Raw genomic sequence first — 72,089 nt, 5'->3', positions numbered from 1 at the left:
CTGAGCAACGCGGTCTCCCACTGCTGTCTGGTCTTATTTATTTTATTCTGTATGGGTGTACGAAGACAAGCCCAAACCATATGTTGTAGGTCCGCCCTTTCTTGACAGAATCTACATCTATCCGTGTATAGGTCCGGGTAGTAGCGGTGGTAGGCCACCCTATTCGGATATGGATCTGTTTGTAAGAGGCGCCATGACGTCGCTTGCCGTCTACTTAACGAGGAGTGTGCCGGGGGGAAATGGGCCCTTCCTAATTTATAGTGTTTGATGATCTCGTTAAAACTGGTCATCCGGTCTCTCCCAGTATTTGTTGCGTGTAACCTGCTTGGCCTGTCAGTTCTCGAGCCAGGTTGTGCGCTATTTCGTTCCCGGGAAGGTAGGAGTGTGCGGCTGCCCATATAATGTGAATGTCGCGATCTTCACGAAAGTTCTTTAAAATTCTTAGTGCTTCCGGCGAGATTCTTCCTTTTGCATAGTTCTTGACGGCTGTCTTGCAGTCGCTTACTACGATGTTAGCTTCCGTGGAGCTTCCTCCGCCACCTCTGCCTTCCATGTTTTTACCGTCCCGCTAGCTCTGTAGTCACCCTCTAGACTCGTAGCAGCTATCGACATACTCTGTCTATTTGCGTACTCCGTCGCGTCCACATAGACCACGTCCCTGGCACTACGGAATCTTTTGTGGAGAGCTCTCGCTCTTGCGTTTCTTCGATCTTGGTGAAACTCCGGGTGCATGTTCCGGGGGATTGGGGGTATTGATAGATGTTCCCTTATTTTCCTTTGGATGTCTCTCCGCACTCCGTGCTGTGCTTCGTAGGTTATTCCAATGTCATCTAAGATGTGTCTCCCCGTCAAACTCTGTGTAAGCCTTTCATACTGAGCTACTCTCTGGGCCTCAATAAGTTCGTCTAATGTGTTCTGCACGCCGAGCACCAAGAATTTCTCGTTTGACGTATTTTTCGGAAGTCCCAAGGCTTGCTTATACGCCCTTCTAATATTGCAGTCTATCTTGGCTTTCTCCGCAGCGTAGAGCTTGAGGTAAGGAACCACATATACAATACGACTGATTACGAATGTTTCTAATAATCGGATGAGATTGTGCTCTTTCATTCTATAGTGCCTGTTGGATATACGCTTTATTATTTAGATTGTTGAGCACGATTGTCAAGTACTAGAATGGTTTCTCCGTTATGGCCGTTTTCGGATATGCGGAGTTCCAGTATTCTCAGGCCCTCCACTATCGGTATCGTGGTGCCTTCTACTGTGACCACAATGCCCGGCCTATCCCTAATGCTTTTTCGACCCCGGCATGTTGGTCTATATAGCAGAAGTTTTGATTTTTGCGAGGAGCATCTCAGTTCCTTGTCTTTGATGTAGTCTTCCACCATGTTTACTGATGTTTGAAGGATCTCTTCCACATGCCCATCGCTTCCACCCGCCACCCAAAGGGTGATGTCGTCCACGTAGAGGCTGCGTCCGAGTCCTTCTATCTTTTCGAGTCTCGCAGGAAGACCGATCATTGCCATGCTGAATAGAAAGGGAGATAGGGCTGAACCCTGCGAGGTACCCCTATTACCTAGTTTGAGCGCGTCCGATTTAGATTCTCCAATTGAAATCTTTGCGGTACGATCTGTCAAGAAGTCTTTGATGTACGCGTATGTGTCCTACATCCAGCTTTTGGAGATTTTGTAGTATGGCCTTGTGCGTGACGGTGTCAAAGGCTTTAGTTAGATCGAAACCTAGAACTGCCTTAGTGTCTAGACTTTTCTCACCCACATCTATGATCTGATGCTTTAGTTTGAGCATAATATCCTGCGATAGCTTACGATAGGTAGCGATCCTGCGATCAGTTTACGATAGGTAGCGAGGCACTGGAAGTGGTAAGGGAATACATCTACTTAGGACAGGTAGTGACTGCTGATCCGGATCATGAAAGTGAAATAATCAGAAGAATAAGAATGGGCTGGGGTGCGTTTGGCCGGCATTCGCAGATCATGAACAGCAGGTTGCCATTATCCCTCGAGAGAAAAGTGCGTAACAGCTGTGTCTTACCAGTACTCACGTACGCGGCGGAAATCTGGAGGCTTACGAAAAGGGTTCTACTTAAATTGAGGACGACGCAACGAGCTATGGAAAGAAGAATGATAGGCGTAACGTTAAGGGATAAGAAAAGAGCAGATTGGCTGAGGGAACAAACGCGCGTTAATGACATCTTAGTTGAAATCAAGAAAAAGAAATGGGCATGGGCAGGACATGTAATGAGGAGGGAAGATATCCGATGGTCATTAAGGGTTACGGACTGGATTCCGAGGGAAGGGAAGCGTAGCACGGGGCGACAGAAAGTTAGGTGGGCAGATGAGATTAGGAAGTTTGGAGGGTCAACATGGCCACAATTAGTACATGACCGGGGTAGTTGGAGAAGCATGGGAGAGGCCTTTGCCCTGCAGTGGGCGTAACCAGGCTGATGATGATGATGATGATGATGATGATGAATAACCTGCGTCGATAACTTTGGTCGAAATCCAACTATGGTATGTGGGTAAATTCCTCCATCATCCATGTATCTCGTGAGACGTGTGAGAACCACTTGTTCCATGAGTTTGCCGAAGCAGGATGTCAGCGATATGGGCCTTACGTTCGTCAGTTGTGGTTTCTTTCCAGGCTTTGGTGCAAAATGATTTGGGCTGATTTCCATTGACTTGGAACGCTGCCTTGCTCCCAGCAGTTATTCATGTAGTCCGTGAGAGCTCGGATGGATACATCGTCAAGGTTCCTGAGTGTTTTGTTGCTTATCCCATCAGGTCCTGGTGCAGATTTAGAGTTGAGCCTGGTCAGTTCATATCTGACTGCTGCCTCCGTAATAGGGGTATCAAGATCAGGATTCTCGTTACCTAGGTAATCCGGAAGTAGTTCTCTATCCGCATCTCCAACGTACATCTTTTGGAGCTCTCGAAAGAGCTCTTCTTCTGTACCGTTGTAGCTGTGTATAACCTTCTGTAGATTGTGTCTTCGTGTGGTTTTTGTATTTCCGGAGTCCAAGAGGCATCGGGGAATGTTCCAGGTCTTGGACATTCCTATCTGCCTTTCCATAAAGTCGCACGTGGCCTCCCACTTTTGTTGGTTTAACCTATTTACATATATCTCGATTTCCTTGTTTAATTCCACAATTCTCTTCCTTAATTTCCGATTATGTTCTTGCTTTTTCCTTCTTTTCAGCATGCTACCTTTCGCTTGCCACATGTGCAATAATCTGCCATCCATCTCCTCTATACCTGCCTCCTCTGGAACAGTTTTGGTAGCTCGTTTATGTTTTCTTGCAGTTTCTCTGCCCATTTCTCAATCTCCGTTATAGTGTCTTCCGCATCATCTTGTCGGATTTTGCGGAAAGTGTCCCATTCTACTAGCTTCAGTTCTCTCCCCCTCTTTTTCTTTGGGCCTGCTTGTACTGTTGTGACGACGATGTAGTGGTCACTACCTAAGCTGTCCTGTATGTTTATCCATTGAGAAACTGCTACATTCTTCGTAAATGTGAGATCTGGTGTCTTGTCGTTGGTTACGCTGTTTCCTATTCTGGTTGGTGCCTGAGGGTCAGTTATGAGCGTTAGTCCTTCGTGCTGAGCGTCTGCCCATAGGCTTCGGCCCTTAACGTTCTCTATGCTGTATCCCCAAGCCGCGTGTGGCGCGTTAAAATCGCCGACCACGACTAGTGCCTGCTTGTGCGCTACGCTCAACATTTTGCGTGGGCCGAATTTGGGCATGTGTCGGGGTCGACTGTATATCTTGAGAATAAATAGACTTCCCTCTTCTTTACGGGAGGGGATTATTTGAATCAGGACGTGGTCTATGCCGCGCCACCGGTATCGTGCTCGACAGCCGAGAAGTTTCTGTGTATCAGCATCATGACGGTTGCGTTCTCGCCGGAAGCACTAAGATTTACACGCAGATAATATTGCGATCCCCCCAGTCTCCTGCAGGGCGATGACATCTGGCGCCTCCCTACTTGTTACGAACTGCTGCAGGTTTCCTCGCTTGCGACGATACCCGCGGCATTTCCATTGCCAAATCGCGTATTGGTTACGCGGCGCCATGTTCATTTATCTCTTCTTCCCCGGTGGCCTTGCTATTTTCTACCGCATTTGGTCTGCTATACGGTTTGCTTTTAACCGTTCCTGCGCCTGCCGGTCTAATATCCTTTGGTGTGCTTTCTAGTGCCGCTACTTTATTCTCTAATCCATCGAATCGTTGTTTATTCTCTACATACATCTTTGTCATTTGTTGCTTTAACCCATCGAACATTCCTTTAAACGTTCCCATAACGTCGCTGATTGCGAAGACATTCTTTTCTTCAACCGTTTCTTGCGCCCTCCTTTTGTGTGGTGGTGCTTCTCCGTCCGCTTGCGTGGGAACGGGCGTTGGAGCCCGACTACGCGTCGACGTCGTACTGGCGGAGGGTGCGTTGCCATTCTTTTGTTGCTGAAGCTTCGCGTTTTCTGCCCTAAGCTGCTTGATCTCATCTTTAAGCGTTGCATTCTCTCGGGTAATCTGTTCTAACATGTTTCTAATCTGTGTCATTTCCTTTTCTAGGGCGGACCCTTTAACTTTAGGCGATTAAGTAGCAGTGCCGGAGACCGCGCTTGCCCAGCTCACTTGTGCTTTGCTCCCGTCTCCCCCTCGATTAGTTCTCGAACCGGACCTCGACCTTGATCTCATCCACGATCTGGTCCTGGACCTGGAGCGTCCGCGACCGGCTTCCCCTGGCAGTCTCGGGAAGGAACCGGAGCGATGTCTTCTGTAATTTTTCCTGCTTGTTTCTTCTCTGTCGGTTGAGGGTTGCTTGCTCGCTACAGTCTTATGATTATTGTCGTTGCTCCCCCTGGTTTCTTTGTAGCTGTGGTAGTAGTACTCTTCCTCTTCGGCCTCTTCTTCCCTCCTCCGTCGCTCCCAGCGGCGTTTCCTGACCAGGTACGGTATCTTGTATCTTGCCTAGCAGTTCTTGTCTCCCGTGAGGTGGTCTTTGCCGCACAGTTGGCACTCCGCGTCGCAGTTGTGATCCTGCTGTGGATTCCTGCACCCACACTCCCGGCAAATTTTGTCTTCAGGGTTGGGGCACACGTCAGCCCTGTGCCCTGTTCTTCCGCATCCATAGCATATGTCGATGTGTTTTTTTACAAGGAGCATTGGATAAGAATCGCTCCATACCTCACATATCTTGGGACGTGAAAACCTTCAAATAAAATGATAACGTTGTCTGTGTTACCCATTCTCTTGGCGTGCAAGACTCCAGGATTGCGTGGCGTGACCAGAATGGTCACTATGTCCTCCGGATTCTCCTCCTGGGATATTCCTTTGATGAGACCCTTGGATGTGTTATCAGGAGCTGCTCTGCAAGCACGTGCTTCAAGTTCTTGTTCCCCAAGGCGTAGCTTATTGATAGCCCCATATTTCCTAGCCCGGTCCTCGGAAGGCGTGCTGAGCACCAATATTTTGTTTGTTGTTTATGCATATGCTGTCTTCGTCCGCTGTATCTCGGCCGACCCCGGCAGCGTTGCGCAGACAGTAGTAAATGCGATCCAGCTTGTAGTCTGATACGTTAAGTTCGCCACGTGGGCGCACGATAACCCTGTATTCTTCTTTTGGCAGGTTAGGCAGCCTACTTGCTTTGATGATTTGTCGCACCTTGCGTTCGTTCTTCCATTTGTTTCTATTTGTTGCTTCCCCGACGAAGGTTCTTCCCTGCTGCTCGTGTCCCGCCAATCCGGCCCCACCTCTGCATCGCTTCTTTGTGCCTCTTCTAACTTCGCACCAACCTGATTTTTTTCCGAACTCCTCCGGTTGCATGTCTTCGCCTTCCACGCTCACGACTTCCATCATGGAGTAGGGCCAGGGTTTCTCCGTCAGCGCGGTAGGCCGAGCTCTCTCAGCCACCGCTGCGGCGGAGGCGTTCGAGGTGTCGAGGCGTTCGAGTTAGGTGTAGATCTCCTGCCACGCTTAGCGAGAGGAAGGAACGATTGATGGCGATCAATGGATTTCTCCACAAAATGCGATTTTCCGCCGAGAACACGGAGGAAGGAAACTAAGGAGAGGCCCTGACGTCACTCTTTGTGAAGCAAAAGTGAAGCCGGAATTTGGCGTGGCTCATGGCGATGCTCCGCCTTTTGGGCCACCCTCCTCTCTTGTTTACATCTTTCGCGAAACCACGCCGCGCTGCGCGTGGTGTCGCGTGCGGAGCGCGCGCGCTCGCGCAACATCTGGCAGAGCCCGGTGCAGGTAACACAGCGCAACAAGACACGGTGACTAACGCGAACCCGCCCACTCAGCGCCTTTGCCATGGCCCGAAACCTACCAGAGCAACACGTGTGAGCGCTCAAAAACATAAGAACGCCGCCATTGTGGCCCAAAAGGCGTGGCCATACAAAAAAAAATAAAAAAGCAGCAAAAAAATGAGAACCTACTACGTCATTTCCGCCACACTTTTCTCCTAGCGCGCGGAGGGGGTAGGGCCTCTCCTTAGTTTCCTTCCTCCGTGGCCGAGAATCATAAGAAAATGCGGAGCTGACGCGATGTGTTGTTGTTGTTGTCCTGAGTGGCCGTGGCACATACCCACAGTGGGGGATTGGCCAAGAATCAGGTGGCTCAATGAGGTGCATAAAAATTTAACAATTTGAGTGTTGGAGTTTAAAAGTAAACGTTTTGTGTTTGGCGAAAAAAGCTAATAATCAGATGAAAACCGGGTATAAAATAGTAATATTAATAATAATAACAATAATAATTATTAATAGATAAGAAATAAAAGAAAGCTATGGTTGAGAGGGAGAACGATTAATCTAACATGAAAATCGATTGGTTTCAATGAGGTAATTTCGGATTGCAAAGCAAACATTTCTGTGGCTGAGCCCAATAACGGAGGCTCCAAAAGATAGGATCACAGGCACTTATAAAGTTAGACCAATAGAGCGAAGCGGGATTTCGAGTAGTCGTTTTCTTATAATAGAAAAACGTCTGCAAAACAACAAGAAATTGTCTATTGTCTCTGCTTCGCCACAGAATGAGCATAATGATGAGGGGACCAGACCAGACCTGTGGAGATAGAACTTCAATGCAGGTACGCGGCAGCGCAGCTTCGTGATGGGCACTTCAATTTTCCCTGTTCGGCAAAAATCTCTGTTCGAAGGGTGTAGGAGATGTCCGTAATCCACAGAGTTAGTAACTGCAGAGCCTGATACTGTCTGTATAATGATACTCCTGCGAAATCTAGCAGCAGTAACATAAGCAGTCAAAGGGCAGTAAGGAAGAATCGGGCCACCTATTGATGCCTTGGCTAGAGAGTCTGCGATTTCATTAATTATTAGTCCTTTATGGCCAGACACCCAAATGAAACGCACGCTTCTCAAGTAACCAGGCACCAATAAGTGAAATGTCCTCATCACACGAGAATCACTAGAAGCAGTAAGGGATGAGCACAATGATAACGAATCAGTGACTATCACGGCTGACGTAATTGATGGTCCTAATTTGCGTAATGCCAGCACCACGGCCATGAATTCGGCTAAGAAGATCGGTATGAAATCTGGCAGCTGAGGAGAAAATGTCCAATCGAGAATGGGGGAAAATATTCCTACACCTGACTTTTCTTCACATTGTGAAGCATCTGTAGCAATTACAACGTTTGTTTGAAGGTTTTTCAGGTGATCTTGTAATATACCGTCTAGAATACGGTGTGGAAGTTTTTTGCATTATTAGCAAAGATGTCATTGAATTGAATATCTGTGGCAACAGCTCCGCCGGCAATACGAAGTACATCGCATATGCTCACGCCCAAAGAGTCAAGTAATTTTTGCACGAATATAATTTGCGGAGTATGCGGTCGCGGCCAGATGACACCGAAAAACAATGAAGGTTGTGAAATAAAGATTATTTGGGGATGACGCAGGGGTGATTCATAAATCCTTAAGAACGTCTGCACCGTCAAAACCCGGAACCCGCACGAAAGTGGCGGAACACGGGATTCTAGATAAAGAATAGAATTTGAAACAAATTTAGGAAGACCTGAACACAGACGTAATGCTTCTCTTTCTAAGAACATTAGAAGGCGGGACATGTAGGCTGGAGCTCCGGAGAAGAGCACGCAACCAAATTCTAATACAGGGCGAACGTACATGCGATATATCGCTAGGAGTGTACCTCTTCTCAATCCTATTCGACGACTGCTCAGCCTACGCAATATGCCAATTGCACGGGTGCCTTTCCCAGTCACATGATCTATGTGTGAGCGCCAGTTGAGAGAGGCGTTATAAATAATTCCGAGGTATTTAGCAGATTCCACCTGTGGTATGTCTTGAAGGTGGTTAGACAATGAAATGTGCACTATGTCACGTATCGGAAAAACAAAAACAGCACATTTGCTGGCATTGAGTGTGAAGTGACTAACATCTAACCAACTCTCCAGATCATAAAGGTAAGTTTGCAGTCGTTGTTATAGCGTGTGGATGTCGTTTGCAGATGCAAAAAACGCAATATCGTCTGCATAAACATAAGTAATTATTTCTTGATGACAAGGTAGTGTGCTCATGAGAATATTAAAAAGCACCGGGGAAAGAACTGAGCCTTGCGGTACGCCTCTCGTTTGTTTGTGTTTAGAAGAAGAAACGGCGCTTTCGTAGCAATATAATTATCTTTCACCTAAGTATGACTGAATCCACGCTACTATATACCCAGGAACACCACAGGAAGTTAACCGATTGATCAATACAGTGTGCTCTACAGTGTCGTATGCTCTAGCGATATCGAGCGTCACTAAGGCAGCGTATTGCTTATGACGTCGAGCGAGTTGTATTCGGCTTTCTAAGTCGACGTGGGCATGCCAGATGGAGCAGCCGGCCCTGAAACCCATCTGATAGGGACTAAGAATGGAATTATTATTAATAAATTTCATGATACGACGGTGAAGAAGCCTCTCAATGAATTTTACTACGTTTGATGTAACCACAATGGGCCCAATGTTCTCCAATACATACCTTCCTTCTTGTTTCTTAAGCATCAATATTACTTTGGCGAGCTTCCAGTGCAACGGAATCCAAGCATATTTAATTGAATAATTCACCAGGTCTGAAAGAACGTTAGGCGATTCCTGTAGCAATATTTTTAACATTGCATTCGTGACACCATCAGGACCAGGGGCTGAATTCGGTAAACATAGTGCAGTCTCATTTACTTCAGTTAAGGAAATTGGAGTAAAGCCATCCCAAGGAGTTAATGTACAATGAATAGCCGGAAGCCTGGCCGCAAATCGATTTTCTAAGCCTTCAGCAATCTCTTCTAGGGAGACGCTCAGTTCCTGCGGGGTCAAAACAATTGAATGTAATGTTAAGGGTGTTGGTAGCACCTTCCTAGCACGAAGAAATGCAAACAAAGCGCGCTTATTTTTTGAATTAGATAGATAATCATAATGTCTAATATCGTATTCCTCTTTGGCTCGATTAACAGTAGCTTAAGTACAGCAGCATGAAACTGATAATTTTTCCAATTTGTCGGGCACTGATTATGCAGAAGCATTTTCCAAGCGGCCTTTCTTTTTCTATAGTCCCGCGTACACTCATTATTCCACCAACGACAAGCGGTGGCTTTAACCGAAGGGATGACAAATTAAGCTTGCTTCCAGGAATCCTCTAGAAAGAGCAAATGGTTGAAGCGATTACCTTATCCTTGGCATCGGCAAGTTTCAAAACGGCAGAACGCAAGAAAGCCTTAAATTTTGTATGGTCCACAAATATGAATGCCTGGTATTATAAAGATGTTATTGGACAATTGATTTCAAATGAAACAGGAAGATGATCACTGTTGGTTGCTGACTCAACAGCTACCCACGACAAAACCTTGATGCCAGCGCTACAAAATGTCAAATCTAACACCGAACGGAAGGGTCCTCTAGAAAACGTTACTTGTCCTGTGTTCTGACATGAAAGGTGACTATCAATAGTCCACTCCCAAAGTCGCTTACCACACAAATCTGTTTTTAGCCCCCACGACCCGTGATGCGAATTAAAATCCCCTACAAACAAAATTTCTTTTCTACAGGCAGCCACAGCCCTACCAAGTTGCCGTGTACTTTGCACACCGCTGGGGAAATAAGAATTTATCATTGACAATGGATGGTATCCTGGGAGACATAAGTCTATGGCCAAAATTTCGCAGTCCCAGTCCATGATTTGAAAAGAAATTTTTGCCTTGTGACAAATTTTACTGGAAACAAGTATCATTAATCCTCCACCTCGCGAGTCTCTATCTAATCCGAAAGACAGATAACCTTTTAAATAAACAGTTTTCGCTGGTGAAAGCCACGTTTCTTGAAGAAGTAGGATATATAGATTGAATTGAATCGATGGGCAAGATAAATCTGTTAAAGCTGAAAATATAGAACGACAGTTCCACTGCAGCACTCTAAACTGTCCAATGGTGTTGAACTCACAGCAGCGGGAACTGCCGCCTTTAGAATACTTTCTGTAAGCGCAGGAGTTGGTTGACTCTTTTTCGATTTTGGTTTCATAGTTTTTGAAATTGGGGACCCCATACGTTTGGGAGCTCGAGTGTCAAGTTCCATGTTTGTGACACTAACAGCGTCTGAATAAGAGGGCTCATCCTCGCGTGTTTGGACTACCGAAGTAGTGTCTGTGGAATATTCTGCAACTGTGGAAGGAGTCTCTACCTCGTTGCTAGGCATTCGAGGTGTGGCGTTAGATACTGGGCACTGCATTGGTGTCTTAGTGGTCTGCATTAATTGCATCATGTGACTGGAAATGATTTGCGCTAAGTAGTCAGAGAGACTGGATATCAATTTATCCATAGCTTTAGCCATTGCTTTTTCCAGAGCAGAGTCAATTGCTTCTGAGAGATTAAGATCCATGCTTGGAGTGTTGCGCGCTGTAACACCATAGTATCCAAAGGTCCTGTCTTTGATAACTGAAATCGCATCTCTTCGGGAGCAGCGACGGCGGTCGATTATTTCAAGAATTTGTATTTCATGAGCGCGAGCTGAGCAGTTCGAATAGTCTGCTGGGTGTTCTCCCCCACAGAGGCAGCACTTTTGAGATTGAGTAAAGCATTCACTTGAAGAATGACCATCCCCACAGGTGCGGCAACGCAAGCTAGACTTACATCCTCCTGCGCTGTGCCCGAATCTCCAACAATTCTTACACTGGATAGGACGTGACGCAAGTGGCTCTACACGGAACACAAGGGGCCACACCTTTATTTCAGATGGACACGATGTGCCCACAAACGTTGCAATTACAGATTCTGTCGGAACCCTCTCGTTATTTGCCAGTCGATTGCAACGGTAGATAGCAATGACGCCTGCTGCGGATAGCTTGTCCAGGGTTTCAGTGGGACTTAATCGGGAGTCTACGCCCCGTACAAGACCCTTGGGGCACGCAAGGTGAGGCGGAATGAAAGCACTCACCAGGGTGGAAGCGAATGAAGTGCATTTCAAGAGGTCTTCAACACAAATATGATCGGGTGAACGACATACTATACCTCCACGTCCGAACGCTCGCGCATCAGTGATGGTCTGGAAGTGGTTGGACGTAGCCTTAAGTGCCTTCTGGACAGCCTGTGGATTCGTTATCCTGATGGAACCTCCATTGGTAGGCACAAGTGCCACAGGAATGGTGCTGACGCCACTACGAAAAAATATATCTATGGGCAATTCATTAGGTGGCAGGGATACTGACCAGGCGGATCGCGCCTGGCCAGGAGAACTCGTCGACATCAGCTCAAAACCGCTGACGCAAGGAATGCCAATCAACCAGGAACTAAAATAAGGTTATTGAGACACCTGAAACCACCGGATACTCAGCCTAAACACCACTGCAGGTCAACGAACGGTCGCTCTGTCGAGGCCAGCAGGAACCACGGAACCAGGACGTCGGTGAACGCGACTCTCCTTGACGCCAAAACTGGGGTCTTCTTCTTCTTCTTCTCCCCGCAAAATATGGGACGACAAAGCTTGTTTGAAAGTATCTAAACCGTTGTGTTATTTTTATTTCATAGAATGCTTGCACGTTATAGCTTCTGGCAATAGGAAATTTAATATTGTTAAGCGCTCTTCGACGCAGATAAAGACATGAAAGAGCATTCTGCGATAGTTTTGTACAAGAAATGAGTTGTTGAGTTCGCGTCCACACTCTGGAGTGTGCATAGTGCTACAAAAACTTGTACCAGGTTGTGCAAGTTCCACTTTAGTGAGAACCTAACTGCTTTTTTTAGAATAAGATGTACTCGAAAGTGCGTTTTCGTTGTCAGTCCAGGCTGTCAGTCAATTATGCTGCGCTGGCGACGACCGCTGTCGTCATCAACGACGCACAACAATGATTTTATTTCGTCCCTGGTCCACCTCGTCACCCAAAGCTTCGCCATTACCGCAGCGTTAAGAAACTAAAACTTCTCCTCAACTTGATCGGCTGGGATTTGAATACATACCAGCGAAGCACTCTGCGTTGTATAGTCAAGCAATGTTAGTTGAACATTTGGCAGTCGATCAATGTGCATTGGTCGTCGATTCTTACATTAAACACACCACACGCCAATAATAAGGCAAACTTAAACAGAAATTTAGGAGGCGAGAACAGTCAAGAGATTCACGAGCATGCTCGTATATCCCACGTATTTGGATCATTTATTCTTGGAAGGTGTTCACACTGATGTGCCTGGTTTGGCATGTCTATCTAGCATTCTTACTCTCCAGAGAGTATGCAAGTCAAGAAGGAAAATGCGTTCGTATGGCAAGGTTCTGTTTTCTGCCAGGCCAATATATATGATAGTGGTAGCATTACTTTCTCATTCCTTTTTTAATGTTCCCTGTACAACATCCCAAAAATACTACGTCAGAACAATTAATGAAGCCATGTCCCATAGTTTTCTTTTCCTTTTTGCACAATGTAGAGTACGCGGGCCAGCGAATAAACAAGCCCATAATAATTGGGTGTGTCTTCACAGGAAGCGTCCAAATATGGAATTTAGGAAAGAGTGTCTTTCCTCCAGGAGAAAGACACATTTTATTAACGCGATTCAACACATAAGGCAATTCACGATCATCAAATGTAGTACGCCATGTTTTTTTAAAGAACACTGCAATAATGCCCTTAACCAACGTGTTACGATTTGAGCTAAATAAATCAGCTATTGAAAATCTGATCTCAAACAGCATCAAATATTTCCTTTTTGAACCCATGCAGAGAAGCATCTTCAGCAAAAGCGGATTCAACACTAGAACAGAAATGAAGTGAGATAGGACGCTCATCGATCGTGCTGGGCAATTAGTGCGCTCTTTTGCGCTTCACATAGACTCAGAGAGCAGTGTCACTTCTGCATGTATTCCGGTTGCCAGAACGAGCGATACTGCAGTGGACGAGGATTCATTATGCGAATCGCACCGAAGTTATTCTTGAGAAAATGACGGTGATTTGGTGCGCAGTTATTCGTTGACATACTCGTGAAATCAGCGTCAGTGGTCCAACGGAGGCGCACAAGACAACGATGATCATAAGGCTCAAACATGGCACATACACAATATTCAGAATGCGCTGAGTATAAGCGTGTTGGCGGAAAGCAACGTCGGGACCAAACACAACGTCTATGCCAACAACGACACCGCTGCGAGAATGCCATGTAATTTACTCGGTACCTCAAGGTATTCCAAAACGCGAACTGCCCTGTATACTATCACTGCGAATGTAAAAAAAAATATTGCTCAACTCTCGCAGTTGGCACTGCCTAATTTCACTCGTGACATCAGTTTTAGTAGAAGCTTTTGCCTCAGAATATACCTGACAGTCATGAAGGCTTAAGAGCATGAAGGCTTTATTAAAGCAACTGCCTAATTTACAGAAAGGCTAAGTTAACAAAATTATAAAGAGAGTTTAAATTTGAAGGTCATCTCATTTGGCCCGCTGAAAGTATGTCGGGCAGGTAAATCCTTCGACTTTGTCCTACTGAACAATGTAAACAAAGAACTGCGGCTCTTCTACGCAAAACAAACCTAAATAAACACGGGTTGCTAAAATTATCTGAACCAAACACATCTAACAGTAAAATATTCAACCGCCGCGAACAAGAAAAAAAGGCCAGCATTATATTTGACCCAACAACCACGAATAAAAGGTATTAGAATGTTGTTTATTTTACTAAATAGATATTGTCTGCTTGACAAGGGGAATCTCAGAGTGCTAAATTCTGCCAAAGTAAGTAGATGCATAATTATGGTATACAGGAAGCAATTTGCGTTCAACACAAAGAAGAAAACGTAAGAACTTATGCAATCTGCACTACTCTTTCTGCATTATCACAAATATAATTACCTTTTAAATATGTCATTCAAGAATTTTTTTTTATTTCTTACTACAATGTATGCGATTTTATGCACCGTTTCGTTCACCGTTAGCAAGTTGCGCTATAACCACTTTGTATCCTGTAGTAGGTCATAACTATTTGAGGAAGCAGCAGGCGAACAACATAATTATACCCTTGTACGGCCAGTATCAAGGTCAATCTCCAAGATTAACAGACAGACAGACAGACAGACAGACAGACAGACAGACAGACAGACAGACAGACAGACAGACAGATCGACTGACGGACGGGCGGACGGACGGACGGACGGACGGACGGACAGACAGACAGACAGACAGACAGACAGACAGACAGACAGACAGACAGACAGACAGACGGACGGACGGACGGACGGACGGACGGACGGACGGACGGACGGACGGAACAGACAGACAGACAGACAGACAGACAGACAGACAGACAGACAGACAGACAGACAGACAGACAGACAGACAGACAGACAGACGGACGGACGGACGGACGGACGGACGGACGGACGGACGGACGGACAACTTTATTGAGGTCCTGAGAAGCGGCGTACTTAGAGCTGCACCACGGGCCGCTCCCACGTGGGGGTGGGGACTGAGCCATAGCTTGCTCTGGCCTGCTACTTTCACTGGGGAAAGGACACGAGGAGGAAAAGGGCTGATGAATGATAATGATGACGATATGAGGAGGAGGAGCGCATATACAAGTTAACAATGTTGTGGAATCTCTAAAGCCGTGCGTCCAGGTCAGTGGCTCGTAAGAAGGCTACGGCAGCACTTGTTATCGAGGCTGCGCTGTTTGCATTAGGCCAAATGCCTAAAGGAAACTCGTCTGATAGCAGCGTCAAGTTCAAGTTCATTTATTTACCACATACATGGAGTTTAACATAAGTGGTTGGAACGAGAAAAAAAGCTGCATTAAAAACAGCTCGACTGGCGCCACGTTCCCTGTTCACTAAGGCAGCATGGCAATAAAAGAAAAATACATTTCAACGTTGGTGTCTAATGAGAAAACATGATATGCGCAGAAGACATATTTCACAAAAAGTGATATTTAACTGAACATATTTAACACATCATGCTTAAAACAGAAGTGCTAGAGAGTGTGCGAACGTTTTCATAAGAAATATTGAATTTATTTATTGTCTTCGGCAAGCAACAACTTGATGTTTGAAAGCCAGAATTTGTGCGCGGCCGCACGGCGGCCGCATTTCGATGGGGGCGAAATGCGAAAACACCCGTGAACTTAGATTTAGGTGAACGTTAAAGAACCCCAGATGGTCGAAATTTACGGAGTCCCCCACTACGGCGTGCCTCATAATCAGAGAGTGGTTTTGGCACGTAAAGCCCCATAATTTAATTTATGGTGGCACCGCGCGGGAGGCGGTGCCACCATGGGAACGTATGAGATTACGGGATTTATATTATGAGTTCCCGTGTTTGGCTGTGGTGATTGCGACAGGGACGGTGGCCACATCGCCCATTCTTCGAGCTTGACCACCCCGGTTGTGACGCCGGATATGACGGAAGGCAGATTGCCGATTGCACTTTGTAGTTCGGTAAGCATGGCTTTTATTTCCGATCTCGCCTGTTCGGCGCGGCTCGTGTCTTGGCTTTGTACGGCTCGCTTTTTCGCGGGTGGGGCGGCTTTGTCCTGTTCCTCACCATTGTTGCTCGGAGTAGGAGTGCGGACGGGAGTGGGTCTCGGGGGTTGCGCGGGAGGCGCGACCTTTCTCAGTTCGCGTACCTCTTGGGTTAGCTGTTGTACTAGGCTCCTGAGCATGGCGTTCGCACGTTTTATTTCTGCAATAATCTCATTGTCTATGTTCTTTGTGACTTGCGATTCTGAGGCAGTTACTCTGTAGAGCCCGTGCCTTGGTGCACCCTCGACCGCGTCTGCCCAGCTCACCTTTCCTGGGAGGGCCTGGATGGATCTGGACCTGGCTCGGCCCGGTCCCGGGGTGCGACTGCGAGCCCTGCTCCTCGACCGGCTGTGCTGGCGGGATCGAGGGGCCCCGGTAGCCGACGTCGATCTGGACCTGGCCCGGCCTCTGGATCTGGATCTTGGCTTTTACAGGGCGGGGGCTCGCTCACCCCCGGATTCCTTAACCGCCTCGAGTTCTGCTTCCGCTTCGGCTCTTTTCCTTTCCCATCTTCGTTTCTTGACTATATACGGGGTCTTGAACTTGTCTCGGCAGGATTTGTCTGCCGTGGGGTGTTTCCCTCCGCATAAGCGGCAGTTTGGGGTGCACTGGTGATGCGGGTCTGGGTTCTTGGCACCGCATCCCCTGCAGATCTTGTCCTGGGCTTTTGGGCAGACGTCCATACGGTGCCCCAGTCTACCGCATTGGTGACAGATGTCCTCTTGCTTCCTGTACAGCGAACAGCGAAGCAGAGTGCCTCCGTACCTGACGAGAGTGGGAACTTTTAGGCCTTCGAAGGCGATGATGACTGTGGTCGTGTTGCTAAGACGCTTGACTGCTAGGGCTGTCGGGTTCCTGTCGTTCACGATCTTGGAGTTAATGGTCCTGGAGTCTTGTTCGAGAGGTATGCCTCCGATGACCCCCTTGGCCGTATGATCGGGTGCCGTTTCATACGCGTTGACCTCGTATTGGCGGTCACCGATCCTGATGACCTCGAGCTTCCTCTATTTTTCTGTGTTGGTGCTGCTGGGTGTGCTGATAAGGACGATGTTTTGATGGGTGTTGGGGCAGACGGTATCTTCGCTGGCGTCTTGATCGGACGCTCCTGCAGCCCGGTATATGGCTGACGCAATCCTGACTGCACCGATCGTTGCGGTGTTGAGGCCGCCCTTGGGTCTAACGACGATCTTGATGTCATTTCTCGGGAGAGCTGGCATTCTTCATCTTCACCGAAGTCTTCGGGAGACATCTCCTCTCCTTCGACCTGGACCTCCATGCTTGGCGAAAAACTTATTCGTAGGGCTTGGGTATTGTTAGGCCTGGCGGGCGGTAGCTCGCCTAGGCTTGCCTCCAGGCGTGCGCAGCGTCTGAACGCGGCGTCGGCGTTGCTCGGGCGGAAGTGCTTTCTAAAGTAGCCAAAAAACGTTTCCCACACATGACTTATAATATATGACGACATTAACGCCATGACACGAATGACATGCAATGTATCTTTAATGTTACGTACGGTATGTCATGCCCGTCACGTTTGTATTTCATATCATGTCACGCGTGTCATGTGATGTATTGTACACATTTCATACAACTCATGCCATGACATGCGTTATTCACGCACATCATGTGATTTATGTCATAACATTTCATGCATGCCTGTCGTTCATGCCACGTCGTGCTATTCATGACATGTCACGCGTGTTATGGAATTAGGGGATTGAGATGCTGATGCCATTGAAAACATCAAAAAGTCGGTGTCACGTCCGTGATGTTGGATTCTCTTGAGCCAGACGCAACTGTTGACGAGTTGACGTCATTTTAACAACGTGACGGCGCTCGGCGAGTAGCAGTGCGAGCGGCGAAAGGAAAAGGCAGGCGTAGGTATGCTCCATTTCGGAGCATATGCAGGGCACTTGCTTCGAGACTACACATTTTAAAAAAATAATGGGGTTTTACTTGCCAAAACCACGATCTCGTTATGAGACAAGCCGTAGTGGAGAACTCCCCACCCCCTTCAGTGGGAGGGAGGAGTCCCTATTTCTACTCTGACCACGCCCATGGGGAACTCCCGAAATTTGGACCACCTTGGGTTTTTTAACCTGCACCTAAATCTAAATACATAGTTTTTTCGCATTTCGCCCCCATCAAAATGCGGTCTGTGTGGCCGGGATTCGATCCCGCGATGTCGTGCGCAGCAGCCCGTCAAAATTGCCACTAAGCAACCACGGTGGGTGAGACTACACATTTATTAACACTGTGACGCTACGTCCCCGGCATCTGGCGGTAATGGCTAAGTTCGAGATCGGTATCGAAAGTGGTCCTTAATCATGTATACTTTTGTCTTACCAAAGTGAAATTGCTGTGTATTGTTTCTTCGAGTGGAAAAGCTGCGGCTAGAAGAGGCAATCATGGGTCATGAACGCCACATGCCAGCAACCGATCGTGTACCCTTGTTAAGACTAAGGTACCGCATGCGTGCGCTTGCAAGCTCACGCAAAATAGAAGTTGTCTCGCACAGGCTGGACCATGTTCCGATTGGTGAACCTACCTTTGTGTAAGGCGGCCTTGTTATCCTTGCTGTGCTATTTTTGAAGTGGTTAGTAGAAAGGCGTCATGTCGTGTCACTCTCGGTGACTATAGAAAATGTACGAAAAGAACAGATTACATCGTAATGGAATTCCAAGATATTCTCCAAGCAAGACCCGGAGAAAACGTCCACCTTGCATAAACGGTCAGATTAATTAATTGATCAGCGGTCCAGATAAACAAGAGACGTTTGGAGTATTGGCGGAAAAAGCACAGAAGAGACCGACGTCATCAATGACATATGTAACTGTGCACTGTGGAAATAGAAACTTTAATAAAGAAAGTACAGATCAGCGAGATAGGCAAAGCGCTAGACTGCGATACACTTAATAAAACCTGATTAGCACAAGCACCCTAGGTGACTATTATGGCCGCCACATTTCATAGGCGAATACTGTCAATGAAAATGATTGTCATTATTGTCACCATGTATTTACATCTGCGCCGCTGCGCCCCCCCCGCCATTTTATTTTGAATTTACTTACCTACAAATGGCGCTCTTAGCAAACGCACTAGAAGCACAGCAGCTACCGCCATACGTCCCATGGGTAGTGCTTATGTGGCTCCATAGTGAAGCAAACTTTCATTCCTGCTGTCAACTTGTTGGTGAGAGTTATGCGGTTCTTGCCAGTACGTGTTTTTCTACCTAAAACTTCATTTTTACAAGTAAAACGGCAGCCAGTACGCTTGTTGAATATTTATGGGGCACTAGTGCACTGAAGCCCCTTGTAGGTTAGTTTCTTAGGTCTCTGCTCTCAAGAGTAGTAATTACCAAAAGACGGAAGTGTTCGTGTTGAATGCATGTGCAGCTGAGGAAAAAAAAGCGAACATTTTGGATTCATCATTAGAAAATACGGAAGACATGTCAGTATCGACGAGGTGAAGTCTCTTCGGATTCATTCAGCTCAGCTGACTGCCTTCGACCACGGTTCCACAAGTAGAATATTGCAAATACAAGAGCCGCTAGGAGAGTGAGAGCTCCCAGAATTCGGTAGTAGTTGTCGTAGGATCCTTTTGTGTCTCGAAAGTACCCTGTATGAGCCGAAAAAAAAAAGACATATAAACAAATATAAAACAGGAAAGCGTCTTGGAATGGTCGCAAAGTTAGTCGCATCTATAACATTGCTTTTTTTCTTCTTCATGGTGTTCCCAGCGACATTACGTTTATTAGTAGTTGTCGCTTCTGTGGGATACTTTTCTCAATTTTGCTTTATTTACTAAGGAGTAAAGTTGTCATCACGATGTTTCTGCGCAGTACTAAATATTATATACTTTAACTCTCGGTAACATTGTGCGTCGGCTTTCGTCGCCACTATCTGGTGCCATTGACAATATCAACATCGCCAGCAGGATAGGAAGTCCCTACCGTATAGTTGAAAAGGGCTCCGGATGTAGTAGCCATTAGGGCCTAGAAATGCCCTCACTACTAACCAATGGCATCATGTCTAAACGATTCTACGCTTGAATGATAACTATACCAGATAAATAGATTTTTACCGCAGTGCTTTGTTAGTGAAGTTCAAATAAGCAGGCTTACATTTAACGAATGTTTATACGAACTATTTAACTCTAGTAGAACTTCAGTAGCCCAAGCTTCAATGTAGGCTGCGCAAAACTTAAAAAGTACGGTGCCCATACGCCATTATGCCTTGCTTTGTGACCAGCTAAGGTTAGTTTCATTCTGATAACAATTTATATGGACAATCCGCGAGAATTTTTACCATCGACGTCGCCATCGATGTGAACTTCCCTATATATTTGTGTACATTATTACTATATTTATAGCTACGCGATATATGCAAAATTGATACTGTATTATTAAACTGTCAACGTTCCTTAGACCATGTCTATGTTCTTGATTGAGTTGTTCACATTATTTTAGAATCGCCGCACGTGAGCAAAAGAAATTATAACTCTTACACATAGAGCACATTTTTTATCATTTCTGTTTCACCTAAGCCAAACACAAATACTATTGCTTACGACGTGAAAATGATGTAATTTCTCTGGTGCCGCTCTTAACAGACAGAGCAGCATCATCTGTGTGATGCCCATGCGCTACACGCCATCATGAAGCTGTTAAGGGTGCCAGAAATTTTGGCACACTCGGGCATGTAGCATCTGCGTATACTTCGGCCCACCCAGGCCTAGCCAGAACTCCGTCGAAAGATTTCAAGTGCCAACCTAAACCTTACTATAGAAGTTACTACTCCGCATTCCAGGCGAAACTGCATTTATCTTTTCTTTGTAATACACTAACAATGCGGAGTCAAAGGACATGATTATTTGAGAAGCAGGCTTTGTCATTCACGAAGCAAAATTAAATTATCTATCTCTGCGCATTAACAATATGTCCCACAAATGCACCTCCATATTGGACACAAAGTTCATTCGGCCAAGCAGGCTTTAGCGTTTACAAATGTCGAAAATTTAAAAATACGGCTACTTGGGGTGCTATAACGTAAAACTCTTCCAAACTTTTCTATTCGAATTCTGCTATCAGTCCTCCACGATTGGTCAAAAACTTTTTCGACTACCCCACTTCACCTGTCTGTCACGCGACGCCACGAAAACCGCGATACCTCCCCATCTGATATGATGTGTGCACACTGATTATGCATGATTTGACAGAAAAAAGACAAACAGTTATTTCTGATTCGACCGCTTTTCGCCATTAGCACTGGGCTATTGGTAAAAAAGTATTCGGGCTGCACCGACTTCACCTGCCTGTCACGCGACGTCACAAAACCGCAAGAACTCACCGCGTCAAAGTGACGTGTACGCGATAAAGATGGATTAATATGCCGAACAAAACTGAATTTTCTTCGGAATAGCCGCAGGCTGCCCCGTTCCCAAAAGAATAAAAGATGGCTGCCGCCGATCGCTCAGACGCTGGCTACTCGCACCTGCCGGAGAGCATGGGTGTATTTGCGTATAATAAAACTTCTTGCGTTGCCGTGTAACGTTCTCGAGCACTTTCAGCACGTTTACCCCCTCATTTTGCCAACTCTTCTTTGCTGAGGGTCCGTTTTAGCGTCATTCTTGAGCTTCCGTTGTATCCCGCCACGATTTTCGACCAGCCACCGCAAGCCAAGTAAGGGAAAGCCGACCAATCGTAGACGCCGGCACCACCCTCTTCATCCGGTTATCGACTTTCAGTGCAGTGGCTCGGCCCCATCGAATCCCTCTCCACTTGAGCGTTCTCCTCGCCTCTTGTCAGCCAATTAGATACGACAAGCCGCTCAGTGTAGGGAATGTTATTCGTTGTTCAAGCTAACAAAAGTGGCCTCCTATGAACGAAGAGAGCGTTTGATTGGTCTGTTCAGAGAACCCTGCGGGTGACCGCCCGATGCTTGCGTTGGTGGTTACGCAAATTTGACGTCAGGACATTGTAATGGAAACATATTGGAATAGTTTTGCGTTATAGGGCCCTTGATTCACAAACCAAACTAGCCGAGCAATCAGCTGAAGCTCATGAAAACAGTGACGGTAGCCAAAAACATCTGCGCAAGTAGCATAGAGATGGCGATCGTCTTAGCGCGACTATATAAAGCAGTGACAGCGTGTATTCTTTGTTTTGGAGGCTCTCCGCTTGATACTTCCTCTAAAGGAATTACATAAGTCGGTCCGTTGGGCTCTTCAAAATGAAACGGCACAGTTTTCCTGGGGCGAATCTAAGGCATGTTGCCTCGAAAAGCCGGCACAACAGGTGCCTATCGGTTGCTTAACAATGCGAAGTTGAAACTTATATTCTAATGTTTTTATAATCCTCACCCAATGAGGACCGATCTCCAAAGTGGCGGCTAGGAGCCGAAAATGATGTGTCCCAACGCGTTGTTGCTTTTATGATCCTCAATGAGCGTTCCAATAATGTGAACGTCGACGAGCGAACGGGAGCCGAAAGGGTCAGAATTGATCATGCATTCGATGGCTGCGTCTTTAAGGGGTTTGTGGCAAGGCTTCCGCTTCGACTGTTTATTGCGTACACGTGGCACGTAGAAAGAGGGGTATGTATGTTCAGGTTCTTCTTTATGGTAAAGCAATGTGAATCTTAAAATCTTGTTCTGGCGTGTATATGTTAATGAAGAGAGAGATAGGAAATAGAGAGAGGCAATCAAGGTCTCGCCCAGTTGGCTACCCTAGATATAGGGAAGAGGAAAAGGGAAAAGAAAGATCGGAACGATGAAGGAGAGAATAACAGTCGTTGTGCGAGCACCGGGAGATGTATGTTTCCTGAAATATAAGTTCCCTCATTATCAATGTTAGCTCACTAGTGCTCATCTATTCCGACTCATTTTCTTTTTATCTTTCACCTAATTTCTGCTTCTTCAACTAATAGACGTCGGCACTCCACGGCAGATCGCGATCGACAATAACTTCTAAAGCTCTGTACTTCTTTTTGTACTCAACTGAGCGTCATTTGACGTACACGGGGTGGAAAGCTACCGCTCTGCGCGTAAATGGTTCTAATGCGCATTTCCCCCGATACACTCAATCTTTGCCAGCGAAGGAATGCACATGTTAACGTTGCCGTCTTTCGAGCCCTTGCGCGCATTTGGAGCCGTGCCACGCCGAACGCTCGCACCGTAGATCGACGTTTAGTTATAGCTCAGTCCAGCCTCTCTGTTTTTCTGTAAATAAATTTCTCTCTCTTTGGCGGTCTTTGTTAGAAGTTCACTAACCTCGATAAGAGCCAAATTAAGATAATAATTATGGCAGAACCCAATATACAACGGCTGTAAACGGTAATTCGATCAACATTCAAGCAATGCATACTCATCGTAATATTGAAGCTATGTTTAGTCAAAATACTTAGTGGTCATTCTGAGACTTCAGTTGCTTCAGCAATAGGCAATATACACTGTCTCGGGTAACCACCAACTTCGCTCTGGCACTCGCTTACCAAGGTCTCCCACTGGCATGACTGTACGACGACGATGAAGTGGGAGTGATGGAATGGCCTGATTAGAATTTCAACTACGGTATGACAACAATGGCATGATAGAAATCAGATAGAAATTATGAAATAATGACGGTGGTATAGCGACCAATACGTGATTACGATGACATGCAATGGGATAACGACGAGTGTCTGAGGATGTGATGCCGTGATGACCACAATATGACAAGACCCGGCTGACAAAGCTGATGAAGACGATGGCGCGACCACGAAGTTGTGACAATAACGGTGCGAAAGCCTATGCATCTCAGCGATAGTCTGACGACGACAAAATGATCACAATGCATTCAATGGCAACGGAATCACGACTGAATAAGAGCAGCATGCTTACGATAGAATGACGACCAAGGAATGACGCCGATGAAACGGCGAAGATGGTATGACGACGGTGGCATGACGACAATGGATTTACGTTTTTGAGTGACGACCATGCTAACCAGACATGGTAATGAGGATTACATGACGAAAATTGTATGAAGATAATTCAGTGACGAAGATGGCTGACGACGGCTCTATCATGAAGACTGCGTGATGGCAATGGCGTTTTGATGACAGCACAATGATATTCGAATAAAGAAGCTGGATTGATGACAATGGAACCACCCCGGCAGCATCATAACGATGACATGACAGCGAATGAACCATGGCGGAGTGAGATGAGTCGGATGACAAAGGTGAAATTACGTTGACGCGACGACCAGGGCGGCATCGTGGCCACGGACCTAGTCAACCAAGCATACAACTTAGACTACTCAGTCGGCGTAGAAAGCGTGAAGACAACGGCATGATAATGCCTTGGCGCTAAATAATGAAGACAATAGAACCACCACGACGGCATTATGAACACGAGCACATACTTAGTCGCCCAAGCTGGTAGACAACTTGGGTCAGCGTAAGACATACAGACAGACAGACAGACAGACAGAGAGACAGACGGACAGACGGACCGACGAACCGACGAACCGACGAACCGACGAACCGACGGACGGACGGACGGACGGACGGATGGACGGACGGACGGACGGACGGACAGACAGACAGACAGACAGACAGACAGACAGACAGACAGACAGACAGGATCAATACACCTGAAGTAGACAAAAAAATGCTAATTACCTTAATCGCAGCTGAGAGGCATGCCGAAAATAAACCTCTATGCCACCTGCTGACCTGCTCTAGGCTGCATCATCACTTTTGAAAGCGTCTACTTTACCGTAGGTAATTGTTAGTGGGAAAAGCAGAGCCACAAGAAAATTATTTGAAGGACCAAATAAATCAATGCGGAAATCACGTACAAATGTGGGTATGGCAGCATTTTGAGCGTTCAGTTGTAGGTGACGTCAACTAAGCGCTGTTCTTAACAAATATCAAAACTCAGCTCTGATACAAATTCACATCGCTTTTCTTAAAAATTTCGTTGAAAAGTGTGGTAGCGCTACATCGGTTGCCCCATTGGGCAATTAAGATTCATACATAACCTTATGCGACAGCCTTGCATAATGCAAAAGTGTAGAAAGTTGGGCGAGTTGGTACGGTAACATGATCTAGGATTGTAGCGCCAAGTGACACCGACACAGACTAGAAGCAGACAGGACGAGCGCTAGTAGCTTTGCATAGTTTACAGGCGAAAGAAGCTCTTCATAGTTTTGCAGGCGATATTTTTTTTGCTGCGTGGAAAATGATTATTGGTCGGGGTTTCCCGCATAAAATTCAGGTTGAAGTGAGGATTTGTGTGTTCCACCTGCTGTTGCAGACAATGTCTTCCCTAGCGAGTTACTGCTTACTTTTTCGTATCAGGTCACTTTGTTTCTATCCTTCTTTGTAGGCCGATACCGAAGATAGTGTAGTCTTGAGAGATGTGGGGAAATCGAATGTAGTGCAGTCTAAATATATGGGACATTCCTGTGGCAATGTGCAGTCAGAAAATGTGTTCTGGTAGTGAAGGTAGTGGAGTTTGAAAATGTTGACCGAGATCGAATATAGTGCAGTCAAAAAATTTTCACAGCCTGGCGCTTCTCCTACACCCCTCATGTGAAGGGCCACGCGATAAGAGTGCCATGCTCAGTGACCTCATCCCATTCTGACCCTCCGTCAACTCAGAATAACAACCTTGATCGACTTCACTAGTTTAATCGCCTTCCAGCATCTTTTCTATGACTTGTGTAGTTTCAAGTAGAGAATTTTAAGGTGAACCAGTTTATTCACATTACAATGCTATCCCTTTCTCTTCCATCGCATTGTTGCGCAGTGGTTAGCTTGCTTTGAAATCTGTTTTTGTCATTTTCCCGATTGTATCATTAACGGTATGTAATGGCAGAGTGCACTCATTGGTTGTATTTATTTCTAATGTTACCAGGAAGTGAGAAATAAACACTTGTCAATGCCTGAAAAATGCTCTTTTATTCATTTTGGCACTGTGATAAATGCTTACGTACAAAGGGTATCATTGTTTTCAACCTGCACTATCTTTGTTTTCAAATTGAAACAATCAAACCTTCGGACGCCAAGCTCACTACTTCAACTTGCACATTAGAGGCCTTTAGGTTTGGATATTGTTGTGCCGTTATGGATCGAACAAATTTTTTGGCGAAAATATGACTTGCTCATCCTAAGCGGCTAATGTATTCCAGAAGTTGAAGGCCTTCATCGACATTAACTTGCCAGATGACGATAGCTGTTAAGTTATTCATTGTAAGTAAGTATAGGAACATTATTTTACCTTGACACACTCACTGAAACAAAATATCACCATTGAAAACGGCAACAGTGACGTCGGTCATTTGCTTCCACCTGTTGTCCCGCAACAATCATTAGCACTGGCCTAGAAGAGCGAGGAGCTACGATCCGTCGCGTTACCTTTCTTATCACTTCGCTTTCGGTGGCCGCATGTTTAGATATTGGCGCTGGTGCTAAGATACCATAAATGCATAGTGTGGAGATTTGGAGCACCGTAGAAGTCGTAATATTGGGCTGTTTTCAGGTAGAAAAAAGCTAACGACTCAAACTTGGCGGAGGGCATCAGCGTACCGCGGAGGGTTTAGGGGGGAAGATGCAAGCTAGTCGTGACGGCGACAGCCTGCTAAATGAATAGGACAACAATGACGTGACAGAAGCTGTTTACCACAGAGCATGCAGTGAGTTTGCCAAGGTAACATAATTGCTTCGCCCTCCGTGATAACTGTCTTTCTGATAATTTCGGGAGCCGTCTGGCCCTTAGCATGTCGCTGAAGAATTACTTAGGAAAGACACATTATCTACGTAATTTGTCAGATTTTTCGATATGCAGAGGCCAACAAGATCAATGCTGAAATGGCAAACTAGACGTCATTACCAAATACCTACAGTCCTAATTGAGAAATATGGTGGAGGCCAGGATAATTCCCTGCACCGTTTGAAGAGTAGCTAGCAGCCTCAGTTGCTAGTTACCGCTCGTGCTGTCCACTCCTTCGTCTTACGTCTCATCTGAAGACGCGGTTTCTTTTCCTCTTTAAACAGAATGCTTAAATAAAAAGAAAATTCTTCACAGATGTATGGCAGTTTACAACTGATACATCAAAAAATAGCGAACCCGAATAATTACACCCTTCCCGCGTGTCGTGCATTGGGTGCGCGTTCAGGAACTCCAGCTAGTCAAAATTAATGCGGAGTCCAAGGGTACCGCATGTCAAATAATAATATCGTGGTGTACGCATGCAAAACTTAAGAATTTAATTTGTTGTCACAAAGTTCTGAAGATCTAGACGTCTGTTCGCTGCCTCACGGCCTCGCTTGGATGCTGCTGTTGTTTTTGAGGGTAGCAGCCACTCAGCCATCAGACAGGCACCGTGGGAGCTTTACGGCTTCAACTTTCATTACCGCCACGGTGGAAACGCTATGCTGACCTCCAACGTGGAGATAGCATAACGTGACGTTACATACACGCACTGCGAATTTCTATGTAAAAGCTAAGAATAAGAAACGTGGGTATAAGTTGCTACCTATCAATTTTAGATGTGCAATGTAACTTCAATTGTGTAACCTTTGATTATCACGTTTGAAAATAACTTCGGGGCTTCTAAAAACATTATTTTGCACTTACACTTCATATCAACCACCCCGTCGCACAACGGCCTTCGCAACACTAATGCGATTGTGAAACTCCACTTAACAGCTTCGTTAAAAAATTGTGCCATTTGAAATAGAGAACTACTCGTTAGTCTGAGTTAGCCTTGTACTCACCGGTTATGAGAGGGCTAACCAGCGTTAGCGGAATCAAGATTGCACCCGCTATGCCGCAGAAAACTGACGTCTCCTCGACGCCCACGTTTTCGGCAACCAGCACGTACTTGATGCACACGACGTATCCTTGCGTGATTCCTTGTATCACTGAGAGAACCGCAGTGGAAAACACAGTGTATGCGTGAGGGAGCGCCAGAAAGCAGGCGCACGAGATCAGCAAACTCATTCCGTAGAGAGGACTTCGAGACCAAGGTACCACATCAGCCATAACCGAGACTGCAACACGTCCAAAGAGCTGACCCACGGAGGAGAATGTTAATAATCTCCTCGTTGCACCGTGATCCAGTCCTTTGTCGACGCCGTAATCCACTATGGTCTTGACAAATTCAGCGCACGTGTAGTCTCCAATGACGATGGCGATGAGGAGGGCGTAGAAAGCTGGCACGCAAAATATTAACGCTGCCCGTCTCATGGAGCTGCCATGTTGATGCGACGGTTCTTTTATTTCTGCGCCATGATGTGGTGGTTGTGACCTGCAATGTAAGAGCGTATAAAACCAGATGCCGAATATTGACACGTGGACTTCATCCTTTACGGTCGAGCGCCTTTCACCGTCTAACAAGTGCCATCGTTCAACGCGGAATGCGTCCACATCTATCGGAAGTTTCTAGAATTTTACCGATGATTCCGTTGTCACCTAAGGTTGTGTAATCTGACTGCACGTTGGACGCGAATTCTGTAGAACTTTAGGGAAGACACGCGGGCAACATTCGATGACTCGTGTACAGAAGCCGACGCGCTTGACCGGCAGATCAAATTTTCGATGATCGCCGACTCTGTTCAATGCTGTAGCCGTTCTTTGAGTGTAGCCTGTCTATAAGGGCACAAGTCCGCCCAAAAAACGCTAGTTTCGTCATTGCCAGCTTTCCTGCTCTCTTAACCGTCACTACTGCGTGACAATATAGCCTTTGCATGTGCTGCTGCAATCTTCACTTTGGTTTCCGGGAAATCCGAAATTCTTATGAGTGGCTCAGCTTTGTTGCACTCCGAATGCCTTCAGAGAACCCGTTGGCTTTCATCTTTCTTATTAATGCTTCAAGCATTGCGTAAAATCAATATACAAATAGTAATATGGCGATATTAGGTTAGACGCAAGCCGCAGCTTGGGGATGCCTTCCTAAGTACACTGGAATGGAGAAATAGTATTTCTCGGCAACCACTACGACATATTTGGACAGGTTGGTTGTATTCAAAGTAAAAAATTATAATGTGGGGACCTTTGCAAATAGATTTTCGATTTATGCCATCTAAATTTTTACTAAGGTTCTCCGAAATCGCACAATTTTGTATCACTATTCTACAAATAAAAGCCAACAAAGGGAATGTACTACACATTTTTCTGCTATTTACCGTTAGTATCTCAGTATTACAGTTCCTTTACCCTTGGAAACATTGCATGTAAGCTGTAAATTTTTAAATCAATTTACCGCGTGAAATAGTCTAAAATTTATCCTTCACAGATCGGCACTATCTGTTTTTAGTGCAGGAGGACTCATTTGAAATGCAGCGGCGTGACTATCGCCTCCAGTGCCGGTGAAAGAGAGGATGGCTCACGAGCATGAAGCGCGAGAAGAGAACATGCTAGCGCGCTAGATCTTAGCGGTCGCGGTGTCTACCCGTGCCGATAACCCGCGGCACTATAAATGGCGGGCCTAAATAAACCATGACCATGGCGGCTCCCTCCTCGCGCCGCCTCCTACAAATTAGTTGCACCAGACGACCGATTCTAGTCAACGTACCAACTCAACCAAAGCGACAGTGATGTGGTCACTCGCTGTCTGGCAGACGTGCTGCGGTTGTAGAGTTGCGGCGATTCTATATCGACATGCCGGACATCTGGTTCATCCAACTGCACAGCCTTTGCCGTATCAACGAGGTTCCAGGGCTCCCGGGTAACCGTTCTTGCCCACTACGCCACCTCGAACGCTCAGTCGCAACAGCTCTCGCCATTAGAACCGTTGCGTAATTACACGTCTTGTCGTCCACCCGTGCCAATCGTCAGCATGCACCGGCCCCAGCACCAAACCTCTACTCGGTCAGTGAGGCTCCTCCTCATCTCAAAGGCAGCTGCGCGACGATTCTTTCCAAGCAAATCACTGGCCTTAGCACAAGCGCTTTCAGTTATTCTACGGTTTGCCGCGTTCCTTCTTGGGACGTTCACGCGAGCCCTCCACTTTCCATCCAGGGGCACCTCCCTCATTGCCGATTCAAAGGCTCTCTCACCGGCTCCGCTAGGCTCAAATTTTGCTCTCGCAGACAGAGAAACGCTACACGCGCAACTTTGGGGATACCTTCAGCCACCACTGCAGCCCTGATACTATCGGAATTCGAGATTTCGCCGCAAGCAGCAGCAGGCGAGCCTTCTGATCTTCTGTGCTCGCAGCTTCCGCGGGTGCAGGGCCAACGGAACTTTTGCAACTCTGCCCTTTTGTCTCTTCAACAGGAAAATCACTTGTATAACACGCGAGTGACGAATACTTGCGCTATCTCCACGCAAGTCGCGAGCTGTTCAGATGCGACATCTTTCGGAGCTGCGAATTCTACAGACCCGAGCATCCACGCAAACATGTGGCAGGTTGTTTCCCTCAACGTCCTGAACTCTCGGCACGCCCCAAGAACCGAGGAATGCGTGCCTCTTTCGTACATATTGTTACGTAGGAAGACGCAGACGAAAAGCTATGTACAAATATATTTACAAGGAAAATACGCTGCGCTTGGCCAAGAGGCAACAGCCCGCGCTAGCTTCTAATCGTCGTCGTCGTCTTCACACTGCTGGCCTTTCGTGATCGCGCATATTGTGCCGTAGCACTACCCCCGGCTGCAAAAGCGCCGTCCCGGAGCGACTAAAGATCGGACTCGGAAGCAGTGTAGTTGGCCTTGAGCCTACTGACGTGTACGACATCACTAGATGCCACAGGAGAGGACGAGGTTGAGGCCACAGGAGCAATTTCGTAAGTCACAGGCGTCACCTGGCGCAGCACGCGGTAGGGCCCTGTGTATCGCGAAAGGAGCTTCTCTGAAAGTCCGACGTGACGAGAGGGCGACCACAGGAGCACGAGCGCACCAGGTGAAAACTGTACGTCACGATGGCGGGCGTTGTACTGACACTGCTGAGTGGTCTGTGAGGCCGTCAGTCGAGCACGGGCAAGCTGGCGTGCATGGTCAGCGAGGGCGATGGCGTCGCGCGCATACTCGCTTGTTGAGACCGCAGCAGGAGGAAGTGCCGTGTCTAGGGGCAAGGTAGGTTCGCGACCGTACAGTAGATAAAAGGGAGAAAATCCGGCGGTGTCGTGCCGGGAAGAATTGTACGCAAATGTTACGTAAGGAAGGGCAATGTCCCAGTCGTGGTGGTCCTTGGAAACGTACTTGGCCAGCATATCGGTAAGAGTACGGTTTAACCGCTCTGTCCGGCCATTGGTTTGAGGATGGTATGAAGTAGTCAGTTTGTGTTGAATGGAGCAGGAACGCACAATGTCAGCGATAACTTTCGAGAGGAAGTTTCGACCACGGTCAGTAAGCAGCTGTCGCGGGGCGCCATGAAGCAAGATAATCTCACGCAAGAGAAAGTCCGCGACGTCAGTGGCGCAGCTGGTAGGGAGAGCCCGAGTGATAGCGTATCGGGTGGCGTAATCAGTCGCGACGGCTACCCATTTGTTCCCAGAAGATGACGTGGGAAAGGGACCGAGCAGGTCTAATCCAACACGAAAGAACGGTTCCACAGGGACGGTGATCGGCTGGAGATGACCGGCAGGTAGCACCTGAGGTGTCTTCCGACGCTGGCAGGGATCACAGGCAGCAACATAGCGTCGAACGGAGCGAGCGAGACCAGGCCAATAGAAGCGGCGGCGGACGCGGTCGTACGTGCGGGTTACCCCAAGATGTCCTGAAGTGGGTGCGTCATGCATCTCAAAGAGCACAGTCTGTCGTAGCTGTTTTGGCACGACAAGAAGAAGGTCAGAGCCGTCAGGGAGGAAGTTCCTTCGATACAGAATGCCACCCTGGAGGACATATCGGCGAACGGATGCGTCGGTAGGTGTAGAGCGCAGACGCTCGATAAGTGCTCGCAGCGATAGGTCTCGGTACTGCTCATCGGCGATGTTACCGAAGGCAGAGACAGAGAAAATGCCGTTGGCGCTACTACTGTCGGCGTCGTCAGGCTCGTCGACCGGGTAGCGAGACAGGCAGTCAGCGTCCTTGTGCAGTCGGCCAGATTTATAGGTGACAGTATACGAATATTCTTGGAGGCGTAAGGCCCAGCGACCAAGTCTTCCTGTAGGATCTTTCAGTGAGCATAACCAGCAAAGCGCGTGATGGTCTGTGACAACGGAAAAGGATCGGCCATATAAGTATGGGCGGAATTTCGCAACCGCCCAAACTAGGGCCAGACACTCACGCTCAGTGATGGAATAGTTGCGCTCCGCGGGTGAGAGGAGCCTGCTGGCGTAAGCGATAACACGGTCGTGGCCACGCTGGCGTTGTGCCAGTACTGCTCCAATTCCGTGACCGCTGGCATCAGTACGGACTTCGGTAGGCGCAGAAGGATCGAAATGGGCCAAAACGGGAGGCGTTGTGAGAATGTCGATTAGATGAGAGAATGCAGAGGCCTCGTTATCGCCCCACTGGAAAGGAGCGTCTTTTTTCAAAAGGTCGGTTAGTGGTCGTGCTATGGCGGCGAAATTTCTCACGAAACGGCGGAAGTACGAACAAAGGCCGATGAAGCTGCGCACATCCTTGACACACTTCGGAACAGGGAAGTGCGTAACAGCATGGATCTTGCCTGGGTCCGGTTGCACTCCGTTCGCGTCAACGAGATGTCCAAGGACGGTAATCTGGCGACGGCCGAATTGGCACTTCGATGCGTTGAGTTGCAGACCGGCTCGCCGAAAAACGTCCAGGACTGCTGAGAGGCGCTCGAGGTGCGTAGCGAACGTTGGGGAGAATACGATAACGTCGTCCAAGTAGCACAGGCACGTGGACCATTTGAAACCGTGAAGAAGGGAGTCCATCATGCGTTCAAAAGTGGCAGGGGCGTTACATAGACCAAACGGCATCACTTTGAATTGATAAAGACCGTCGGGTGTGACAAAAGCAGTCTTCTCGCGGTCGAGATCGTCCACGGCAATCTGCCAGTAGCCGGAGCGAAGGTCAATAGAAGAGAAATAGCGAGCACCGTGGAGGCAGTCAAGGGCGTCATCAATCCGAGGTAGGGGATACACGTCCTTTTTGGTAACCCTGTTAAGGTGCCGATAATCCACGCAAAAGCGCCATGAGCCATCCTTCTTTTTGACCAGTACTACAGGTGACGCCCATGGACTATATGATGGTTCAATAATGTTCTTGGCAAGCATTTTGCGAACTTCTGCGTGAATAACTTGACGCTCAGCTGGTGACACTCGATACGGGCGGCGATGAATAGGAGGGGCATCGCCGGTATTAATGCGATGTTTGACAGCTGTAGTTTGGGCTAAAGGACGATCGTTAAAGTCAAAAATATCGTGGTAGGAAAACAGAACGCGGTAGAGTTCACGAGCGTGCTCGGAGGGCAAGTCGGGGGCAATCATTTTCCGTAAGTCAGCGATGGTACAATTTGCCGACTGCGATGGTAGAGGAGTATCGGATGAAGTGTCGTCTACTGCAATGGATGCTACTGAGTGATCCTCGAATGAACAAAGCTGGGCCAAAGACTTCCCACGTGGCAGCACTTGTGTCGTCAAGCCAAAGTTGACCACTGGCAGGCAGACGCAATTCGCCGTAATAGATAAAACTGTATGGGGTACTGTGATCCCATGTGTAAGGAGGACGTCTTGCATAGGAGCCGCGATGTAGTGACCGTCGGGGACTGGTGGGGATGACACTAGGTCAACGTAGGTCAGTGCCGAAGGTGGCAAGCGAACGAAGTCGGCGGAACTGAGGCGACTGGGGTGTGGTTCAGCAGGATCCAGAACAGGCAGGTCAAGGCGGAGAGTACTGGCGGAACAATCGATGAGAGCAGAATGTGCGGAAAGGAAGTCTAAGCCGAGGATGATGTCGTGGGGACAGTGGGCGATGACTGTGAATAGCACGATTGTTGAGCGATCGGCGAAGGAGACGCGGGCGGTACACATACCAATTACGGGGGCTGTTCCGCCATCGGCGACACGGACAACAGGCGTCGTGGCGGGCGTGATAATTTTCTTGAGCCGGTTACGAAGGTCAGCGCTCATTACGGACAAATGCGCCCCAGTGTCTATGAGAGCAGACACAGAAACACCGTCGACTTGCACGTCAAGAAGGTTCAGATGAGTGGGCAAAGTCAGTAGAGGATTTGGCGGCGTAGGGAGCAATGCAGCGTCACCTCGAGGCGCTGCATCGTCTAGTTTTCCGGCTGGGAGCGGCGTCCGAAGGGAGTCGGCGAATAGGAGCGACGGGGCTGGGGAGAGCGAGATTGTCGTCGTTGGGGCGAAGGCGAACGAGAATAGGGGCGGTTCGTTGCAGGAGAATCAGTGGCGGCATTATCGGAGCGTGCGGCATAGGGACGAGAAGGGCCACCTGAGGGGCGAGAGTAGGCAGTATAAGTAGGCCGGCTCGGGGAACTCCAGCGACTACGACAGTGCCGAGAAATGTGCCCGATTCGATGGCAGTGGAAACAAATAGGCTTGTCGTCAGCAGTGCGCCATTCAGATGGGTTGCGGAAACGTGGTGGGTAAGAAGATGCGGGACGGGGCGAAATCGAAGAAGCCGGGCGGGTATTAGGGCGATGGGCCGAGCAGATGGTGTGAAGACCCATGTTTTCAAACTCCTGGCGGACAACTGCCTGGATCAGTGAGACCGTGACTGCAGATGTGTTGGTGGGACTGGAGTCGAAGGCAGCCGGATAGGCGGCCTCGATCTCACGCCGGACGATCCTGGTAACATCGGCAGTGTTGTTGGGACGAGGAGCGTCGGCACAGGAAGATGTCGCTGGGGTGTTGGGCAGACGGGCAAACTGCTGGTCAATACGTCGGCTTTTGGCGAGTTCCAGGCGGCGGCACTCTCTTATAACAGCATCCACCGTCGCTACGTTGTTGCAAACGAGCAAGTTGAAGGCGTCATCGGCAATGCCCTTGAGGATGTGGGAAACCTTGTCTGACTCAGTCATGTGGGTGTCAACTTTGCGGCACAGAGCCAAGACGTCCTGAATGTACGTGACATAGGGCTCTGTTGACGTCTGCACACGGCCGGAAAGCGCCTTCTGCGCGGCAAGTTGTTGACCGTAGGGGTTGCCGAACAAGTCTCGAAGCTGTGTCTTAAGTGAATCCCAACTGGTGAGCTCATCTTCGTGCGTGCGATACCAAACTCGAGGTGTGCCACCGAGGTAAAAGACTACGTTGGCGAGCATAATAGTAGGGTCCCACCGGTTATTGCGGCTGACGTGTTCATACAGGCTGATCCAGTCATCGACGTCTTCCCCATCTTGGCCCGAGAATACGCCAGGATCACGGGGAGCGGGGAGAGTGATGTAGGTCGTCGAAGTGGCAGCAGGTGTCGGAGCCGGCGGAGTCGGGTTGTCGTCGCCGGGAGCCATGAAGGAAGGCTCGACGTACCGTCCACTGCGAAGCTCCGTGACGAGGTACAGGGAACGTCCACCTCCACCAGATATGTTACGTAGGAAGACGCAGACGAAAAGCTATGTACAAATATATTTACAAGGAAAATACGCTGCGCTTGGCCAAGAGGCAACAGCCCGCGCTAGCTTCTCATCGTCGTCGTCGTCTTCACACTGCTGGCCTTTCGTGATCGCGCATATTGTGCCGTAGCAATATTTTAATGTTGTTTTGAACTATGAGGCGTCCACTAAAGAGGTTCAGACCGATAATGACACGGATCACATGGGTAGTCGCCTGGCGCATTTGTTGGGAGCGAAGCAGTCGATCTTAGCGAGATGGAAGGGTCAGAGATCGAATAGAAGGCTTAGAAAGCGTATAGCAATAGTTAATCAGGAAATTGAAGACCATTATCGGGTAATGTGCAAGCAGCAATGGGATGAAGTATGCAATTCTATTTATGGTCGCATTAAGAGGGGAGGCGCCTGGAGTTTGCTCAGACATTTACTAGATGAGACAAACACTAAATCTAATCAGAGGACTGTGATAGGTAAGCTGGTCCATCAGGCGTGTCGGGACTCCACGGAGCAGGAGTTGCTGAAGGATTTGGTTGAGAGATACCTTCCGTTGGAGACCTGGCACGATACACCTGACGTGATTTTGGAATATAGTGGGGACGAAAATGCAGCTATGGATGATGAATTTACTGAAAGGGATATAAGGATGGCGCTGCAGAATCTTAATAGTCGATCGGCATGAGAGCCGGATGGCATTAGGAACAAAATGTTACGGAATTTAGACGACGGGTCAATTGAGTTCCTTACGCGGGAGATCAATTGCCGATGGAAGGAAGGCTCTTTCCCGGAAGAGTGGAAACTTGCAACTACTGTTCTGATACCCAAACCGGGGAAGGCCATAGGGCTTGAAAGTCTCATACCCATTTCTCTGACATCTTGTTTGGGGAAAGTCGCTGAGCATGTCATTTTAAATAGGCTAACGCGTTATATTGAGGGCAATGGGGTCTTTCCGCACTCGATGGTAGGATTTCGGCCCGGCCTCTGGACTCAGGATGCTATGATCAGGATTAAACATCAGCTCCTTGAACGGCGGACAAGGGATACCAAGGAACTAATTGGACTTGATGTGGAAAAAGCTTTCGATAAAATCCGACATTCTTTCATTCCACGGGTGCTATCGGACTTGAATATGGGGCAGCGGCTTTTCCATTTTGTCAAGGCTTTCGTGATGTATAGAGGGACAGGTCTCAGGTTTGGGGAGATAAAGCCCAAAGTCTTTAAATTGGGTTGCCGTTGTACTCCGCAGGGATCCGTACTCTCGCCTATGTTATTCGATCCGGCGATGTCGAAGTTGGCTAATAGACTGGACACTATCCAAGATATTGGCTATTCTATCTACGCAGATGACATTACTATATGGAGTGTCGGTGGTAGTGATGCAGAGCTTGAGGCTAGGCTGCAGAAGGCGGTAACGCTTAGGGAGGAGTATCTGGCTCTCATGGGGCTCAAGTGCTCCACTGAAAAGTCGGAGATGTTGATCTTCAAATCTAAGAAGCTAGGTCGTAGGCCAAAGGGTTGGGTACCGGAAGTTGAGCCTTGCATTAGAATTCATACTAGGGAAGGGTCGGTGATACCCAAAGTTGAAGCAATCAGGCTCCTGGGTTTTGTACTTGAAGTGAACGGATCGAACATTAGAACCATTCAGCGTATTACCAAGAAGACGGAGAAGGCCATAAGACTTATAAGAAGGATCTCTAATAGGCATAGGGGTTTAGGAGAAGAAGGTGCGATGCGCTCAGTTCACGCATTTATTATGTGTCATTTCTTGTATGTGGCAGCTATGCTAAATTGGAATAGGGGGGAGAAAAATAAATTGGAATCATTAAACAGAAAAGCCGTCAAGGCTGCTCTTGGTCTGCCCATGACTACGTCAAACGATATGTTGTTACGACTGGGTTTGCATAATACTTTAGATGAAATTGCCGAGGCTCAGCGTACTGCACAGAGGCAGCGGTTGCTAGGTACACCAGCGTGTAGGTATATTTTAGAGTCAGTTGAAGAATCCGTGGCTGTGTCGCACGATAGGGCGCCCCTACACGAGTTGAACGTGAACCTTAGGTCAAAAACCCGCCGTGGTTGCACAGTGGCTATGGTGTTGGGCTGCTGAACACGAGGTCGCGGGATCAAATCCCGGCCACGGCGGCCGCATTTCGATGGGGGCGAAATGCGAAAACACCCATGTACTTAGATTTAGGTGCACGTTAAAGAACCCCAGGTGGTCGAAATTTCCGGAGTCCTCCACTAGGGCGTGCCTCATAATAAGAAAGTGATTTTGGCACGTAAAACCCCCTAATTTAATTTTTGACCTTAGGGCAAATATCATGGTTCGTCCGTTTCTGCTGAATGTGCACCCCGCGCACAACGTAGGGGGGCGGGTCGCGAGAGCTAGGGCTTTGTTGCGAGAGGCAAAGGATCAGGAGGCTGAGCCTGCGTTTGTTGACGCCGCATGGATTAATGGTAAAAATGCTTATCCGGTGGTGGTGGTAAAGGGCAAAGGGAGCGTTAGAAATGCCGCTTCCATTTGTACCAAAGATCCGGGGGTTGCCGAACAGGTGGCTATTACTCTAGCACGAATTGATTCAAGAAGAGTTTTGGTGTTTAGTGACTCGCGATCTGCAATTGAAGCTTTCTCGAGAGGACTTGTTGCGGAACAGACTGCTGCAGGGTGGGGATATCGCTTCGCATACAGTTACTTGGTTCCCGGCGCACATGGGGACAGTGTAGGGAGCCCTGCATAACCTCAATGAGGTGGCGCACAGGGAGGCACAAGAATTAGTGTGCCGTGCATTCCCTGAAGGGGCTGGATCTCCCGCTCCTGAGCACAGGGACTAACTGTTAACCTACAACGAAATAGGCCACAGGCGGTTACATTAAGGCTTTTGCAGACACGAACGTACCCTAACCCGGTCAGCATGAATAAAATTAATCCGGACTGCGGAATTTCAGTCTATTGCAGTAATTGTGGGGGTTTGCTCGATTTACTACACATGCTTTGGCGCTGCTTGGCGTTGGCCGGTGATGGTTCTCGAGGTGAACAGTGGTGGCAGCGGATGCTGCACAGTGAAGTGCTGGCGGACCAACTGAGGGCTGTCCAGAGGGCCCGTGTGACGGCAGAAAGGCTCGGCCTCTCTGTACCGACGTGGAGCGTCCCGCATCAGTCCCAGACTGATCCCTCAGGACCTAAATAATGTTCTTCATACCATACTAGGAGGGGATCCTGTAGTGGCGATACTATCGTCTCCAGAGCCGATGAAGAAGAGGACGGTTCACGAGCGTGGTGCGCGTGGAGAGAACAAACTAACGCGCTCAGCCTGAGCTGTCATGAGGTTTCCCGCTCCCGGTACCCTGCGGCACCATGGCTTGTTGGCCGAAAAAACCTTGGCCACCGTGGCTACCTCATCGCGCTGCCTCCTACAGTAGTCTTGGGGCTTGCATGTTCATTAAACATAGAATTATGTAACAATTATTGTAAAAAAATCATGTCCTAAAAAAATGTTGCTTCAAGCTCTCACTAGAATTCAGCTTTTTCTTTCAAATGCACTCATTTTAACTGACATCGTCGAAGGACTCGTCACAGCAATGAATACCGGTGTTCTGCATGCATTTCAATAGGATACATACGAGTTGGGCTCCAGCTAAGTCTTCCTCTTTAACTGGGACGATTGGCTTACCGTCGCAGTTTTACGTATATATTCTGAAGACATTCAGCAATTCTCGTAGTGCCTGATAATTTTTCACTGCAGCTGCCACCCATGTATACTAAACCGTATGACCAATGCTCTTTGATACAGCTTTCATATGCCTTTAACCTAAGCACCCTTTCGTTGTTTTTCCTTGTCTCGTCATCTAGCACTCCTAGAAATAGGTTCGAAAATGTCCCAACACGATTAATTTTCAATACTATTGCTTCATGAGGTTGAACAATCGCTGAAAACATGGGCCCGTATTCACAAACTCTCTGACGCTAAAATCGTGATTGGCCTAAATGCGTTGCCCTTTCTAGGTGTTCGCGGAAATATTTATAAGAGCTGTCTTACATGCCGTGACTAAATTATTTGTCAAGCGTCTCTTGCGTCTTAATTTCAAACTAGGATAGGTTTTACAGAACACTGATGTTGTGGGAAAAGCACTGCATGCATTTTCTTGCATAATTTTTGTAAGTGCTGAGAATGGCCACATATCGAAAGTGATTTAACATCAACGCAGGGTTCTTCTCTGCTCTAGTTTACTAACATTACCTTCAATAACTTTAGCCATTTCGGAGGAGGACGAATTGGCACATAGTCCCATGCAAGGAGAAGCAAAGGAAAATCTAAACGCTTACAATATTATTAGGATTGTGCAATTGTTTACAAAATTGTAGATTACGGCAAATACAAAACAATTATTATTTGTACTGAATACATTACCTCGAGCATTCAGCGCTTGTTTTGGAGGCGCATGCAGTTTGTGTTTGCTTCCAGCCTTGGCCAAGTGGTTGTGGATTCTTCGCTAGCATAACGATGGGCGCCGAATGCAGAAGAATTCCGCCAAGAAGTAGAAATGCCCCTTGTAGGCCGTAGGCGTCAGTGAGAAGAGAGATCACGTACGGGCTAAAAATGCCGGTCAGTCCACATGCACCATTCGGGAAGGACGTTGCGATTGATCTGTATTTCTCGAAGTACAGCAAGATGTAAACAATCGCTGAGATAGAGAACATTCCCAATCCCAAACCTGCATGCAAAAAACATCGCCTTGTGTAATTTCCATGCACAATAGGTATATTAAAAATATATATATATCCATTGGTTCCTTAGTCAGTACTTCATGTATAGGAAGTCCTGTTTGTGCATCCTGAATATATATAAAAAAAATCGAGCAATAAGCTGATTTATCCATATTCTGCAACCACAAACAAATAAGTCAGGTATTTCAAGCGAACAGGATGCGCCATGACTTGTTATTTATTCGGGTAATAATATACAAGAGGTTCATTCTAAACAGCGCACTGGCAAAAAAGCAAATCTTTACCGAGTATGAAAAGTATCGTCATAAGCGGAAAACAGAGAGCGTTGACAATGAATTCATAATTGACTTAGCGGTATTTGGGAACTAACTGCAGTTTCTTACAATTGTCTAGCCGTTTGTGTGAGCTGATCCCGAAGAAACTGCAGTCTAATGCAGAAAGAAAAAAAAAAACGCTCTGTAGTAGATTACCACCACGTGGTGGTCCGGTGGGCCCCTGTGGAACCGCACGCTGGCATGCTTTTAAAGGAAGCATTGCCGCATTCTTTCCTGCTGAGATCTAGAGTTTCGGAACACTTTATGCTGTGCGTCTTGCTCAAGACGCATACGTAGTAGTTTGAAGAGTGGCGCCTCCAGTTGAATAGAATGCATGGGCTTCCATACCGATCTTTCAGGAAATGACGCTAGAGGTACCGGTTGGCTCCCGCGTACTGGTGATGCACACTATTAAGAGGAGCCCAGCCCATAAAAGTGAGTGAAACAGATTGCCCCAAATAATCAGCTCCAAAAGCACTATAAGCTGATTGTTGGATTGCAAACCGGGGTTGAATCTCATAACTGGGTTTGAATCAATGAACTGCCGTTTGTTTATCCACGAATTTCATAATGCAGCATGCATCAAACTTCTATTTTACCGCCAAATTGTGTAACTCTGAAAAATTCTTCATTGATGATAGAATAGTTTTACAGCGAAAGGGTTAATAACAGAAGGAGATTTTGCTGAAATCTTATTTTAAGTCTGACAGCGTAGGTGCGAAAGCGTGGTAACCAATCCGACCATCTTCGAATCTGTCGTAAGCAAATTATAGAATGATAACATGAAAGAGCTGGTATGTGTGGAAGCAATAGATTCGCACATGGCGGTGCCCTTGAGCACAATAACACCGCCTCCATATGTAGCAAATCATTACAAAACATGCACTGATGAGCCTGACTTCAAACCAAAGGAGCTGCGCGTCACGGTTGGTTGACGGTAGTGTTCGACAGCAGGTCCCGTATTACTAAAGTTTCAAAACAGGATTCTTAGTGGATAATGACACGCTCATGTATAATTGCGATAAGAAGATAACGAAATTGGTGGATTCCATGAAAATGTGGGAATCGGTTACACGCGAAGCTTTCTTTCATATATCTCAACGCTCTTCACTCACCGCAAGGTCTCGTTGCATTGTGTTCTCACATTGAGCTGCTTTCCTCCCTTCCCTGTAGCCGATGCCTTCACTATTTCGTCGCCGCGTTCATGACTTACTTCCTCTTTTCCTGCTTACGTAGTCACTTACGTAGTGCACTTACGTAGTCGCACAAGCCCGTTCTTGAGGAGAACCCAGTTCCACATGCTTAGCTACACACACCCTGCGGCACTACATGTCCATACGGGCACATGCCAAATGTCACATGTACAGTGGCCGAATTTGTTGCATAATCGGCCAGACAGCATAGGGAAGCAGGCGAGAAATGCGAAAAAGAGGCAAGGAAGCTTCGCTGTTAAAAAGAGCGTTCTCACACTGGAGAACCTGAAATCCTTAAGACTTAAGAAGAGAAAAACAAATGGGACAAGATGGCCGAAGATGCATCGGCAAGTCAGATGAAGGATAGGTAGGTCAGAGTGGATAGCTAGAGGATGCTCACTCTCGTTGCTCTAATCAACACTTCACCTTGACTCGGTAATAATTATGATGATGATGATGATAATTTATTGGCACCCCCTTAGAAACAGGGAGGGGACATATGGTCACCTAGCCCGCTTGAGGTATTCAGGTAGACTATCGATACCTTCAATTCTAGCGCACTATGGAATGAAATCGTTGGTCCTAATAATATTTTTTTGCCTTACTTAATATCTCTATATCTGCATTGTACTAATACCTTTGCCTTTGAAGGATTCCATCCTATCATTATCTTCGCATCATTTTTTCTACTAATAATCTAACCCTCTCTTGCTTATCTCGAATTCTGAGCGGTTGATGCCTCCATTGAAAAGTGCATAGAAGCGCCGCTTTTTAACAAAATTTGTCCCTGCGCTTCAATGACTCCCCGCGGGAATTCCTGAGAAGAGTACCATCCTCAGCTTAGGGACGGAGTTGCGCTCAACTCGGTATATGTCAGTACAACTAACCACACAGCGGTCGATTTAGGCACCTCTGGCCTCCTTGAAGCATTTGAGGTCAGCGAGAGCAGGGGTAAAGCGAACATGTTCGCAGTAGAGATTACTAAGAGGCGATTGGGAAATTGGTGGAAGAGGCCTCCAAAGAACAAAGTTCCCATAGAGGTTCAGAAAGTTTGGTGATGAGATTTCATCATGTTTCTTTTTTTTTTTTTGAACTAGGTAGGATATTCGGCAATACAATAACAAGAGCTTGGTGGCGCCATCCACCACCTCGTTCTTAAGGGGAAGCTCATAGCATCCATCCGTCTATCCATACATACATACATACATGGGACTTGAATGGTGGGAGGGGTAAAATAAGTTTCTTGGAGTAGCCTACCTATGGAAAGCCAGTGATAGCAAAGATAAAATTGGGGAAATCATTTATTGCGTTAGAAGAGATATTAAAGAGCTTAATATACTCGAATTGTATGAATTACTCGGATTCTGCAGCCGTTATTCAGGGAAGCTTTATTTCTCAAGAGGGTGTGTTATCACGCTTACTGAAAGGAAACATGATTCTTCAGCCAGCCGCGATAGTATACCTAACGCTTTCCTGTCGTACTAAACTCTGTCCTTATCTTTCATTCTCACAGCAATTTTTAGTTCTTTGCAAGCGTCAGCTTTACCCTGTGGCTGGATGATCGGGAATCGTTGAAGTCCACAAGAAAGGATACCGATTGCTCAAAGAAAATTAGCGACCAATTTATTTAACCTGCTGCACATTGTTAAAACATGTGATTGTATACTTTATAACAATATTTCTTGAAATCAATAATGTTATGAATCAGCATGCGCCGCTGACACGTGTTTATTTTGTTAGGTTCACCGGCCACGCTTCTTGTTATTCGGCAGTGGCTGCGGTGACATCACAAGATAAAGGCTATAAAAGCTACACCAACCTTCAATAAGGTGTTCGTTATTTGCCAACCGCTTGTTGAGTTACTTCAGTGGCGACGAGGCTGCCCACTACCGGACCGCTGTCTGCTCTATGTCGGCCCACGCCGAAACAGGAGAGAATTGGGACGGCTACCAGATGCGTCTGGAGTCCTAATTTGAAGCCTACGAAATCGTTGACTCGAAGAAAGGACGAGACCTACTAACGCCAGCCTTAAGCACGGCAACAGTCGGCATAATAACGGGACGGTGCGCGCCGGCCCAGATACAATAGCTCACATACAAGAAGCTGCTTGAACTGCTGACAGAACACTTTGCGCCACAGGGCAACAAAATAGCGGAGTCCTACAAGTTCTTCACCAGATGCCAGCGTCCGGACGAGACAACAAAGGATTTATTGTGGAAATTCGGAAGAAGGCCTGCATTTGCAACTTTGGCGCGAGACGGGACAGGATGCTGCGAGACAGATTTGTTTGCGTTGTACGTGATGCCCTAGTTCGTCGGAAGCTTTTGGCAAAACCTTCGCTGACGCAGAAAGAAGCCAAACATATAACTTTAGCAGCCGAGATGGCAGCCCTCAACATTGATCATATGGAGAAGACACAGGATTATGGCAACGTCCATGCCGTGAGAAGCAAGATGCAAGGTCAACCGTATTAATATAAGACTCATACGCACACTTCTCGACCAAGTGAAGACGTCGTTTGCCCGTGTTGCGGTAGCACTAAGCAAAATTCAGTGAAGTGCAAGTTTCGCCGGGCGGAGTGTTTTCGCTGCAGACGTAAAGGGCACATAGCTAAAATGTGCGTATGGAAACAAGGGGTAGCCCATTGTGAAGAGCATTCTTCAGAGAACGACGGCAACGAACTTTGTCTACTGAGTTTGTACACTGCGTCGGTAAACTAGTTCAAACCCGTGTTTCGCACCCTCTGCTGGAGCGGAATTGCGCTGTCAATGCAAGTAAACACCAGATCGCCTGTCTCCATCATTACGTGGAATACATACCGCAAGCATTGGCAAATCTGGCTTGCGCCCCGCGAGACGTATTTGCAGCGGTCCTCTTTTCCTGGCAAGCTTCCCGTGAAGGGTCAGCTGAAGCTTCCGGTCTCGTACGCGGGAAAACCCTAGATGCAACTCTAACCATACTGCAATGCGACGGCCCGAACTTGTGTGGACGTGATGTCATCAGCGCGTTGGAGCGTAGCGCAAGGCTCGTCCTCAGCATTCTCGGCGAGAAAACATCCGGTGAGCAAAATGTCCCTTACAGTACTTTGGTTAGCGCACTCTTAGACAAGTCCGGCGATTTGTTTACGCCAGGTCTACGGCTCATTGATGGCCCCGCAACCCATTTGCGGTTGCAGAAAAATGCAATGCCGCCGTTCTGCAAAGCACGATCTGTGCCATATGCAATGTGGGAGCAAGTGTCAAATGAAATAGACAGACTTGTTAGGCTTGGAATTCTCTCGCCTGTCGACGGTGCTGACTGGGCCACACCTCTGGTTCCCGTTATCAAAAAGAATGGCTCCACTAGGTAGTGTGGCAATTTTGAGGTGACCGCAAATGCTGCATGTGTCACGGAGCAGTGCCCATTGCCAAAAATACGGGATATTTTCCCTGACCTAAAGGGTGGTGAAGTATTCAGCTCCATAGACTTGAGAGGTGCTTACAGTCAGTTGCCGCTTGACGACGAAACGAACATTTTGGTCGTAAACGCTCCGAAAGGCGTGTTTTGCTTTAATCTGCTTCGTTTTGGTGTAGCCTCTGCTCGTGCGATTTTTTCAGAGACGTATGGACGGCATCTTGCAAGGCATTCCAGGCCTTCCAGTATATTTGGACGACGTGGTAGTCGCGGAGAAACGCGGTAATTGTGAGATGCTGCGTGAAGGTGAAATTTTCAGACGTTTCCGGCAACACGGTATCATGCCGATGCCACCGAAATGCAAGTTCCGACAAGCTGAAGTTAAATTTCTGGTACATCGTATAAATACGAACGGATTGTTACCCAAGATGGACAACATTGCTGCAATAGTGAAAATGCCGAAGCCAACCGGTGTTCTTGGGCTGCAGGCGTTCTTGTACAACGGGCGTTCTTGGGCTGCTTGACCTACTACCACTAATTTTTGCGAAACTTGGATACTGTTCTAGAACCGCTGCATGAGCTGCTAAAAAAGCACACGCTGGCAGTGGGGAGCGAGACACGATAACGCGTACCGAGCAACAAAGCGGCTGCTAGAGGAACCTAAGTTCTTGGCGCAATACGATCCAAGTAAGCCGCTTATCTTGGAAACCGATGCGTCGTTGTGTGGCGTCGGCGCAGTAGTATATCACCGAGTAAATGGGGAAGATCGACCAATTGGGTTCCGGTCCCGAACGCTTTCAACTTCTGAGCGTAATTACGCGCAAATTGAAAGAGAAGCATTGTCTATTGTCTTGGGGGTTACAAAGCTCCGGGAATATCTGCTCGGGAATCATTTGACGCCTGTCCCAGATAACAAACCTCTTCTGAGCATTTTCAGCCCCGACAAGCCCGTTGCCTTCATGGCCGCTGCCCGGGTTCAGCGTTGTTTCTTGCTAAGCGCCTGCAACTACAAAATTCATTTCAAGCCAGGAAAGACGTTGATTCCTGCAGACACCCTCAGCCGTTTACCGGTGCGGCAGGAGCATAACAACACTAAGGCTGCAGAAGATGACGTTCGTTAGTATGTTCTTCTGACCGATCGCCTCAACACCTGTCCTCTGTCGGCGAGTGGTATGGCTAAGATTCACAATGGCTGGCCACGATACTTGCAACCTGCTCAGAAGCCGTTACGCACGTACATGCACAGGAAAGACGAACTGACGTACAGCCATAGAATTGTGCACTGGGGCCATCGAGCGGTTATTCCAACGAGTGCGCGGCAGTCAATGCTTCGTGTGGTGCATGATGCAGATCAAGGGACAACGGCTATGAAGAACCTGGCACGTTCTGTTTTCTGGTACCCAGGGCTCGATCGGGACATTGATAAGCTGGTCAACGCGCATCCAACATGCATAGAATGGGCCAGCATGCATCCTGCCCGACAACCCGTGCCTTGGCCAGACCCAGAGAAGCCGTGCTCTAGGGTACATGTCGATTTTGCGGGTCCTGTGGAAGGTAACATGTCGTTGATTGTGGTTGATTCCCATACGAAATGGATCGAGGTTACCGCCATGAAGACCGCCAGTTCGGCAAAAACAATTGAAGCACAGCAGAATATGTTCAGCCAGCTCGGTTTGCCGAGTACCCTTGTGACGGACAATGGGCCGCAATTTACTAGCGGAGAGCTCGGCGCATTTATGAAGCGCAATGGCATCGCTCATTTGCGGGCAGCTCCCTACAAACCGCACTCTAATCGTCTGGGGGAAAGAGCACTACGGACTGTGAAACAAGGCTTAAAAGAAAACACACGCGGCAGTTTGCAAGCTCGCCTGGACCAAATTCTTTCGCATTATCGGTGCACTCCCTTGCCAAATAGGAAACCCCAGCATCTATGCTTCTTGGATATCAGCCACGTTCTTTATTGCACAACGTCGTGTCAGGACCTTTCCCTTTTGCAGGTGCAAGCAACAGTGGCCAACCATTCTGCAAGAACTACGGAGTGGGTGACAAATGGAAAGCAGGCTCACTAGAACCCACGGAAAGCTCGCGCATGACATCGGTAAAGTCTCCAGATGGGGAGCAACATCACCGCAACCTGGACCAGCTAAAGACGAGGAGGACCAGCGTGGGAGGAGAAGTGATTGAACCCGAGGCTCTCATGCACGTACCAACGGCTAAAGGCGACCAGAATGCGGCGGTAGACTCGCAGTCTCAAGGACACGACAGCAGTGACAGGCTGAAGTAGGCACCGACATTCTAACGCCGTCAGACGGGCGGGCCGAAGCCGAGGGTGCTTCCAGTGAGACGCAAGTGACTGTCTGCGCTGAAATGACACTGCGTAGGCCGAAACGGACGCCCCCGCCCAACGACCACTTCACTCCTTAAGGGGGGATAATTGTTATGAATCCGCATGAATCAGACAAGTGTTTTTGTTAGATCCACCAGCCACGCCTCTTGTTAATAGGCAGTGGCTGCGGTGACGTCACAAGAGGGAACTAGCGCTGGCAGGATCTCGCCGGAAGCGGCAAGGGTTCTGGCCAGTAGACGGCTGAACCGAAAAATTTGCCTAATTTGGACCCCTGCACACACGTCCGTTCCTGGCAACGAGGCGGCCCACGAGTTAGCCCGAGCTCTCTACTTCCGGGTGGCTGTGGAACCGCCCGACTGCCGGAACATGGACGAGCGTCTGCAAAATTATACGGAGATTGTCGAAAATTATCGGCTACGCAGGAGACTGGTGCCACCACCGGATAAAAGTCTAAACAATAGAGAGGCAGTCGCATGGCGGCGCCTGCAAGCTGGGAACTTCGTAAACCCGGTCTGGGCATGCCATGTTATGCATGATAGAGAAACCGATGAGTGCAAACAATGTGGGGCGAGAGGGACCCTCGATCACATAATCTGGGAATGCGCTAGCTCACCAGGGGCTAAAGCAAAAATAAATTGTAGAGAGGCCTGGGAAGCCCTGCTGCGGAGCGAAGAGCCTACTCCCCAGCAACACGCCATCCGCCTGGCGGAAGAAGCCGCGAAGCGTCAAGACCTCTTTGCTTGCTTCTAATCGCGGAGGTTCCGGCCCCCGTCCCCAAGGCCTGTGTGCCGGGGACGGGGAGTAGGGGCCTCCTTATCCGGCGGTACAATAATGTTGCTATCACCATCATCATCCAGCGCTGGCCAGGAGGCGCTACGACAGTTTTCATGTGCCACTAAAATATGCTGACACCATCCGGTAGGGAGGCTACGAAGGTGGCACGACATATTTAACTATAAGAGACGCGCCTGTATCAAAGTTTGCACAGGCCGATGCACCCAGTCAAGTTCTGTCCATGTCCATGCGCGTTGCGTTGGGCGCATGCGCTGCTACGTCCTAGCACATCGGTTTTCTGTCTTGGAAGGAGCCGTGAAAAGTGTCTCTAGACGATCGGTGTATTATCTGACACGAAATCGCTGCATGTGCTACTCCAGACTGTGTCTACAGCCCGCTAGGCTGTGTGTTACGGCTCTGCTGATGGCACGTGGAGCTTCAGCGCTGGTTGCCCATAAAGCTGCAATAACCTTTAATAAATTGTTCGTTCTTTGCCAACCGCTTGTTAAGTTACTTCAAATAATTTCCTATGATCAAAATGGACTTCGAGAACGTTTGTCAACAGTCGCTCAGCTAGCGTCTACTGGTTATGAAACTACTTAGCTCAATATCAGTGAAGCTTTCGACTACCTGCTGAAAAGCAAATACATAAAAAAATTTGAGTGTGCTGAACTAGCTGCTTTTGTATCTCAGTGGATAAAATCTTACTGCAGAGAATACATTTCATTGAAATACGTGGTTGTTCTTCTAACTCTTTACCTGCTTATTTGGGTGTTCCTCGGTGAAGTGTTCTAATTCCCATTCCCTTTTTTTTGTGTATATTAGTGACATAACAGCTACTAATTCTGACGTCCGTATCCGCTCATTGGCGGACGACTGTTTAGTTTTAAGCTAAGTTAAATGCCCAGATGATCAAATAGGTTAAGTTGCAGCCTCGCACGAATAAACGAATAGGTCACATCATAATCCACGACGTTGAACTCTGAAAAGACTCCTGCTTCGTATGACGAACAAATACCAACCTCAGATCTTCTTTTGCTCTGTTAATGATGAGGATGTTACTGAAGTATATGAATATGTGTACCTAGGCTTCAGATTTACAAATACACTGTCGTGTTCAAACCACATTACAAACCTATGTTCATCATTCAGCCTCTTCCGGTCAAGGCTTTCTGAGGCACAAGTTGAGGTTGGCTCCTGCTACTAGTGAACTATTCGCGCTCAAGTCTTGCGTTTCACCAAAACTACAGCATGTCATTGTGGTATAGGATCGTTTCTACAAGAAAGCCATAGAAAGAATTGGAATGGTTCAAGGGCCTCCGCTCTGTTTGATTTTTGAACAATGAAGAATAACCTATTCACCTCCTGCTATAATGCGCCAAAAAAGTTGTCACTTAACTATACTCATGTGATTTGAATTCGACAACATCACTTCTATAACTAATATTATACGCCCATGATACGTCACGTCACGCGGTGCCTCGAGTCCTTCACACCTCTACCTTATTCCACCTTTATTCGGCTTAATCCACCTGGCTCTTACTTGTACCAGCCTTATTGCACTTTAATACACCTTTCTCCTATATTTCTAAACTTTCATCCACTGAATCCACCTTAGCCCGCTTTTCTCTGGTTTGGACAAACCGTAACCGACTTTAATTCATATTTATTCACTTTACCCCACCTTAATCACCTTACACTTGTTCTAAATCTAATTCACTTTACTTCACTCTAATTGCATTCAATTACCTTTAATCGACAGTATTTCACTTAATTCCACACTATATACCCATCTTAGCAGCTGATTAACGGTGTTATTTTATTTTCTATCTTCCGTACTACTACTGATGTCATAGAAGACACTGATAAAGACACTGATGACGTCCCATTATTTTCGGTACCACTCGTTGCGGACAACGCCGGCTTTTCCGCCTCACGTGAGATGTAATGATTTCGCATTATTATATTTCTGCGGTAACATTGCGAAAAAGGTTGCCTAGGGTAAAATTACTGTATTCGATTAGCCGTAGCTTTTTCAAAATTGATCGCCACACCAAAGCTCCACTGTTCAAGACGCGCACCCTACTCAATCGTCATGCACAAAATCTCCCGTAACGCACTCGTCTTTTTCTAAATTCATTCATCCCGCGTACGATAAGCGAGTGGAACTCGTTTCACTAGATAGCGCAGCCGATTTTGAACGCGCATTGTATTCCGCATTTTCATCTTAGACCCCTCTTCGCCATTTCCACCTCGCATTTGTAAGAGAAGGTGTCCGTAAATTGAAATGTTACTTAAACTTCTTTTTGCTGCTACTAATCGCCGAGTTGGTTATTTGTTGCTGTTTCGAAGTATTTCTGCTATTACATTGATGTTCCCTATTTACATTGATGATAACATTGGTGTTTACATTGGTGTTTACATTGGTGTTTACTTTGACGTTTACTTTGATGCTTACTTTGATATTACTTTGAGGTTACTTCGATCTTCGGAGAAACCTTTTCGCTGCGCAATCTTTTACTTTATCATGCGTACTTCCGAATTAATTGGATTACTGCTTGTGTAACATGTGCTCCCATCTCGGTATTACTACCCGCCCTGGGGCCTTCGCGAGATCGAATCCCGGCCACGGCTGCCGCATATCGAAGTGCGTTAAATGTAGAAGTGCCCGTGCACCTCGCATTGGGTGGCATTAAAAAACCCCAGGTGGTCAAAATTTATCCGCAGTCACCCAATAAGGCGCGCCTCCTAATCAGATCATGATTTTGGCACGTAATTCAATATCACTTCGGTAGAGTGAGTTGTGTGGACGTGAAAGAACAGGTGGTCAAACATATTCCGGAGTCTGTTCACAACAAAGACTTGTAGCGGATTATCCCTTGTGTCCTGTGTAGTCGTTTGTACCGTCTTGAAGCTGCGCTTACGTTAACCCTTCATTTATTAGTATAAAACAACTAGCCCAGCTACGAATTTTGTTATCCCGCGACATTTCTGCGTAGACGTCCCACGCTGCGTCCCACTGATTGGTCATTTTCATTTTGGGTGCGCTTCGGAACGGTATCGTGCGTAAACATATGCATTGCATAAATTTTGACAAGCGATACGGATGGGTCAAACATTTTTGTGAAATTTCAGCCTTGATCTGTGTGTTAAAAAAAGCACTGCAGGTCGTTGCACGCTGCAAAGTACGAAAGCAAACACAATTATACGCACCACCGTTGGTGCTATATGTTTTATTGCACGACGATCTGCGTTACATACCACGGCAGATGTCGAAGGAAATGACAAATACAAATGAGAATGGTTTGTAATCAATCCCTTGAAAGATTCGCCGGTAGTTACCGGACCCGTTCAAAATTAAATGTTGAACTTTATGCCCATTTCAGACTCGCAATTTCGCTTGAAATCAAGAAAGAACTACAGGATCCTTAAGCCTTTCCGAAGTTCGACGATGGTAAATGTGACAATATTTCTTACCTTGTACAGCGCCAAGCGTTACTGTCATCCACCAAATATTTGGCGCGAAAGCTGACGCAACCAATGCGAAACAGATAAGAATGGCGCCGAGTAGAATGATGTGATAAGTTTTCAAGCAGCATTGTAGGGCGTAGACTGGAAGTCCTGTAAGAGATACACATCCATAACTTACAACAGGTAGTTAGTAACCTAATCACTAATCTACTCGAGTTCAGGAGTCGTCAACCTCGTTAAGACATTGGGAAAGGAAAACGTCAGGCTTTCATTGATGACCTCAACGTCTAGTAATGATGACAACAGGGGCGTCTAGTAAAACCGTGGGAACAACGGGCATGGCAATATAGTTCCGAATAAATCATTTTGTATGTATACAAACAAAGTACAATGACGCGAAAAAGTGCGCGTCAAAGAACAAAAATAGATGCACGCAAAATTGGGCGCCCTTCATTGTTTCGCTCATTCGTTGGCATCTGTTTAGCCCTGTTGATAGGATAGGATAGGAATAAACTTTATTTGTCCAACGGTTATTTAATGTTGGCACCCGGGGCTAGGCTGCCAGGGGTCCATCGCCCCAGGAAAATCTTTCGAGATCCTCGGCAACGACCCTGGCCCGCTGGACGGCTCACTCCTGGTCTTCGGGTGCCTCGCTCAGGAGGGCGGCTTGCCATCTCTCACTGAGGCGCCCCGCTTCAGAGGGTCCTGATGTTGTCTTCTTCCTTCCTCCTTGTCCTTCTTCCTCATGGCGTTGGCATTCCCAAAGCACATGGGCCATATCGGCCCGTTCGTGCTCGCACCACGGGCAGCCGGGCGACGGGTGCAGCGCGGGCCACAGGCGGTGCAGGTGGTAGGGGTTGGTGAAAGTGCCCGTCTGCAGCCGTCTCAGGTCGACCGCCTGGGACCTGTCTAGGCGCCCGTGGGGTTGTGGATATTTTCTTCGTTCTTTCTTATAGTGGCCAAGCACCTCTCTGTACGTTGCCGGAAATTCCTTGACATCGCAGTCTGCGTCCGCGTGATCCCCAGCTCCATCCGCCGCGATTTGTGTTGTGTTGGCAACTACAGCGGCCGCGCCAGACGGGGTGGCCGCCGCCGCCGCCGCCGCCGTCACTCCTCCGCTGGGGTCCCGCACAACAACGGCAGCGGCTGCCCTATGGGGGACCGCGTCGCGGTGGGTAAGCTGCCTCGCGACGAGGTGGGCGCGCTCGTTGTGGTTGGGTGGAGTGCCGGTGCGTCTTCGGCCGTTAGCATTGTTGTTGTCATTATTGTCGCAGCTGTTGTTGTTATTTCCAAGCTCCCCGACGTGTGCGGGGAACCACTTGAGGGACTCGTTTGTAATCGTGCCGGATGCAAAGTCTCCGGCCCGGGCGTTGAACATGCGCGCCACATCCGCGGACAACCTTTGGTGTAGTTTCGATTCGCTGATTTGGAGTCGCTGATAATCAGGTTATCCTCCGCACCTCCGTGGAATACCGCGAGGGCTATGGCCATCTCTTCCGCTGCTTCGGCCGACGGCAGCCTCGCTGAGGCCGTGACTCGGATCGTTCCCTTTGTATTCACGACTGCCATGGAGAAGGCGGGCGCCGCCGCCGTGGGCCGGCCGTGTCGATGTTGCCGCTGTTGCTGCTCCCGTTTTTGTCGTAATAGTAGTAGTGATGGTGGTGCTGGTGACTGCGGTTCGTCTCGCACATTCCCTTGTAGCGGCGGTGGTGGTCGACGTCCCTCGTCGCCATCAGAGTCACTGACTGGCCGCGGGTACCTGGCTGCATCCACGAAGAGGACGCCTTCTCGTCTTCCATGCTTCTCGAGGATTTCTACCGCCCTGCGTATATGTATTTGCACGTCATGCACCGGGTGCATATTCTTCGGTATGTTTTCCGTCTGTATGGCGTCCCTAACTTCCGGCAGCAGCGATTCCTTATGTCCACGCGCCTCGTGATATCGAATCCCGAGCAAGTCCAGGATTCGTCTTCCCGTTACGGTGCTCGACAGCCTCTCCAGCTGCGCGATTCCCTGCGTCTCGGCGATCTCCTCGAGCGTGTTGTGTACGCCCAACTCGAGGAGCCTGTGGTTTGGCGTGTACTGCGGTACTCCCAGGGCGGTCTTGAAGGCCCTGCGGATGGCTACGTTCAGCTTGTCGGTTTCGCTCCTGTTCCAGTCGGCGTACGCGGCGACGTACGCTACGTGGCTCAGCGCGCACGCCTGTATCGGCCTCGTAACGCTGTGTTCTTTCATTCCTTTCCTCCTGTTCGCGACCCGCAGCACGAGGTGTGTGGCGGCAGCCACTTTTTTCTGCAGTCGGGCAACCAGCTCGCGGTTGGCACCGTTCTCTTCCAGCCACAGGCCGAGCACTCGCAACTTGGACACCGTCGGTATTCGGGTCCCCTCCCTCGTCGTGACGCGGACTCCCAAACGACGGGTGTCTAGCACGCCCTGCGGAAGGGGTCCTTTCTTGCGCCGCCTGTGGAGCAGGATCTCAGACTTGTCGGGTGAGCAGACGAGTGCCGTGTCTTCGAGGTGCCGCTCCACTTCCCGGACGGCCCGCTGCAGTCGGTCTTGCATTTCGCCGAAGCTCGTGTTCTCCGTGGTCCACACCGTCACGTCATCTGCGTATATCGTATGATTTATGCCCTCTATCGCGTCAAGACGCTCCGGCAGGCCGATCATGACGAGGTTGAAAAGCATGGGGGAGAGTACGAAGCCCTGTGGCGTTCCCGCACCACCCATTCGGACCGTTCGTGGCGGGGCGCCGTCAATCTTGACTGTCGCCTCGCGTCCATTCAGGAAGCTGCTGACATATCGGTGGAACCTTACCCCGAGATTGAGTCGGCTGATCTTGTCCAGTATGGCCACGTGCTTCACAGTGTCGAAGGCGCTCTTGAGGTCTAGCCCGAGTAGGGCGCGCACGTGCGTGCTCGGAGCGTTCACGACCTGTTCCTTGATCTGCAGCATGGCATCCTGCGCGGGAAGTCCCTTCCGGAAACCGATGATGTGGGTGCCGAAGGCGTCCTGCTTCTCGAGCAGCGTCGTCACCTTGTTAAGGCAGGCATGCTCCATCACTTTCCCGACGCAAGACGTGAGGGAGATCGGCCTCATGTTTCGGACCTCCAGAGGTTTGCCCGGCTTTGGTATCAGTATAACGTCCGCGGTCTTCCACTCTAGCGGAATTCTGTCCTCCTTCCAGCATGCGTTGATGTACTCGCAAAGCTTCTCGATGGCGTCGTCGTTCAGGTTCCTCAGGATTTTGTTGGTGATCCTGTCAGGACAGGGCGCCGAGTTGGTCTTCAGTAGCTGGAGGACCGTTCTAATTTCCTGCACGGAAAAGTCCGCGTCCAGCTCCTGGTTGGGAGCCCCGCGTTACTCTGGGTGACTCTGCCCTTCCGAGCGTGCAAGGTGCGTCTGCACGATCTCTTCCGCGAAGGCCTGAGGGTCGTCCTTGTACTTGTGTCGCAGCTTGGCCATCTCTGTACGGGTCGCCGTTCTGGTGCTTGCCGGGTCGAGCAGGTGCCTGAGAATCTTCCAGGTACGTCCAGCGCTCATGTTCCCGTTCATCGTGTCGCACAGCTCATGCCATTCTTGCTCGCACAAGCGGGCGCAATGCGTCTCGATCTCCCGGTTGATTTCGGCGATCTTCTTGTTGAGTTTTTCCCTACTCGCTCTTCGTTGCATGGATTTCTTGGCCGCAACGAGATGTGCCAGCCGGCTGTCCACTCTGGACGGTTGGGGAGCGCCGTCGTCCACGGCTCCGCCGGATCTGTCTGCCTCTGCTTTGGTTGGTTCTTGTCGCCAGTACGTCCATTCAATCTCATCGGTGGCTTTCTCTACGTCCGCGAGTAGTACTCTGCACCATTCGCTGATGTCTTCGATCGGGCCCTCCTTCTTGTCTTGTTCTCTATTTTTCCGGAATCTGTCCCAGTCTACGATTCTGGCCTTTCGGCAGACGTCCTCTTCGCTTTCATCCTCTCCCACGGTCACGCACAGGATCCTGTGGTCACTCCCCAGGTCCTCGAAGGAGTTCGACCAAGTGACCACGCCCGCGCCTGACCAGACGGAGAGGTCGGGGGATGTGTCGCGGCACACTCCCTGTCCGATCCTGGTGTGCGAAGCCGGTTCGTTGAGTACAGTCAGGCCGAGCTCGTCCATCAGTCCGGCTAGCCTCTTCCCTTTCGGCGAGTCGGCTCCGTATCCCCATTGCGTGTGCGGCGCATTGAAGTCTCCACATATCAGCAAGGGACTGGAGGCGGCCTTGGCCATCGCTTCGCGAAACAGGGTGTCGAAAGTGTGAGTGCGGTATCTTCGCGACGGGGAGCTGTATACGTTGAGCACAAAAAGGCCGGTTTTCCTACTTCCCATTCTTGGAACGACTTCGATCAGTACGTGGTCTATGTCCGACTCTTCGTGGAGCACGAGTTCGTGTTCGATGAAAGCCGTCCCGCGCTTAACCAGGGTGCACACCCTGACGTCCCTCCCCATGCACTCGTAGGGGGGACCGCACGTCACATAGCCCGGGAGCTGGGCACGGTCGAAAGGTTCTTGCAAGGCAATCACGACAGGATGTTTTTTTATTGGCAAGCGTTTTCTTGTATTGCACCATCGTTGCTTTCTTGTTTTTGAAGCCCCTGCAATTCCACTGCCAGACTATGCGTCTGTTGTCGGACTTGCGGGAAACAGCCATGATTGTTATGCAGAGGTGTTGGGGGGACACAACTGTCCGTGCGTCCCTCCTGCCCTGGTGCGGGTGGTGTTGGCGTTGTTGACACTGGCGAGGATGGCCGGTGCGTTTACCGCTTGTGACGATGGTACTCCGGCCCTTCCAGGCAGGTGGTGGTGATGTTGCTGTTGCTTCAGCTGCATCGTCCCGCGTTCCAGATCTTCGATGCGCTTATTCATGGCCGTGAGTTGGGTGTTAACCGCTGCGTACTGCGCGTTCCGTCCGGCGTCGTATTCGTTCAGCCTTGTCAGAAGTATGTCAAACATTCGCTCCGTCTTGTCCGTCAGTTTGTTCACCATCTCTTCAATCGTGTCTATCTTTCTGGCTCCTGACCTGGGTCTCTTCAGTGCTTGTGCATGGTCCAAAGCGTCTTCCGTAGGTGGCGCATCGCTTGTGCCCTTGCGCTTGGAGCCCGCCATCGCCGGTGCTTCTTCTTCACCGCAACACACGTCCATCTGCCCTACTTCGCCTCCTGTCGCATCGCCTCGCTCGGCGGCCTCGCGGAAGGTGAAGGAGGAGATCCTCTCATGAGGGGATTCTCTCATGCCCTTCAAGATTTCGTTGAGCGTCTGTTGTAGCTCGTCGATTTTCCTCGCTGATTGTTCGTTCTGCTTTCTGGCCCTGCCCAGCTCTTCTCGAAGTTCCTTATTCTCTCGCTCCATTTTCTCCATCCTCGCCGCCAGGAGGGAGTCGGGGGCTTCCCTCGTGCTGCCAGAAAGGGGGGTGCTCTCTACAGAGTTTCCATTTCTTCCCGCGACTATGTCGGACCAGGTGACCTTGCGCGGCCCTCTCTGTATCTCGTCATGCGTGGCCCGCACGCTGTCTGGCAAGAGGCGGTTTCGGTTTCGGTTGCGGCTTCCACTCCGACTCCGGCTTCGACTTCTGTTCTTAGGTCTGTTACGACTTCGGCTACGTCTTATTATCGGCGAGAGGGATCCGGATCTCGAGCGACTTTGGCATTTTCCCTGCGCCATACTGTACCCCGATGGTGATGGGGTCCGCTGAGGGGTCGTCTTTCCTTCTTCCAATGTGTGTTCCCTTTCTTCTCTGCTTCTCGCCCGCCACCTTCTCTCCTTCACTATGTGTGGCAACTTATATTTTGCCTTGCACATTCGGTCGGCCGTGGGGTGCGCCTCTTCGCAGATCCGGCACTTGGGCGTGCACTCGTGTTCGATGCTCGGGTTCTTCGATCCGCAGGCCGGGCATAGTTTGATCTCCGGTCTTGGGCATACTTCTGACAAGGCTGAACGAATACGACGCCGGACGGAACGCGCAGTACGCAGCGGTTAACACCCAACTCACGGCCATGAATAAGCGCATCGAAGATCTGGAACGCGGGACGATGCAGCTGAAGCAACAGCAACATCACCACCACCTGCCTGGAAGGGCCGGAGTACCATCGTCACAAGTACCATCTCCATCTCGGTAGTTGATGAGCCCTCTTGATGTTGTGATTGATATGTCCTTCTAAAATGAATTATCGATGTTGTCGCCTTGACAAGCACTGTCGGCGACGAGTTTGCCACAGTTGCACTCCATTAAGTCTTTCGCAAAACATTTTGCTTCATGGACAATATTCAATATTCCTTTAGGTCGGTGGCCGAGCCTGCCGCACTCTTTGCAAAAGTCAATCTGTTTCCGATATAATGATACTCTTATCATGACGCTATTGAAGTAAGCCCATGGGGGGACTCTGTTTCCCTCATACAGCAATATTACGGTGGTCGTACTGCCGAGCCGCTTGGCGTATGTTAAAGAGGGGTTTCTCGAGTTCACCAGAGCATGCAGGAGCTGGTCTTGCGTATACTTCAGGGGAATGTTGCGGATAATCCCTTTTGCCATTTGCTCGGGCGCCGAAACGTACGCGTTGGTCTCGTGCCTCTTTCCGTTGATCGTCAAAACCTTGATCTTAGCGATTTTCGTCGCAGTTGTCTCGTCCGGTGTGCTTATCACCAGGATGTTTTGCATGGGATTGGGACAGATCGTGATCATCTCGTCGTCGCCCACTACCGCTTTTTTGCGTATCGCCTCGTCGAGACTCGTTCCGCACGTGTTCCTTACATTCAGCCCGTCTTTGGGTCGAACAATTATCTTGATATCATCCCTGGGTAGTCTGGGCATCCTATTTGCTCGGAGAACTTTGTTCACTATGCTTCGGCCGCCTCGGGGCATAGGGCTTCGCGAGCGGGTGTCGTCCTTTCCCGCCATCTGGGTAGCGTTCGGGCGGTGCCTCCTTCTGTGTGCAACTTCGATCGAACAGTCCGCAACGCCTTCAGCGTCTTCTCCAATGGAAACGCGTTTTGCGTCGTTGGGTCCGTTGTCCGGAGTCTCTCCAGTTCCTGCCTCGTCTATCTCCATCTCGGTAGTTGATGAGCCCTCTTGATGTTTTGATTGATATGTCCTTCTAAAATGAATTATCGATGTTGTCGCCTTGACAAGCACTGTCGGCGACGAGTTTGCCACAGTTGCACTCCATTAAGTCTTTCGCAAAACATTTTGCTTCATGGACAATATTCAATATTCCTTTAGGTATGACTGGTATGAGCGTGGAAAGAAACTCCAGACCACAGACCGATTTTCACATACAGCATATATATATATATATATATATATATATATATATATATATATATATATATATATATATATATATATATATATATATATATATATATATATATATATATATATATATATATATATATATATATATATATGTCCCAAAAAATTTTTCAATAAAGGCAACGTCCCCAGCTCACGCGCGAAGAAGTAGAAGAACAGGGAAGATGATGATGGCTATGTACAAATGAAAACGACGAAGTACGTTAATAGTGCTCACAATATATATATATATATATATATATATATATATATATATATATATATATATATATATATATATCTGTACATATATATATATATTTATATGCTCACATAATAGCCACCCTCGTGTCAGGGCCGAACCCCCAGCTAGGAGGCGGGAAAATTTTGGAAAAAACTTCAAAACATTTATGCTCCAAGCGATGTTAGTTCCGTTGACGCTAGATGACGCTAGCTGCTTTTCCGTCGATGCCGCTCAAGCCGCTCAGTCAAGTATGCTAAACGAACTCGCTCACATCAAGCTTCTGTCACTCAGTCCAACCCGCAGGACACGGATTACATGGACGCGGTAGCATGCATACGAGTCACCAATGCAACGCAATATCGACAGCACGACGCAACCGCGGGTAAGGAAGTCCCCTCGATCTCCCGAGATCGGACGTCCACCAGAGGGAGGACCGCAGCTCGCGGTCGCTCCACAAACCATGGCCGCCGGACCAGCCGATCAACACCGTGGGCCAGGGCCAAGTACGGCCAAGCACCACGATTGGCCTTGCAGTCACCTGCCGCCAATACCGATCGGGGGAGAAAGCCTGGTAGAGAAGACAACTAAAACGTGAGGGGGCTAGTCGCAGAGCTAAATGAGCTCAGAAAATAGCCAGCAGCCAGTAACAATAGATCCGAGTGCTGGGAAATCCAGTGCTCAACCCGCTAACACCTACAGCTTGAAAAACTGGCGCATCCGTACAGAGGATTGCAGTGGTGAGCATGGAGGTGGATCATGTACGTAATCTTAAAGGGAAACTAATGGAAGGTAGAGAAAACACCGAAGAACCCGTGAACAGCTCCGAATAGAGTAGAAGCAGTACAACAAGCAATGCCAAGCCTGGCGAGAAGCATAGACGAAAGATTCAGCGCAACACAGTGTATATTGCATGAAATGCTCAAGGCGTTTTATGACATGCTTAAAACCGAAATCCTTAGCATACCTTGGACAGCAATACAGAGAGCCCGAAATCTCCCCTCCCACAATGAGCGCGGCTAAGAGTCACGCTGGAGGATCGCATGAGGGGCGTCAGAACTTCACCGATGCGCCCAACGCCAGGTGTATGGTATTCCCGTAAGCGATGGCCGAACAAGTTAGGATATTACAGGTGAACTAAAGGTCGTTTGCCAAAGAGGGAGTAGCGCTGCAGTTCGGAATGGTGTACATCAATCCCAAGGTGAATGTCATCGTGCTACGGGAACCAGAATCGAAAATCAAAATCACCGGTTACACCTGCTATATTGAGCTCTCAACTATAGCTCTCGACTATATTGAGCTCTCAACAAGCAAGAAACCCTGCACAATGACAGTCGTTTGAAGTGCACCGAAAATCGCCGCAATGCAAACCAACTTCGAAATTGGAAATCTGGAAATCTGCACTGCACCTATGTGCAGTTAATGCCCCGAAGCACGAAGCATAAATGCGTCTATATACTGAACATATATAGCCCGCAAAAGTGGAGTACTATACCCTTCACAGCAATCATCACAAAAGTGAGGACACAGGCAGCAAAAGTCCAGCTCGTTCTGGGAGACTTTATTGCAAGTCGCACCATGCAGGGCTACCTGTGAAATACTAATAAGGAAGTTGCGATGGCAAATGGGGTTAAAAAATGCCGCCTCGACTATGCTCACAGATCTCACGCAGTCGGCACAAATTGGCAATGGCGTGTCACGAAACACCGCTCCTGACCTTACCTCTGTCCGGTAAGTGTAGAGATCGACGTGGTACAATAAAGACTTGAATTTTGGCAGTGATCACTATCTCCTAGAGATGAGAATACCTGCAGCCGGGTATAATAAAAAGAAGAAACGTCTCATCAAGCATATAAAGTGGGACCTATTTAGATTCAAACGCAACCGTCCGGCAGCAACGAAAATCAAAGACCCAATCGAATGGATTACGCAGCTCCTCCAGAGCGTGGAAGATAGCACGATGCACCGCCGAAGATGAGCCCAGATCCGACCCTAAAATGTTCAGCTTTTGAAGAAGCAGCCCTCCCCAGGACGAATGAATGAACTACGAAGATATCCGCCAACCTAAACTAGCACTGGCACAAGCTGAAGTGGGAGTACTGAAATATTCACGAGAGCTAAGTTCGGCTCAATGCATGTGCAGCTCCAAAACACGCTTAATGGCGAGCTCAGGTCCCAGAACCACTGTTTCTTGTTCCGAAATTTGCTAAATCCCCATAGGAACAAAGGAGAAACGGCCAAGAAGGCCAATCAGCTCCTTCGGACGTATCCGTCCTCGGACCACGAGATCATACAGATGCTTACCACCTTCTATTTTTATAAGAAAACAAATAAGCTGGCGCACCCAGAATACACAGGCGAAGCTAATGAGAAGATGGATGCCGGTATAACTGAGGCTGAGGTGAGAGCTGCGCTCGCCGATCTAGAAACCACCTCGGCGGTGGGCTCAGACGGCACAACAAATGAGTGCTTGTAAGCTCGATGACGGAACGATTAGGAGCCTAACCGGCATCTTGAATCAGGTATGGTGCACTCAGAAGCTGCCACTGCCATGGAAGGGAGCTGTCGTAGCCTTCATTCCAAGACCAGGAAACAAGCTGCAACAGGATATCTCAGCTAAATCTCGCTTAGCGCGTGTCTGCGCAAAGCACTAGATCTTATGGTTTTAACACGCCACGCCGAGCATGTGGAGGAATACCAACTATTCGCAGGCAGCTTCTTTGGCTTTCGGCAAGCTGCGTCCACGCCAGGCATCATGGGGATGCCCAAAAGGCACGTTGTGGACGCTGGAATTCCGGAGGCAGTGTGCACAAACCTAGGGCTCGATGTGCACAAGGCTTTCGATAACGTCATACGCGAGGCCATACTCAGAAACCTACCGGGTATGAACGTTGGGTCGCGGGCACTGAGATACATCGCTGCCTTTCTTCGCAACCCAAAAGCCACCTTCAGCATCGAAGGTATATCAACAGTCAGCAGATGAATCTCGAAGCTAGGTGTACATCCCAAGGCGCTGTACGGTCCCCTTTTCTTTTCAACTGTGCAATGAGGAACCTACCCAAAAAACCTTACAAGATACCGCTCATCCGTCATGCTATCTATGCAGACGATGTGACCATTTGGACGAGACAGGTCAATGCCGAAGGCGTCAAGTCAGCATTGCAAACAGCAGCTGACACTGTACAAGCTGATGCAAATGACAGCGCACTCAAATGCTCCTCCGCCAAGCTACAACTCTTTATTGCCTGTAAAACAACGCGGGCATTCAAACTTACAGTGAAAAGTGTAGTTGACACAGAAGCAGTACCCCAGGGCCCAATCCTCAGAGTACTGGGGCTCTTCCAAAGAACTAAAGAAGGCGTCCAAAGGAGCCACTGGCGAACACCTCTCGCCAAGTAATCGGGGTGTGTTACGACGTATCACTGGTCGCGTATTTGGACTCAAAGAGAAAGAGGCATGCAGGCTAATCCACGCTTACTAAGTCTACAGGATAGCATACAAATACTCCTTCCTTCAATTAAGTAAGACCGACATCGCTAAGACAGACACTTCACTGCGTTCAGTCTACATAGTAACTGCTCGACTGCCCACGCGGGTGTGCCACGAAAGACTGACACAATTAAGATTCCATAACACCATCCCAGAAATCTTTGAAGCGCGAAGAGTGGCGCAGTGGTGGAAGCTGTCATGCATACAGCAAGGACATGAGGCCCCGAAAATCCTGAATTCCCCCCCTCTCTCTCACACCCACAGGCACCACCGAGTTATTGAGAATTCTGAGAGAGAGGAACAAACTCACCATAAAGCTGTTCCTGAAGAACATGGCAGAACATAGCAAGGACGTCGATGCGCATGTGCTAAGTAACTCTGGAAGACTCTAGCAGACAAGCCATCCACCTATGTGGAGGCCTCGCCTGTAGAGAACGGCATACATGCGACAGCGGCTGTGCACGGATAGGGGAATCCTCCGAACTGAGAAAATCACACCGAGGTCTATTGTAGAAGTGGAAGAGGCCTCCACAACCAGTGCAAGCGCTGTCCCGGGGACGCTCTTATTACTGTCAAACTCAATGTTAGTAGTCAAAAGCTTCAGATCAGAGTAATTATGGCAAAGCGCGGCAGAAAAACTCCAAAATAAGCATCAGGCTTTTGTGTGCCCCTAGCAACGAGGGAAACACCGGCAGCGAAGCTGCCCGACTCGCAGCCCGCGTAAATGCTAACTGAGCGGACGGGCCGCCTCTCCCGAAAATTCCTGAGAAGCTGTGAGTAACCTCCGTGTTCAGAAATCCAACTTAACCTGAAGCACATGCTTGACATAAAAAACCCCTGGTGCGAACGTGCCCAAGATGTTAATTGCGTTTCTTTCGGTGCGTTCATGACAGGCGTCCTTTGAATCCAGTCAAACAAGGGCTTCAAATCAAGATGCATTTCTGAATGCGGCGGAAGTTACGGGGACCGCTCCGTCGCAAAAAGAAAAGCGCTTAGGAACGACAGATATACCCGCCTCCTTGCCACGGCCTGAAAAAACACCAGGGCGTGGCCCTGCGCAGAGTACAAACGCGCAGTGTGCTCAGCCCCAGGAGAGTGGATGACAGCATCTCGACATGTACGTTTTCCCGCTTAGCTCAAGCTTGGACAGCATCACAATATTTTGGGATTCGACAGCTACCGGCCTCCAAGAGAGCTCGTACAACCAGCCCCTTGACCTGAGGAATAGAAAAAAAAAAATGAGCCGAGAAGTGCAGACCAAGAATCACACTCCAGACTGTCGAATAGACTGTGACAACTGCGGCCCCCTGGCGCCCGTTCTAGCCCCCGCCCCCCATGACGTGGCTCCCCCTTCTCTTTCCCCTACTATTAAATAAAGTTCTGTTTTCCTCCTCTTCCTGAGGCAGGCGTAGCCGCGCCATTATAGCTTTGTATGGCGCGTCGTCTTGGCCGTGCTGGCAGTGTTTTGAGTCAGATCGGCAACATTTCGCCTCTAGAGAAGGGAACCATGCTCGAGTTAGCGCAGATCAGGGACGATGGGCCGGCATTTAACGTCGTTTATTGCAGCTCTGTCATATGCGTCTCTCTTACGTTCTGCTACAGTTGTGAAGCACTACGAGCCTTTAGTGCGCCGTCATAGGCATGATTCGTGCAAGGGCCGCACTGAGCCATGATTGCAGAAGAAAGTGCGGACTCTACAAGAGATTATACGGAAGTTTAGAGGTATTCGCGTATCTAAGTTTTTAGGAATAACTATCACTATGTCCCCTCTCATGCGCTGGAATTTAAGCATGCGCCCATGTCAGGCGAATCGATCGCAAGTGCATGGACTGCGAACGTGACTCCTACAATCTCGTCCATTGCCGGTATGTGGAGCGCTTTAGGCTGTGGCTTAGTGGCTGTGCGGTTCAACTACTGGATACAAATTTACGGGCTCGAATCCTAGCCGCAGGAGTTGCATCTCACTGTGTTGTGAATGCCCAGGTTCTTGTCTATTAGATTTGGGTATACTTTAAAAAATGGCTCCCATAAAGGACATCGTGCATATAGCACAATCGAATGAATCGCCGAAGTTTAGGTATTATTCCGCGTTTATTGAAAGCGAAGTAGCATTATGGCCCACCAATTGGCTGACTTGTGAAACACCGGAGAAGTGGTGTTGCGTTCATGAATCAGCGTTCTGATAAGCAAGCGTCGAACAGCTTATTTATACTTATATACATTTATTTTTATATTTTATATAGAATAGCTACACCATCCTCTAGCACATTATTGTAGGGGGAACATCAGAAATAAATAACGTGATACATATAATATAAGCTAGGTAAATTATGCAGCAAAAAAACTTCGCTTTGTGGACTGTTAAAACCCCTGCTTGTGCTTTCAGGCTTTTCATATCGTCTGCCTTTCAGCCGTTTTATTTTCTTGTGCTCTGTTGAACGGCGTGTCCACTCGTTGCGCTCATTTTCGTTTGAATAAAATTTAAGCTGTGTGGCAAGATACATATTGTACAAGCAAGTTACGAAGTTAGTGTATTATTCGCAGCCCATGAAAACTCATGCAAGGGAGTTATTCGTGACATTGATGTAACCATCGAGCGAGAGGGGCTCAAACGCCTCAGCATTTACCTCAAGAACCTGAGCGCCCTCGAGGTGGGAAGGATGAACAACACAAGCATGTTAGTAATTTTGTTTGGTAGACCGAAAGTCCCGGACTACGTAAAGTGCGGTCCGAGATTGGTCAAATGCTCACTTTATTGCAGACAACCAGAGGTTTGCTATGTATGTGGAAGTCTTGGTCACTGAGCTGATGTTTGCCCAAACCCTGAAAATGCAATCTGCCGCGGCGGTGGTGCGAGTAACCCGAACGATAAGCACGAATGTACACTGATGTGAACCCTCTGCGGAAGCCCTCATCCCACGGCCAAAAGAACCTGCAAGGAAACGTTTCAAATTCCATTTCTACTTAGACAATGTAGAAGAGAACGGTGCGACCGCGAACAATCCAACCAACCAACTGGGTTGCCAACCCCTCTCAAGCCGGCCCTCAGCAGCTCGCACAGATCCAGGAGCGAATCCCAAGACTCCGGCGGCGAGGATGGCGGCTGCCAGCACCGTACCCCTTCTAGCGGTCGCTCGAAGGAACGCTCGTCTTCGAGGGGCCGCTAGGCCTCTAGGACCCACTACCGCTCCAGGCGGCACTCTCGTTCCAGGGGACCAGGCGTTCAGATACAGGATTCTGCTGATCGTGGTACCACATGGGCTCACCGGGTCAAGGAATCCCCGAAAGAGGTAACGGGGGTCAATCGCCAGAGGTTAATAGGATAAGAAAGTTCGAAAAAGAAAACGCTTCGTTAAAATACGCAGTGGAGCCTACGGCAGAAATTGCAGAGCTGGAAAAGGCTAGCAAGTTAGAGACAGCTCAAACCACTCAGGCATCTGCGGCACAAACTCGCATGGAGATCCCCGTAGCGGAACCAACCGGTTTGGCCTACCCAAAAGAAGGGTGTTGGCGGTTCATGCTTCAGACAAGAGCGCCAGTGTTCCGAAATTGGTAAAGACGGTAGATAAAATTGACGAATCCCTCGAAAAAGTTCAAATTCTAATCGACAAACTTGCGGAGGCCATCAGAGCATTAGGGGTCAGATGCGATAATCTGCAGCGCCACGTTTCTGCAACGGCTCTAATTACTTCGTTGGACAAACTGAATAATACTGACAGTGAAAGGTCAGTAGCGGCTGCACTGCGCAGTATTTTATAATAAATTTAGCTATTACGTCCCCCTATGGCGGCATATCACAGGGAAATTAACGACTGGCAGTGGAACTGCAGGGGACTCCTTCGTAAAAGGAATGTCCTCCAACAGTTCATTCACACCCACGAGGAAAAGACACATGTCAACTAATTACAAGAAACGATCACAGATACGGTCACCCTACCGGGCTGTAAATCCAATACGCAGTATGGTGATGGGAAAAGGGTCATCAGCACATTATTCACCGAAAAATGTACGCTCATAGTCCACGATCCCGCTCTTGAATTCAATAAGGTTGAACACTCGCTCGTTAAAATAATCCCAAGGTGACAGTTCGAGACCAGTATACTTATACTTAACATACAGTAAAACCAAAGACCTCAGAAAAAATTCTAGCAATCATGAGCAGGGCCACTAGCCAAGCCGAAACATCCCTAATCTTGATGGCCGGAGCCTTCAATGCTCCGCATCACGCATGGGGGTACCAACAAGCTAACCGCAAGGAGATGGACGTATGGCAAGCTACAGTCAATAATAACCTCACGCTTATAATAGATCGCGCTTTTCGCACCAGGCTCGGCAACTCCTGCTTAGGGGATACAATGCCTGACCTCTTTTTCATTCGAAATGTCGAGTCGGCCTCTTGGTCCAACCACCACGTGACCTAGGTACCAATAACAATATCCTGGCCACCACCGTCAACGTGAGAAGCGGGAACCTGAAAGAGTTCACTCTTATAGATTGGGATTATTTTCGCAAGGTTAGGGAAGCGCGAGCACAAACACTGGACTCAGCACTTAGACTATAGCAGTTAGCTGAACCCTTAAAAGAGGATATTAGGGCGGCGAAAAAGAAAATCGGGACTGAACTGGAAGTGGACAGGATGGATAGCCACCTAGCTCATCTTCTAGAAGCTAAAATGTCACTGTTAAACAGATGCAATGGGAAGAAACTGAACCGAAGGCTCCGAAAAAAGATAGCCGAGCTCAACAGAACTATAGAAGATCACTGCCAAACCCCGAGCAGACAACACTGGGATGAGGTTTGCAGTTCCGTGGATGGCCAGATGAGAAATGGAACTAAATGGAACCTACTCAAGTATCTGCTCGATGATGCCAGTACCAAATCAAACCAAAGACAAGCGACAGCGAAGGTTCTACGCGAGGCATCACAATCAGAGACAGTAAAGGCTGTACTCGAAAGATTCGCTCGCAAGTATCTGTCACTGGGCAACTCGAGTGACGAAGACAATCCGCCCTACAAAGGCTCACCTTGTCCCGAGCATAACCCCTCCAAGTCATGTGAAATAAGGGAAGCCCTCCAGAATATAAATGGCAGGTCGGCCCCAGGTCCTGGCCCTCAGAAATCTGGACGGCGGCTCCATAGAATGGTTGACAGAGGAGATCAATGGAATATGGGAACGAAGGGTTGCCCCAGAGTCCAAGGAAATGGCCTCGGTCGTCCTCATTCCAAAGCCTGGAAGACCCGCGAGCCTCTCAAACCTCAGACCCATTTCACTCACATCCTACGTGAGGAAGGTAGCGGAAGATGTAATACACAATCGCATTTCGAAGCACGTCGATAATCAAGGGCAGTTTCCGTAGAAAGTGATCGGCTTTTGTCCGGCCCTGTCAAGTAGGACGTGATGAAGCTCATCAATTTTCAAATCATTGACAACAACACAGGAGATATAATAGGGATCTAGGCCTAGACCTGGAGAGGGCCTTTCAGATCGACTCCCATGCTCACATTCTGAACTCCGTCTCGGAGCTCAATTTGGGAGACGCCTTCCACAGATACTTAAGTTCGTTCCTCCAGGATCGCAAGGCCACGCTCAAAATGGGTGACCTCAAGGCCGACAACTTCTGTTTGGGCCCTAGAAGTACGCCATAATAGCGGTAGTGTCACCACTGCTTTTTAAAACTGCCATGAAGAAACTATCGCAAAGGTTCTCGAACCTAGATGGGATCAATCATACGCTCTACGCTGATGACATCACAATCTGGTGCACCGGCGCACGCGAAGGAGATGTTCAATTAGGCTTACTGGAGGCTGTAGATCAAACAGCTGTACCTGGAAAATACGGGGCTTGGCCGCCCAGCAAGCCTGAGCTCCTCTTTTACAGACCAGTCAGGAGAGGTCCCAAATCTAAAGGCTGGAAACCGTTGTCTGAAATAGACACCAAACTCTACACTACAAGCGGCTGTACAATCCCCGGAGTAGACATCATTCGGGTCCAGGGCATGTTTATCGAATCCAATGGCAGTAACCATACGACGCTGAACAAGCTCACAACCAAGACCGAGAACATTGTCAGGCTCATCAACAGTCTCAAATAGGCATGGATGCCTTCAGGAAGACAATCTCCTTAGATTATTCCACGCCTCCCTCATGAGTCGTATAGATTATATAGCAGCCATCTACAATTGGTATAACTTCAAGAAGAAAAATTAAACACGCTCATCAGAAAGAGGTAGATTAGAGAGGTAGAGTACCAGGCATTCCGTTACAGGCGAGCACGGACCTCCTTTTGCAACTAGGAGCGCACAACACATTGGACGAGACAATCGAAGCCCAGTAGTCGGTCCAACGGGCCCGTCTATCCTGTACCCCGGCTAGAAAGAAGATCCTGACGCTTCTAGGGGTCAACCCTATCGTCATAGAAGAACGTAAATATCAAATCTCAGCAGTTCGAAGGAACAACATCCGGGTCGCGTCGTTTCCCCGTATTGTTCATCATCAACACAACGTCGATAAACGCAGGACAAAAGCCCTCGCCCTCCTCAGCAGTACGAAAGACGATCTTTACTAGGCATGTTTTGTCGACGCAGCCCGATATGGACACTCGTCTAGCTTTGCCATTGCCCTCGTTCATCACAACGAACATATACTGAATGCGGCTTTCCTGAAGGGCTAATCACAATCCAGACTGGAGCTGGTCGCAGTTGCTATAGCACTCCCATATAACAGCAGATCATAAATAATCACTGATTCGAGAGCGGCAGTCAGGGCTTTCACCTCAGGTTCCGTCGCCGAGAAGACGCAAAATTCTGAACAAGATAATCTCTCCGCACGCCATCACGGAGTTTCCGGGGCACCTCGACCCCCAGCTTGAGCTCTTGCCCAATCTCAATGAGATCACCCACTCCAAAGCGCGCGAACTAACCCACCGCGCGGGTGCATGAGCGAGTTCAGACCACGGGGTCCTCAAGTTTCGGGCACTCTCAGTACTTTCAGCAAAACCACTAAACGCTATGGCTTGGGTAAGAGGACTAATCCTCCCCCTTATAGCAAACTGGCTAGAGCTCTGGCGTCCACTTATGCTTCAGACTAAGTCTTATCCGCCCTTTTCATACGATCATTCCAAAGGCTTAACTATACTTGCCCCGAGTGTGGGGTTCTTAGCAATCTCGAACACATGCTCTGGTGATGCGCCTCGTTGCAGAGATCCAATATTATCACGAAAGAATGGAACTCTGCCATTCAGAGCTCAGAAGTTTCGTTGCAGACTTCGGCTTTCCAGTCCACGATGCGGTGGTTATGCTCGGTCTGCTAGTCCACACGTGGGAGCGGCCCGCAGCTCTGCCCTAGGGCAAAGCTTTTCAAGACCTTGTAAATAAAGTTATTTGTTTGTCTGTGCGACAAACTCTTAACCTGCCATTCAATACGTGCTTTGTCTTTTGTTTGGCAAATATGTAACCGGAAACGTGCAATATTATCCTTGATTTTGGTATAGGGCTCACTGGCCAAATATTTGCCAGTATTCCTCGATATGAGGATGTGTAGGTTGGTGCCTGTTACAGTGCGTCGCTGAAGACGACCTCGCAAGTTCTATTGCCGTTGGTGCCCGCATTCCGAGGTGGCCACAGTATAAAGGGCTCACATAGCCCCTTATGTGCTTTGGGTCTCTGAACTACAATTTTGCGTACGTGCTTTAGAACCTACTTTAGCTTAAATAGCGAGCGTTCGTTTTGCTGGCTGAAATAATCTTTATTTTTAGTACGCATTTATACCGTATTATCGTAACGTAACAAGATTATTGCCACTCACGCTTATGTAGGGCGAGGAACGAAATGGAATTACATTATTCAATGACAGCTTGTACGGCACTGCGCTGAAGATCGACAATTTAGAAGTATATGAATTCTTGCGTTGCCTCCCCCTCCCCCACACATAAATTGACTTACATTCTCTGCTGATTTCATTTATTGGCACCACCACACTCCCCACTGTTCCTGTAAACCACTTTGCTGAGATCATATTTCGACTTTAAGCTAGAAGTTCCTACCTTTTAGAACAGGCACTAAAGAGAAATTGTATGAATGGCTGAACCAACCATCACTGTTTAACAAGCATACTCATAACAAAACAATGCGGATAATATTATATAACAGCGTAAACAATTAAAATGCACGAGCTTCTTCCGGATCGTTGTGGTCAGTTGAGGTAAATTTGTAAAGAACGCATGAGTATGAAGAACAGTCGCAGCTGCAATGAAGAATTCTCGTGCGAAAATTGAATGACTAGTGCTTTGAAGACGAGACGTGATCCACTTTCCTTTCGAAAATTTATCCGCAACAAGCTCTTCTAACAAACTGGACCTCCCGGATTTCGTTTTTTACAAGGAAAAATAAAGTATTAAGTGCATCCTACCATAATATGTTTTACAGCTATGTTTTTGAAAAACCAACAAAATGCTTTAATATAGTGTACGTTAGCTTAGTCACCTCACCTGCAATATGACCAGTTGAAACCAGGAGACTTGCAGGCCAGGACGCCAGTTCCCTTGTCACCCCGAACCTGTCAATGATGAGCACAAAGAGGACACCCAAACCGGAAGCGGGTAGGCTGAGCAATAATGTGGCGCCCGACATCGCCATAGCCACGCCCCAACATTTATCAGCTGGCGCGCTACGCTTGTCTCTGTCTTGTGAGGTTTGTCCCGAACGCTGAGGCGGCCGAGGCATCGTTGCTCTGCGAAAAAATTGCCAACCATACCATTTCAAGTACACAATGCAGCAACCGCCAGTGCGGCTCTAGTGGGATTGAATTGTGTATTTTCACGCATGCAACGAGTGTGCCATTTCGTTGTAAGTAAGATGCTGTGGAAACCCAAGAGGAAAATGGACAGGATAGGCAATTTTTTGTTGTGGTGTTCCCACAGAAACGAGAAGATTACGATAAATGGGTAATGTAAAGCCTCACACAATCCAAATTTCAGTCAGTACGTAATGATGTCGACGCGATGATAAAAATACAGGATACGCTCTATTTCGGTAATAATTCAGAGACGGAATTTTGCAATTACATGAATAAATGAACCAATTAGACATGCAATCTACTTCGAATAAGTCGAAAACCTACTAGCCACGACTTATCGGATAATTTGAGCAACGGCTGCGTACAAAGAGAAGTATTTTAATAACGTGATAGGCTTTCTGGATTTCATTCGTTGGCCAAGATCCAAAAATCTTTTTCATCGCTAAACAACGCCTGTCATGTGTGCCTAGTTTACACACTAACATCTTCTTTTCGGGTGGTATTCATGCCCACGTATTTAAAACATCTTGTTTAGCTCCCTTGTTCCCTTATCACATGTAACAGAAATTC

At 48.2% G+C, this 72,089-nt stretch overlaps 1 long non-coding RNA gene across 1 annotated transcript; it reads right to left on the bottom strand.

The window, feature by feature from the left end:
* Positions 1-18,841: 18,841 nt before the first annotated feature.
* LOC140216452 (uncharacterized) lies at positions 18,842-40,052 on the bottom strand. The gene is made up of 3 exons (XR_011893128.1): positions 39,876-40,052; positions 27,768-28,300; positions 18,842-19,621 (listed from the first exon to the last, which is right to left on the bottom strand). It is a non-coding gene; the product is annotated as an uncharacterized lncRNA (long non-coding RNA).
* Between the last annotated feature and the right edge of the window lie 32,037 nt (positions 40,053-72,089).

The sequence above is a fragment of the Dermacentor andersoni genome, chromosome 3, assembly GCF_023375885.2.
Source record: "Dermacentor andersoni chromosome 3, qqDerAnde1_hic_scaffold, whole genome shotgun sequence".
Lineage (NCBI taxonomy): Eukaryota > Metazoa > Arthropoda > Arachnida > Ixodida > Ixodidae > Dermacentor > Dermacentor andersoni.
This window is presented reverse-complemented; position numbering and strand designations above follow the sequence as displayed.